The sequence below is a fragment of the Phascolarctos cinereus genome, unplaced genomic scaffold, assembly GCF_003287225.1.
Source record: "Phascolarctos cinereus isolate Bilbo 61053 unplaced genomic scaffold, phaCin_HiC Scaffold_8;HRSCAF=390, whole genome shotgun sequence".
Classification (NCBI taxonomy): Eukaryota; Metazoa; Chordata; class Mammalia; order Diprotodontia; family Phascolarctidae; genus Phascolarctos; species Phascolarctos cinereus.
The window spans coordinates 34,386-89,938 of record NW_027556291.1 but is presented as its reverse complement, the minus strand read 5'-3'; the positions used below and the strand labels follow the sequence as shown (position 1 = coordinate 89,938).

At 45.3% G+C, this 55,553-nt stretch overlaps 1 protein-coding gene across 1 annotated transcript; it reads right to left on the bottom strand.

Moving 5' to 3' along the window:
* Window positions 1-802: 802 nt before the first annotated feature.
* ITIH6 (inter-alpha-trypsin inhibitor heavy chain family member 6) lies at window positions 803-36,585 on the bottom strand. Its single transcript, XM_078147892.1, is given in 17 exon segments — window positions 803-2,968; window positions 3,365-3,769; window positions 3,986-4,039; window positions 4,417-4,462; window positions 4,905-6,465; window positions 6,467-6,998; window positions 7,001-7,141; window positions 8,023-8,194; window positions 12,208-12,324; window positions 12,776-12,945; window positions 24,314-24,421; window positions 24,424-24,560; window positions 25,253-25,363; window positions 28,711-28,865; window positions 29,034-29,088; window positions 34,118-34,158; window positions 36,337-36,585. Coding segments are annotated over 17 exon segments (4,251 nt in total). The 3' UTR covers window positions 803-2,771.
* Between the last annotated feature and the right edge of the window lie 18,968 nt (window positions 36,586-55,553).

Here is a 55,553-nt window from a genome sequence, read left to right as displayed (position 1 = left end):
GGTTAGGGTCGCTGTCCCACACAACCCCTTACTGGGGGAATTTGGATCCCGTTTGTTTGAGGGAGGGGGAATGATGGGGTTGGGATCTGGACCCCAGAAAGGAAAAACATTGGACTTTCCCACAAGGCCAGATCTCTGGCATTCCCCTGAGGCTGTAATCCCATCAACTGGCCTTTCACTGTGGCTACACCCAATCTACCCTCCATTGTCTTGCCTCCCTGTAGCCCCAGGCCACTTCCCACCCTTGGTAATTCTATTACCTCATGGACTGCTTGGCCACTCCTAGATCCCTCCCAGTATGGGGTCCATCTTGTCTCCATTGGGATGTGGGGATTCTTGTAATCTAGCCAAGGCTGGGATTCTTGTGGTCTGGCAGGTGGCTTACTAATGTTCAGACTCCTTGGGAGTCTGCCCAATGTGATGGGTGTTCTAATAGACCTTGTCTTTGGCTGAAAAAAAAAAGGGATTTGTTCTGTAAAACTTGGACTCAGTCAAAAGGCTATGCCCAAGGACCTAGAAGGCCACATGTGACCTGGAGGCTGCAGGTTCCCCACCCCTGGGGGAAGCAACTGAAGACGTCAGGTCAAGAGACTGGAAGACAAGTCAGGGAAGAGGTCTGTTTTCTGCCACTCTGGATGATCTGACCCCACCCCTCATTCAGGGGCAGGAGCATTGATTTCCACCAATAGGGAGAAAGTCCCATACCAATAGGCTTTGGGACTTGGGTTACCCAAGTATGATTAGTTACATTTTACTTTATTTATTCATTCATTCATTTATTTATTTGATTTTGGAGGTGACCACAATTTACTTTCTCCCCCAGTTGCTCTGTGATCTTGCACAGTGTCTTTACAAACTGCTGCATGTGGTAACCCCAGGCCCCAAGGAGAAAACAAGTTAAAGGAGGTGTAGTGACTTCCCCTTAGCCAGTGTAGTGGACCTTGAACCCAGATCTTATGTGCTCATAGGATTAGGAAGAGGCCTTCTAATACAAGCTCTTAATTTCACAAAAGAGGAAACTGAGGCCCTGGGAGGGGAAGGGATTTGTCCAAGATCACCAAGTAGCAAGTAATTCTGACTCCAAATCCTGACCTTTCCCCATTAAATCCAGTTTGCCTCCTCAGGAAGGAAGATGAATGAAGCATCTGTTAAGCACCTGCTGTGTGCCAAGCCCTATGCCAAGCCGGGTGGATCCAAACAGAAGAGTCAGACGGTCCCTGCCCTCGAAGAGCCCCCATTCTAACGGGGGAGGCCACACTTGGGGAAGGAGTCCGATGGAAGTCAAGGGCCCGGGGTCCTTAGGGTGGAGCAGCCAAGCAGGTGCTCCGGCCTGTTCTCTAATGTCACCTGTAGAATGGCAACAGGCTCCACTGTGGAGCCACTGGAGCCACTGGAGCACCATGGCCAGGACTTCCCTTTCTGAGACCTCAGGAGCTGTGGCCGGAGCCCCCGAGGGAGTTGGCTGTCCCCAGGGTTTGCTTCCCAGGAGGATGGCTGAGGGTCGGGGCTGGAAGCCTGGCTGGTCCCAAGGCCCTTGGGCTCAGGGGTCTGGCACATGCTGCCTCCTATTCTCCCTCAGGGGGCCTGGCTGCTTCAGCCAGGCTGGCTTGCCTGCCCTGTAGGTGGCAGGTGGTTGGCAGTTGGTGGGGATGGCTGGCCCCTTCTCCATAGAAGTTGCTTTCCTCTGTATGCCAGCCATGAGGGTCAGGGTAAAAGCAGGATCAGTGAGAGTGCTGCTACTCTCAGGGGTCCTGTAAATGTGTATCTGCCTGCAGTTGCTCAGCAGTTGTCGCTGGTGGTGTTGAGGAAGGTGGGCCCCCTTCCCACATGGATTTCTGCTCAATGATGGCTGTAAGGGCTGGCCTGGAAGCAGGGCTGGTGGCCTGGGGGACACTGCTCTTCCTGAGGCCCTTGGGCTCAGGGTCCTGAGCTGTCCCATCAGGCTCTGAAGAGAGATGGTGGTCCAGGGGATGGAGGTGGTCTGACTGGCCTGGCACATGCTCCTCTCTCTGTCTCTCTCTCTGTGCCTTGAGATTCAAGGAGAATGGGAAAGAAAGGAGAAAGGATTGGAAACTGAAGGACAGAATCAGAGTAGAGATGGAAAGAGTGGAGGAGGAAATGCCAGGAGAGAAATAATCAGGAAAGAAAGGGGGGGCAGCTAGGTGGCGCAGTGGATAGAGCACCGGCCCTGCATTCAGGAGGACCTGAGTTCAAATCTGCCATCAGACACATAACACTTACTAGCTGTGTGACCCTGGGCAAATCACTTTATCCCATTGCCTAGCCAAAAAAAAAGAAAGAAAGAGGAAGCGGGGAGTGAAAGAAGCAACATGGTGTAGTCCTAGGCACCCCTAGGCACACACATACACACACACACACCACACATGCAGAGTGGGTGTATTGGCAAAGCATTCACATTGGCCTTTCCTGAGACCTGAGTTTGAATCCTGTGTGACCCTGGGCAAATCACTAGCCACTGGGACTCCCTTTCCTCATTTGCCAAATGTGGTTATTGAACTCAATGCCCTATAAGATCCCTTCTAAATCTCTAAAGCCCCAATTCTAAATCTCAGATCCTATCAAAGAAGAGATGATCAGGAAAAGAGAAACCAAGAGGGGAAGGGGAGGGGGGAGAAGAGAAGGAAAGAGAAGGCAGGAAGGAGAAACTACAGGGCAGGGTAGGCAGGAAGGACATCAGGGCCTGATGGCAGGGTGGGCTTGGGCAGGGTGGCTACAGGCAAGGCAGTCTCCTCACAGGGAGCAGCCACCCCTCAGAGGACAAAGGCTCTGTAGGGTCTACCCAGCAACTTCTCCACATCCTGACGCTTCACCCTCCAGCAGGGGCCCCTAGACAGCAAAGCCTTCCCTGGGATGGCAGGGGCCAGAGGCATGTTGGGGCCATTCGGCCTCTCTAGCCAAGCCCCACTGACTGTTTGCTTCGCGAAGAGATCCGTGTGCTGGAATTGTCCTGTGGGAACACACAAGCAGAGACAGATTTGGTGTTATTCTTGGGGCTTGGAGGTTAGTCTCTCTTTCTAGGCCTCCTTTCATTTCCCTTCCAATCAATGGGGGTGATGATTCCTGTCCCACCCACCACCCAGATGAGATGAAACAAAGGGAGTCCCCAAGGGTTTGGTCAATCCAGAGACTTTTGCCAAGTATCGAGGGTTTTGCAAACCAGAAAAGGCTTTATTAGCCAAAAAAGGATCTTGAAAGCTGGAGTCAGACTTGGGGGGCTGTGGCCTGGTAGGAGCAGAGGAATGCATTTTGTGTGTGTATAAGAAGAGGCTGGAGAGGGAGGTTGAGGCTAGATAGCAAAAGGCCTTGGGTTCAAGGAGAGGAAGTAATGACAGCACCTTCTCACCCAGGAGGCCATGAGCAGAGTGGCTCAGGCCATGCCCATTGACTACATAGAAACCAAGATGGGGGAGCCTCAGGGGTGTGGGATGCCTGTCATGGTGCCTCCTGATAAGGAACTCAAGGTGCAGACTGAGATGGATGGTGAGGGTGCTCTTGTGCTGTAGAATCAGCTCCAGTCCAGGCCCATGCTGCAGGATGAGAAGAGGCTGGTCCCAGCTGAGTCTCTTTGTCGTGCCCTCCATCTCTAGGCTGATCTGGTGAGGGGTCACACGGACAACAAAAGTGTCCTGGCCTCTCCTCACAGCTACCATGATCCTGTCAAAGTGGGTGCGGGTCCGGTGCTCGTGGCCTGGCTTTGGAGGTGGCCACTGACCTGTAGCCCTGGAGTCAGGGGAGAGGTGGATGTTCCCTCAGATGCTCCCTGACCTCACAGGTTTTAAGCAATGATGGGGGAAGGACTGGGGAGGCTAGTTGGGCTGGAATCTAGGCTGGATCTCAAAGTGTGGATCCCCATCCACTGCAAGGCACAAAGACTGAGGAAGGAGTACAAAGAAAGCCACTGGGGGCTTCTTTTACCTGCTGGGCCCCCAGTTCCAACAGATAGCAAGCAAATGAGTTTCCTTACCTGAAGAGGAGAAGGTAAAAACCGATGGAGATTTCTGAGGCTCACCTTGAATCCCTGGGGGTTTAAAGGAAGAAGGATGAGGGTTGCTGGAGTCCCCAGTTTGTCTCTTTGCAGGAGAATTTTAACCTGCCCCCCAACCCCGACTTCTGCTGGGCCTTTGAGATTCTGTTGTGTGCCAGCATTTCTTGCTTTCCTTGAAAGTCTGGGACCTCCCTAAAGATTGGGCCCTGAAAGGCTAGCTTGGTAGGTTACCTATGAATGAACTCTTAACTAGCCCAGAGAGAAGTCAAGGTAACAAGCGTACCCCAACCCTTCTTCCCCTGCTTCTAACTCCCTGCCTCAAGCCTTTCGCCCAAAGACTGGTTTTTCCAAGTCCCAGAGACCCACAACCACAGAGGACCATTCTAGGACCCAGACCTTAAGCAAGGTACCCAGAGACACATTGTTACAGAGATACAGAAACAGTAACTCAAAGGCCTGGCAACCCCACAGAAACACACAAGTAGCAGAGATAGCAGAGAAAGGAGACATTATGAGACCCACAGAGAGACTGCCGTGTGTGTGTGTGTGTGTGTGTGTGTGTGTGTGTGTGTGTGTGTGTACCCAGAGAGCCATAATCACAGAGATGACCAGAGAGACCCAGGGACCCATAGACATATAATTATGAAGAGACCCACAGGCACACAAACGAGAAGCACCCAGACAATGACATTTGACAACTCAAGACACATGCAGAGACTTTCAAAGATCCAGGGACCCACAAGAGATATCCAGAGATATGAAGGGAGTCATTGAAAGACTCAGATTTCTACAGAAATATCTAGAGATACACAGAGACAATCATTCAGAGACTCTTAGAGAGGTACACTGACATAGAGCTACACTTGGGAAGTGACATTCAAAGCCCCAGAGGTCCTACAAGCAAGGACAGATTCTGAACCTTGAGAGACTTGGAAGAAGGTTCATGCTGGGGGGCAAGGGCAGGGAGAGCCTGTAGGGGCTGGACCAATGACTCACTACATCTGTTCCCTTGGCTGTGGCTGTTGGGGAAGGTGTAGCTAGCTGGAGGCTGCAAGGACTTGGAGAATCCAGAATCTCGCAGGGTTTCCAGAAGTTGTCCTGGCTCCTCAGGGAGAACGAGGACACTGATGATCTCAGGTGTGCTCAAGTTATGGGGAGGTGGGGGGCTCAGGATAGAGAGGGAGGAGGAACCAGGTCTGGGGGAAGACTGGGAGTTAGGACTAGACTGGGCAAGAACATGAAGACTGGGGTGCAATAGTTCTCCAGTTTGGGGGAGAGATGGGGAACCAAGTTGGAGGGCAGATGAGGGGCGAGGGTTCCATGCCTTCGAAAAATCGGGACTTGCTGTGATATTTTGGGCAAACAGAATGGAAGGTCCAGGGAGTGATGGGGAGCTTAGCACATGGGAAGCTAGCAGATCCCATTTGGGGGGAGTATGCTGGGATGGGACATTTGGGTTAGATTGTGGCAGAACTTGGGTTTTAGGGGGAGATGAGGAACTGGGTTTGTGGGGATTGAATGTCAGATTTGGAGGACCTGGGGAGCCAGGTCTGGGGGGAAACTGGGAGCTAGACTTATAGGGGGACAAGGTGTTAGATTTGGGGGAGGATGGATTGTGTTGGGATAGGATGTTTGGTTTGGGAGATGATGGGGCTCGAGTTCTGGGGAAAGAAAGATGACCCAGTTTGGGAGGAAATAGGGTGCTTGGTTTGGGGAAATAGGAAGAGTTAGAGTTTGGAGTGTTGACATTTGGGTGGGATCTAGGTTTAGGGGGACCTGGAGAAACATGTTTTTGGAGAGATGAGGATAATGAAATGTCAGGATTTAGGTGAACCAAGGAGTCAGTTCTGGGGAGAGATGGGGAAACAGCCCTGGGAGGAGATGGGGAGCTCAGTGGCCAATTAAAGGCTAACAAGATGTTAGGACTTGGGTGAATTTGGGTGCTGGGTTTAGGGGTGGTTAGGGAGCCGGATCTAGGGGGAGCCAGGGAGCCAGGATTATACCAAGATGAACTGCTTGGTTTGAGATGCAATAGAGCTCCAGCTTGGGGGGAGGTCAGGAGAGATGGGGTGACAGAAGTCAGGTGAGTGATGGAGCCCACTCTGGGAGGAGAAAAGGAGCCGGTCTTGGGCAATGAAGATGCTGTGGGTTTCACAGGCAATGCTTCCCCATGAGTTAGGTGCACCCAAGGCACAGGTGGAGTCAGATTCTGTTTGATCACCCTGGGGCTCCCCACTTTGGCTGCAGATGAGGGCCCAGGTGAAGTGGTGGTGAATTTTGCCCCCTGGAGCAGGGGCTCAGTGAGGCCAGTAAGGGTAGGAGGTCTTGGGGACTTCCTGGGATCTGTGGGCTGGTCTATGGCTGCCAGGGCTGGAGGTGGGCCCTGCTCCCCTTTGGCTTCCTCCTCTGGCTTCACTACAAGTGAGGTCAGGGGCATCACAAAATGGAAATGCAGAGAGGTTGAGGGCCTTTTCCATCAGCAGTCTGCGGGTGGCTGAGTCATTGGCCCCAAGGCGAGCTTCCAGCAAGCCCCGGATGGTCACATAGGCCCAAAGGCGCTGGAGGAAGCCTTGGCCCGGGCTTAGCTCCCCATGGGACAGGCAGCCAAATGCTGACTTGGTGCCACTGGCAGCCTCCTCACTCTGGGATGCTGTGAGCAGGTGGTTGTGTGGGCCCAGGGCCTCCAAGTGTACCTGGAACTCAGGCTCTCCCTGACCTAACTGGCCTACCACCACCAGCTCAGAGCCCCAGAAGTAGTTGGGGAAGTGGCTCCCTGCTGGTTTGGCCCTCCCAGCTTGCCTGGCCTGGTAGTGGAAGCGGATGTCAGACAGCAGAGGGGAGGCGATGCGGTCATAGAAGCCTTTGAGCTGCAGGGCAGCATCCTGGTCCTCTTGGATGCAATGGACTGTGCCTCGGTTCTCCAGTGAGAGGCGACGTAGAAGGGGCAGGTTGGCATCGTCACCCAAAGCTAGGCCAAACAGGGCTGCCTGTCGAGGATGTGGGTAGGTGAGGTCACTCCTGCTGTGGGCTCCCCATCCGTGAGGAAGATGACCAGGCGAGCCTCTCCTGAGGGCCCTGCAATGCTCCGGTTCAGTATGGAGGCTGCTGCCAGGAGAGCTGCATTCATGTCTGTCCCTGGGGGAAGACAGAGGCCTGGCATGAGTAGCCAGCTCCCCACCCCCACCCCACCCCCTACCTCCCCCCAGCTTGCCCATTGCCTCTGGGGTGGGCCACCTTCCCCTCCCCACCCCAGTTCTAATGACACCTCCTGCAGAAAGCCTTCCAGGACTTCTCTTTGCCTCACCCTTAGGCCCCTTGGCCTGTCTCATTCTCTAGTCAGCTTAATGGGATTGAGTCTCATCTCTCTGGATAGACCAAGTCTCTCAGTCTCTGGCTTTCCGATGGGTGTCATTCCTGGCACCCTAGTCAACTGGGATGAGATTGAGCTCCCTGCCATCTTTCATCCTCTTCTTCATGAGGCCAACACTCTTAGCTCACCAGATGGCTGTGAGGGATTGAGCCATCCTTATCCTGTCTTGTTCTCAAATTATTCTATTTTTGTGTTACAGAGGGGCAAAGTGAGGCCTGGAGAGAGCTGTAGGATGTCAGGATGAATGAAAAAGGGGATGGGGTCTTTGAAATCATCACAGGAGGACTTAGGGTCACAGCATGTCAGAGAAGAGAGGGGCCTTGGAGATCACCTACTCTGACTCTGCCCCTCCCCGTAATCCCAGACCCTCCTCACCATCTGTTTATCAAGGGGAAAGGATTTAGGGTCATGGAGTGGGAGAGTGTGAACGCACATGAGACAGCCAGCAGTCCCACTTCCTTACATTACAGAACAGGACAGTGAAGCCCAACAGTGAAAACATGAAGCTCAAATAAGGACATTTTCAGGGCTACCAGCAGTCAGGGGTCTTCAGCAAATAGCATTGACTTCAGAGATCTGGTGCTTGGCAATCTCCGGAGGGGGTTGACTGGGGTGGGGAGGATTGAAGGGGAACTCATATACGAACATCTGCCCACCTCCATTCTGCCAACGTAGGCCTTGGCCCTTTGTATGTTTGGGGGTATGGCCTGAATGGAACCAGCAGCCTTCCAGAAGTGGACAGTGTCAGAGAAGGTCACGATGTTGAAATAGTCCTCTGGGTACAGGTCCCCCAGGATCACATGCATAGCCTTCTTAGTCTGCAGCAGTCAAGATATGGATAGAAACCATGTTTAAGATCATGTTTCAGATCACTGTATCTGCCATACAGGCAGCTAGGTGCCGCTGCAGTGGTCAGAGAACCAGCCCTGGAGTCAGGAGGACCTGAGTTCAAATTTGGCCTCAGACATTTAGTAACTGTGTGACCCTGGGCAAGTCACTTAACCCCATTTGCCTCAGTTTTCTCCTCTATAAAACGAGCTGGAGAAGGAAATGGCCAACCACTCCAGTATCTGTGCCAAGAAAACCCCAAATGGGGTCAGGAAGAGTCGGACATGACTGAAACTACTCAATAACAACCACAACCATCTGCCATCCAGTCTTTTTCTCTCCCCACCTGCCTCCCCTTCATGCCTGCTTCTTTCAGGCAGCGCTCCCTGATTACCCTTAGGCCATCATGTTCTCTCCTTCCTTACTGACTCAAGTTTAGAACACTAAGAGCCATCTTTCAATTGAGAAATGCTCAAAGGATATGAATCAGCAATTTTTTTTTTTAGGTAATTGGGGTTAAGTGACTTGCCCAGGGTCACACAGCTAGTACGTGTCAAATGTTTGGTCTGAGGTCACATTTGAACACAGGTCCTTCTGACTTCAGGGCCAGTGCTCTATCCACTGCGCCACCTAGCTGCCCCTTGAATTGGCAATTTTCAAAGGAAGAAATTTAAACTAGCAATGACCATATGAAAAAATGTTCCGAATCACTAATAATTAAAGAAATGCAAATTAAAGCAACATTGAGGTTCCGTCTCACATTCACCACATGGGAAAAGTTGGTAAAAAAGGAAAACGGCAAATGCTGGAGGGACCAGGGGAAAACAGGCATACTTGTGCCCTGTTGGCATAACTGTGAATCGGTTCAGCTGTTCTGGAAAACAATTTGGAACTCTGACCCAAAAGTTATTGCACCGTGCATACCCTGTGACCCAGCATACTCAGTGACCCATACCAGGCCCAGACCCCCCCAAAAAAAGCAAGGAAAGAGGAAAAAAGAGCCATAAGAACAAAAATATTTTTGTAGTAGCAAGAAACTGGAAAGTAAGGGGCGCCTACCTATTGGAGAACAGCTGAACATATTATGGCATATGGATGTAATGGAATGACAAAATGGACAGTTTCAGAGGAAACTGGGCAGACCTCTGTGAAGGGATGGCAGAGTGAGGAGAGCAGAGCTGAGAGAACAGTGTATAGACTGACAACATTATGGAGGAAAATGACTTTGAAAGACTTTTGAGCCCTGAGTCTAGAGAAGTTTCAAACTCTTATATCGGAGCCTGCAAGTGGCTTGCAAGATGATGGACTCAAAATGAAGGATGAGAAATACATACATACACACATAGTACACATACATGCGCACATACATACACACACACATACATGCATATGTATGTACGTGCATACATACATACATTTTGGGACATGGCCAACATAGGACTTTGTTTTGTTTGACCATGCAAACTTGTTATGAGGGTTTAATTTGATTGTATTTTAATGGTTCAGTTAGGGTGCAGTAGGAGATAAGAGATAAGAAATGCTTGTATAACTACCTACCTATCTAATAGATTGCCCCCTCCTCTGAGTTCTTATGGAGCTCAACACTCCAATAACAATCATACTTACAACTAGCATTTATGTAGCATTTTAAGTTAGCAAAATGCTTTACAAACATCCCGTTGTTTTATCCTCACAATAACTCTGGGAGGTAGGTGCTCTTATTATCCCTACCTTTTTCCTTTTTTTTTTTTTTCTCCAGTGAGACAATTAGGGTTAAGTGACTTGCCCTGTCAAGTGTCTGGTTTGAGACCAGATTTGAACTCGGGTCCTCCTGACTCCAGGGCCAGTGTTCTGTCCATTGCACCACCTAGCTGCCCCATCCCTGTCTTACAGACAAGGAAATGGAGGCTGTCAGAGGTTAAGTGACTTAGCCAATGTCATCCAGCTAGTAAGCACTTCAGGTAGAACTTGAACTCAGGCCTTTTTGATTCTGCCTCAGAACTCTATCCACTGTGGTGCCCCCTAGTTGTGATACACTGTGCTCCAATTATCCTTCCTCTTTTGGGTCTTATGGACCAAGACTACATGCAAGTTACCCTGTGGACACATAGTAATCTTGTAGTCCACCAACCCTAACTCTAACCCTGACCCTAATCCTAGACCAGGAGTGGCGAACTTGTGGCTTTGAGGCCACACATGGCCCTCTAGATCCTCAAGAGCGGCCCTCTAACTGAATCCAAACTTCACGGAACAAATATCTTTCCTTGAGCAATTCAATTTGAAACCTAATTATAGCATTTTAAGTTCATTCCTAGCTCCCAGCCTTGGCTTCCTCCCCTGTCCAATGAGGGGGTTGGGCCCGAGGGCCTCTAACGCCCCTTCTAGGCCTAAGTCCAGGACCCTCAGAATCACTGAACCTCACAATCCTTATTGAACCCCCAGATCTTTTGCAGGTGAAGATAGAACTGACCATGTCTCCCCCACCTTGTACCTGGGAAACTGATTTTTTTAATCCAAAGTATAAGACATTTATCTGTTAAGTTTCATCTTATAGTCAACTCTCTGTTCTAGCCTTCAAAAATCTTTTGGGCTGTGACTGTTGTCCAAAGAGTATCTACCTCAGTCAGTCAATAAACATTAAATGCGCGCTGTGTGCCAGGCATTTTGCTCTTTCAGCCTTGTGTGCACACATATGTTTGTGTATGTGTGTGGCATGTGCATGTGGGTGTGTATTGTACAGTGTGCATTTGCACATGTATGTTTGTGTGTGGACCCATGTACATGCATATTTATTGTATGTAGTATGTGGTGTATGTATTTGAGTGAATGTGTTGGTGTATTTGTGTGTGGTATGTTATGCATATATGTGTGTTTGTGTGTGGTGGGTGTATGTGTGTGTTTTACCAGACCTGAGATTTCATAAGTCTAGGGAAGTGGTTCTGTAAGTGTGGTCTCCAGTCTTGACTCTGTGAGGTCTAAAGGATTTTGAGAATGCTCCTAAAACATCTGAATTTTGAATGTGGTAAATACTGATAACTGTAACCCTCATAAACAAAAATGAGTGGGGGGAGGCTCTAATATTTTGTAAGAGCATGAAGGGGCTTGAAGACCCCCAAATTGGAGGACCACTGCTCCAGTGTGTGGTCTCCTATCACTTCTCTACAACATAGTCTTACAGAGTTGCCTTGCACTGAGAGATCCAGTTAGTTGGCCGGGGTCATAGAGCCCACTGGTGTGTGATTTGGGACCCAGATCAGAGTCTTCTTTGATTCCCAAACCAGTTCACTGGCCACTCTACCAGGTTGCCTCTTTAGTAACTGTAGAAATGAGGTAGTTTGGAATGATGTGTTCTTTATAAAGACTCTTAATAACCCTTGCTTCCCCTTCTAGCTGCCCATTAGCTGGCCCCTAAATAATGTGTTTTGCGTTTTTGCTAGGAATCCAAGTCAAGTTCTTTAGCCAATAGGTCAAAGATTTTTTTCTTTCCTGTTTTGAAAATCAATTCAACACCTCTTCCAATCTCCACAGATGGAGAATGAATGGCTCAGCCAGTTCTTTCAGTACCTTGAACAGCGATTCATCAGCATTTCAGGACTTGAACTCTTCAAAGGGCAACTAGGTTGGCCATCTCACTCCAGTCCCTACTTATCTTGACCTTAATCTCACTGGGAAGGGGGGTGGGGAAGAGTGCTTTGTTGCTCTATCCTGTCTGGTTCAAAGATTACTCTTCTGGCAGAAAAGAAAGAGAAGCAAAATAACACTTGAATAATTCTGCCTTTGGGGCAGATGTAGTTCAGTCCATACAGCTCCTCAGAGGCTGAAGGCCCATTTGGAGTGGAGCTGCCTGGACAGGCAAGGGTTGCATTCCATTACTTTGAGAGGGGCTTTCTAACTGGAATTCCGTCTATGCCCCTCTTACTCACACTCTAGAATCCAGAACTGGAATTCTGGAAGATTTGTCCAATAGTCTCCCCCCCCCCCCCCGCCCCCCGGCAATTGTTACCTGTTTCAGTTTTGTTCCAGTCATAGAGCCACTGACATTGATAACAAAGATGATGTTTTTCTGCATATGAGGTAGGCCTCTGGGGGCAAAATAGTGAACAAAATAGCCATTGTAGATCTGGGGGGAGACCAAAAGAGACAGAGAGAGACACACACAATGTTAGAGAGACAGAGACAGAGACAGAAGCACATGAAGATAGAGAGATAAAGACAAAAACAGAGACAGAGAGAAGTACAGAAACAGAGAGAAGGATACACATGCATGCACACAGAGAGAGAAGGAGAGGGAAAAGGAGGGGAGAGAGAGCGCTGGGGACTAGGAGCCAATGTAGAGAGGCTGGGAGACAGAGAAGCCTGGAAGAGCATCACAGTTTTCGTTGTTCCACCCTCAACGCTTTTAAGAAGTCCTAGGAGATTAAGAACCTGGTTCCAAGGTCAGCAGATGAAATAACGTATGCTATGAGAGCTAGGTTCAAGGTTAGGGGTGATGATGCTCTCAAGACTAAATGTGGATGGTAAGTATAAGGCAGGCTCCCTTCAGTGCATTCCTGACTGAAGGCCCAGATCACCTGCACATTACCAATGACGTCCTTCATAGTCACATCATATTGAATCACAAAGTCCCCCACAATGCCCTGGCTGGAGTAGGCAGCTTGTTCACTTGGTGTTGGTGTGAAGGTGATCCGTGCGCAGGTCTCCTTCTTTTCAATCCTGGTGGATGTTGGCAAGTCAGTCTCACCTATATGGGGTGATTAATGATGAGAAGAAAGGAGCCACTCAGCCCAGGTCCAGAGGTCTAAGTGAGGAAGGGGTGCAATTGGGAGAGAGGGAGGTTGGTCCTCCATTCATCCATTTCCTCCTCTCCAGGTCCTCATTTCACCTTTGGCTTTGGCTATTGCCCCTGCTGCTGACCTCCCCCCCCACCCCATCCCAGTTGTCCACTATCCCTCTCTGAGTCTGAGCTCTTGACTATACAGTGGCCCATCTGGTTCTCTGACCATTTCATAAGATATGGGAGGACAAATCTCATCTCTCCCACCCCTTCCCATAGGACTGAGAATTCTCTGAAGTTGGGGCTTTGCCCTATGTAGATTTTTCTTTTTCTGCTTTCCTGATTCCTCCCTCCTCCCTCACCTCCATCCCTTCCCAACCCAACAACTGTGCTTCAAGGACCAAAAAAACAAAGTCCTCTTTGAGTTCTATCCCCAGAAAAAATGCAGCTCATTTCTTTCTGTGGGCAAATTTGGCTTGACAGAAGATGAACACTTATCCTAATCTTATCCTGGTCTCAGTGTCCAAGAAGCTCAGAACCAAAGTCAATTCACAGTCACAGCAATCAGCTTAGGCCAGGTGACTGATAACATTTCTCTCCTCCTAACCCATCTCCTGTCCCAGATCTCTTCCTTCTCCTATCCATGCCACTGCCCTGCTCCAAACCTTTCATGGCCCTACAGGCTGGTGTCCCCTCCACTCCAGCCTCGCCCCTTTCCAGCTTGTATAAATTCCACCTTCCAGTCAAATTGTACTCCTAACCGGCCAGGTCCTGTGCTTCATAGTCTATCTCTGTCTCCATGATTTTGCCTAGTAAGGTGACACAGTGGATAGAGCACTAAGCTTGGAGACAGGAAGACCCGAGTTCAAATCTGGCCTCAGGCACTTCCTAGCTGTGTGATCCTAGGCAAATCACTGGGCAAACCTCTGTTTGCCTCAGTTTCCTCAGTAGGGATCATAACAGCCCTTACCTCCCAGGGTTTTTTTTTATGATCAGATGAGATAATAATTGTAAAGGACTTGACACATAGTAAGTCCCTTATAAATGTTAGTTATTATTATTGTTATTATTAGTTGTGGTAGTAGCAGTAGTAGTAGTAGTAATAGTAGTAGTATCAGTATTTGCACAAGCCATTCCACATGCCTGGAATTCACTTCTTCTGCTTTTCTGCCTCTCAATCAGTTAGAAAACCAAACCAAACTGGCAACAGTTTCTGTCCTCAAGGAGTTAACCCCAAGCTTAGCATGGGGGCAACACATACAGACATGGAGCTACACAGAAGAGACACAAGCAACTTCTAGAAGTGGAATTAGGGTTAGAAAGTGATGAAGAAAGAACCATGCCTTAGTCACACTTTGAAGTCGAATGTACATCCTTGTCATTCTCTCCATCATTTTCTTAGGAAAGCACACTTAACACAAGATTTATCAAGCTCCAGCTTAAGGTGCCAGTGCTCACGCTGAGTATTTAATAACCAGCTCTTGTGAGATGGCATGAGCTGGGTCGGGCCCAACCCCAGATACCCCAAGGGTCATTTTGGGGAGCTGCTAGTAGCCAAAGGCATCAGGAATTAGGGTTCATGTAGAAGGTGGAGTTCAGACTGAGTCTTGAAGAAATCTAAGGATTCTAAGAGGTGGAAGAGAAGAGAGACAGCAGCAGGCTAGGTGTGGGGAACAGCCTTGCAAAAGTTTGGAGTTGGGAGATGGGATGTTGTGCGAGGAACAGCAAGTCAGGCAGCATTGCTGGACCGTAGCATGTGTGAAGGGAAGCGATGTGTAATTAAGCTGGTAAGAGAAAAAAAATCCAGGTGGTGAAGGGCTTTAAATGCCCAACAAAGGGGGATTATGGGTAGATGGCAACATGCCGCAATGTAGCAAACACCCCATTGAGGTTTCGAATTGCATCAGTCTAAATAGAAATAAGAATAACCTATAGATTCTTCTTCCACCCAACCCTGAATTAGACAAGCCAGGGTGGGTAGAAAGGGGAGCGTGAAGCAGTGGTGGTTCCAGCAGGGAGCCCTCAAGGGGGGGGCACTGATGGGAGAAGGGTTCTAGGCCAAGGTCTTCTTTGCCTGTGGTGGGAGGCTAGCATGCTCTCTAGAGGACCTGTGGCAAGAGCCCCCATGCAGAGCCCACAGAGGAGCAATCCTGAAGTTCCTTGAAGAAGGGGCCTCATCTTGCCCACCATGCTCAGAACTAAGCAGAACTTTCCCCAACCACAGGTCCCCCAACTTAGATACTGAGGCCGACAAAATGAACAATCCAAGGAAAACCATGACCGAAAATCTTGGTTTGAGAGATTTCCAGAGAGGCATCTAAACATAGGTAAATACTGAAGAGAATAGTGACTCCCACAACAAACCTGGGGAAAGATTTGAAAGATCCCTGAGTAAAGAAATGAAACAAGAGGTACAAAGTGGAATAGCTAGGGAGGAAACGATGGCAAGTAGAACAGATGCTCACGCCTCTCCTTGTAGTTGGGTTGCCTCTCAAGCACCTAGAAAGGCTTGCTGGGACTGGGTCGAGCCTGCAACAGGCTCTAGCAGATTTCCCTCTTGACAAGGGACACCTTGTTGGGAACTTCTGCGGGTTTTTTCTCCCTCACCAGGATCCTGGTTGAGGCGAGTAGACTACAGGAGCCAGTCCTTTTTTTTTTTTTTTAAGCTTATAGGCAAAGAGGATGGGTAAATCTCCCTCTACACCTTGAGATTTGCCCTTAGGTTATCTTTTACAGAACTGGAGAAAGCTCAGTCTCCAAGACCTTAAGGAAAATTTTGCCTAGTCTCCATACGATCTGGAGAACCATGAAAAAATTGTCTGATTTGTGCAGGGGATTTCTGACAAGTCTCTCTCAGCTTTTGGATTCTCCCTGTCATTACCATGTATCTGTTCTGTATTTGTGTCTGTGTGTGGTGTGAGTGAGGGTCCGTGTGTGATTTGACACCCTTTGCAGCTAGGTATCAAGAGTAGCATCCCAAGACTGTAGCTAGACTCTGGAATGCTGCTTTCTTTCTCTCCCCTTCTCCCTCCCTGAAAATAGTAGTCTCAGAGGAGTGGGTGGATGGGAGAGAGAAAGAGAAAAATACTCTATTATTTAGAGTATTATGATTAGTAAAAAGCAAGTTGAGAAGGATCCTCGAAGTGTCAGGTCAGAATTAGAAAGAAATAAGATATGTGCAGTTTTAAAGGGACTTTAATCAAAATCAATCAGAGGGATAGGTAGGTAGAAGGAAAGGCAAGAAAGTTTAAGCATGTAGGAATGAGAGAAGTTAGGGTAGAAAGAAAAGCATAAGCTATTTACACGAACAGTGTGAACAGAGGGTTTGAGAGTAAAAGTTTTGAAAGTTTTGGAGAATTGTTGGGAAAATGTATGGATCTGAAATTTGTTAAAGGCGTGACATTAAGCAAGTTATCTCAGTTTATCTCACATGATTAGAAGGTGCCTAACACAATGCCTGGCAGAGGGCAGACACTATAAATGTTAACTACTATTATTATTAGTTCCTTAATTAGATGTGGCCAGTATACAATGCCAATGGTGATGACATGCTGGATTTTCTATATAAGGAAGTTTGGAAATGAAGTCGACAGAGTTGGAGTCGCCTGATTAGTAATGTGTTTGTTTCAAGTTTTAAACATCTAGTATTGTTTCAGATTGGTAAACTTTTGTATCAGTTATGTCAATCAGCTTTTCATAATTTGGATATTATTAAAGTGTGAACTGAAAGAAACTAAAGAATGGTGGAAAAATTGTGTAAAACCAGTTATGTTACTTTGTCAGCCCTGCTAACCCTGTCTTATAATGTTTGATAACTGCCATTTAGAAAATTAGGTATTCCCACCTTTACCTGTAATTAAAGAAGGGCTTTTACAGCTAAAACAATTTGACTATCACTTATGAAAGTTATAGGATTGTTAACTAAGTTATTTGAAGTTACTGTTTTAATGTTAAAACCTAGACTTGTTAATTGATTACTGTGTGAAAAAGAGAGGTTTGGGTAAAAGCTTTATCCAGATTGGTTCTGCCCATTCCAAACAGCCCTTCTTGGGATATGGAGGTTGGCAGGCAGGGGCATCAGGATCAGCCCCTCCATAGGGTACATGGCAATTCCCCTTATTTTGTAAACCTGCCAAGGTCCCTGGAAACCATCTGTGTGGGCAAGGTCATCTGCTCTGAGAAAAAAAAAAAACGACTTGTTTGGAGTTCCTAAGCAATGAACTTAGCTTGCTGAGAATTTGCAAGTGTATAGAAATGATTTCTAATGATTGGCTTTTACACCAGGACAAGTTTAAATTTGAGAAGGAAAGATGTAAAGTGAAGTCTCTTAGGTATGTGAGTCCTGGTAATTCTTTATTGCTTATTGCAACTCCATGAGAGTAAAATTAACTGTATCTGGCTTTAAGTTGTGATTAGTGAAACTTGCTGTTTGAGGTAAAAGTTCTTGGGACTACAGCTAATTTTGTTTTGAGTTTGAATTTGGGTATAGTTGTCTGCATTAAATCAGTATCTGAGAGAAATGCCACAAGCTACTAACAAGTGGAGGTCTACTCAGAGGGAATGTGATTCATTTGGGAAAAGCCGTGAGGACAATCTTAGCCTCAATCTAGGATGGGATCGTCCTGGCTCAGTTTCCCCATTGTGTTCCTTTGAGAAGGAATGTTTCCCACCTGACTATTCCTGAGTCTGGCTATGTTGTGAAATTGATACTGCGTGATTGTAGAACTGTGACTGTTATCTGATTTCAAACACAGCTAAGGATATTCTATCTTGTCATATTTGGTATGTCACATGTCCCTGCCTTTTTCTTTTATAGCAGATTTCTCTGATCAGAGCAAGTGATCAGTAAAAGACATGAGCACAATATAAGTATGTGAGATCTTGCTGTTTTGATCTGAATTTGTAGTCATTCTGTGGCCTAAGCAAGAGTAAAATTAGTGTTTGAATTTATCATATGTAAAAGATTCAATTTCTGAAGTATAATTAGAGAAGGATAAACAAGCTTGTGGAACAAGATTGTGTATTTATTCAGTTGTGAGGTTAAAGTTAAGAAACTCTTTTGTTTAAATCAGTTTTTGCAAGAGCCCCCCTCCCGAATGTAACCACCTCATAGGTCTTTGCCACCCCTTTTGTCCTGGCCATTCCTTTATGAGAAAATTTTTCTGTCTCAACAGGGAATTATTCTGTCACTTGGGAGACAAGCTCTATGGCCACTGCCATTCACCAATTGGCAAGTGACACAGTTTATAGTCTGTGTGACATTCAGCAACCTCTGGATTCCCTGGCAAATGTGGTCCTGTATAATCAGATAGCTTTGGTTTATCTACTTGCTTAGTGGAGGTGTCTGTGCCTTGGCCAATACCTCCTGCTGTATGTATATTAACAATTCTCAACAGGTGGAGCTCCGTACCGAAAGTATCCTAGAAAAAGCTAATTGGATGCGAGAAATCAATGAAAACCTTACTATACCAGGGTCATCCTCTTCTTGGGGATCCTGGCTTCCCTCTATGTTAACTCCTAGTCTTGTCCCACTCCTGATTATATTCCTTTTACTTTTTTTTGACCCTTCCTTGTCTGCTTAATTGTTTTGTCAGATTTGTCTCCTCTAGGCTCAGTGTCCTCCACTTCCAAATGACTGCTCAGGCTGGGTACCAACCTTTGTCCGAGACCACAACCCATCACCTCCTGGACCTGACATTGGCTAAGTTCCAGACACTGGCTAACGAACCAACCCCTTGAATGGAGGGACCCCTGGAGGCAGGGACAGCTCTACATCCAATCATAGCAGGAAGCAGTTTCAGAAGCTGAGACCTTTGTCCCTTACCCCAAAAGATTTTGTGTCTCATCTTTTAAAGGGGGGAATGATGGGGTGCTTGTGTGCTTGTGCTTGTACTTGGACCCCAATTTCTCCCTAGTCTCAGAAACACTGTCTCTGATAACCACTCCCCAGCCTAAGGACACTGTGCCTAGCAGTTATTCATGCATGGGCGAGAGAGTGCTGGGCTGCTCAGGCCCCAGCCCTCAGATAATGTCTCTGGAAGCCTCTCAATTCCTTAGTAAGTTCCTGTCTTGTAAGAAAGCTTTCCCTTGTTGCAGAACATTCTCTCATCAAGACGGAGGGAGTGGGGTGCCTTGCCCAGCCCAAGGAGTTTTGTCCTTGGCCAGCCCAAGGACTCTTCCTCCTGCCAGACTCCAAAGATCCATACCTTTGTCATCCCCCTCCCTGTACTTTCCCATCCATAGCCCCCAAAGACACCTGCACTTTTGGATTACCTCATCAGTGTCCCTGGCATTCCTTTCCCATGCCCTTTTCCATATAAACCCTAGCTCCATCCTCAGTCTCTCGCAGGTTCCTTAAGAATCCTTGCCTGCTGAAAAGCATTACAATAAATCTCTGCCACCTTGGCTTGAAGAATGCTTGAGTCTGTGCATTTATTCCAGACGATCCGGCCTGTACTCCAGTCTTTGAGGGGTCTCAATCTCTCAGACCACAACAATACTACCTAAGAATTATCAGACTATCTGAAAATCATGACCAAAAACCAAAGCAAAAATCTGAATACATACATCAAGAAATTTTAGAATAAAATTGCTCAAAACTCTTAGGACAAGAAGGAAAAATAAAAATAAAAAGAACCCACCAATGAGCTCTCAAAAGAAATCTCCCAAATTAAAACTCTTAGGAACATCGCAGACAAAATCCAGAATTTCAAGGTCAGAGAAGCAGCCAAAAAAGAAAGAGTTCAAGTACCAAGGGATTGCAATAATGATTATACAAGTTCTAGCAGCTTCCACTATGAAGAAAAGGTGGAGAGAACAATATTCCCAAAGAGAAAAGATAAAGGTTCACAACCAAAAATAACCTCACCAGCAAAACTAAGTAGAATCATAAAGAGAAAAAAAAAAGCTATTTAATAGAATATAGTATTTCCAAGCATTCCTGATGAAAAGGGCAAAAATGAGTAGATGTTTTGAAATGGAAATGCAGGAGCCATGAGAAAGATAGAAAGGCACATATATTTGTTTAATTGGAAGGGCATATGTGCATATGGAGGCAGCTAGCTATAGTGGAGAGAGCACTGGGCCTGGAATCAGGAAGACTCATCTTCCCTAGTGCTAATCTGGCCTCAGACACTTACTAGTTGTGTGACCCTGGACAAGTCACTTAACCCTGCTTGCCTCAGTTCCTCCCCTGTAAAATGAGCTGGAGAAGGAAATGGCAAACCACTCCAGTGTCTTTGCCAAGGAAACCCCAAATGGAGGTCACAAAGAGTCAGACATAACTGAAATGACTCAACGACAACAAAAATGTGAATGTGAATTGTTTACGTGGTAATGGGGGATAAGAAACAGAAGACATACCTGTAAGCGTCCTAGAGAAAGGTACATAGAACAGGGGAGCTGCAGGTTCTTTTCTTCTGCTTTGATGGTCTTAGGAGGAGACAAAAAAGAGAGTAACAAGGGACAATCCTGGGGGGGAAAAGGTGGAAAAAAGGGAGGGAAATCACTATTATAAGAGAGATGCATAAGATGAATCACATATATCCATGGAGGAAGCAGTAGGGGGAATGGGCATCCCATGAGTTTCACTTTCATCTGAACCAGACTAATTTGGAACACTGAACACTAATATCCTCCCCCTTTCCCTACACACAGAAATTTTGGTATAGAAACACATTAAGCTCAAAAGGGAAGTAGGAGTGGACAGGTTCAAGGGAGGGGGAGAGAAGGACCTAAGAGGAAGGTAAGGTAAAGTAAGGTAGGAGAGCAGGAGAATCATCATAAGCAAAAGAAACTCAAATAAACCCTAACTCTAATCTTAACCCTAATTGTGAATCAAGAGTTAAAAAGAAAGGAAGAAAGAGTAAAAACCTAGCATCAGGGCAAGGAGAAGACAAGAGCTACAACTGAGCAGAAATAGGCCACTTCGCTTATAGATCACCCAAGTCAGGCAAACTCCCTCTCTATTGCCACCTTCTAATGGTTGATAAACAAGGGAGTGGAAGCAAAGAGAGGAAAGAGTACAAAAGGACAGGAGGGAGAGAAATACACATTTAGTAGTCATAACTAAACTTGAATGGGATGGACTCACCCATAAAAAAGAAAAGGATCACAGGATGGATAATAGAATCTGACAATATGTTGTTTATGGGAAGCACAAATATTCACATAGCATTAAAACCAGCTCATGCTTCAGCTGAACTGTTAAAAAACCAGGGTAAACAAACATGATTTCAGAAAAGCTTATAATAAATATAGACATGATAAAAAGAAATACACTGACATTACACTTAAAGGCACCATAGAAAATGAATCAATAACAATATTTAATACATAAGCACCAAATAGCATAGTATCTAAATATTTAAAGGAAGAGTTAATCGAATTGGAGGGATAAATAGATAGTAAAATTATAATGGAGGGGGAACCCTAACCCTTTTGGACCTAGACAAACCTAACCAAAAAATAAACAAGAAGTCAAGGACCTGAATAGAATTTCAGAAAAATTAGAGATGATAGATCTCGGCAATTACTGATCAGGAATTGTTGTCGTTCGGCCATTCATTTGTGTCCAACTCATAGACCATTGCATGTCAATACTGTCCACGGGTTTTTTTTTTGGCAAGGATACAGGAATGATTTGCCTTTGCCTTCTCCAGTGGATTGAGGCAAACAGACTTTAATTGACCTGCCCAGGGTCACACAGCTAGTAAATATCTGAGGTCAGATTTGAACTCCTAACTCTAGGCCCAGCACTCTAGTCACTGAGCCATCTAGCTGCCTCAGAATAGAAATAGAAAGGAATGTCTGCTTCTCTTAGCTGTCCATGGCAGCTTTATAGAAACTGGTCATGTACTGGGGCATAAAGAGCTCTTTATAAAGCAGAAATACTAAGCACATAATTTAATGACCATAGTGCAATAACATTAATTCAATAAAGGGCTTTTAAAGAGTGAATTGAAAAGTAATTGGAGACTAAATAGCATATTTCTAAAGAACTGGTGGGTCAAAGAGCAAATTATAGAAACAACAGAAAATTTCATCAAAGAAAGTGACAGCAATGTGATGCCATGTCAAAACTTATGGGATCCTGATAACAGTTCTCAGGGAAAATTTCGTATCTCTAAACAATTTCATCAACAAATGAGAGAGAACAAATCAGTGAATTGGGCACACAATTCAAAAAAGTGGAACAACAACAAATAAAAAATTCCCACATAAGCAACAAAGAAGAAATTCTGAAAATTAAATAGATTAATAAAATAGAAGCAAAATGACCATTGAACTGATTAGTAAAAGTAGGAGCTGTTTAAAAAAAACTAATAAAAAAAAGATAGCCAACTAACCTGATTAAAAAGGAGAGGAAAACCAGATTGTATGAAAGATGGAAAAGTAGAATTCACAGCAATTGAAGATGAAATTATCAGAAGGTATTTTGGCCAATTTTATTTTAACAAAACTGAAAACTAAGAAGAAATAGATGAATACTTACAAAAATGTAGAATTCCACATTAACAAAAAGGAGAAATAGACTATTCAAGTAACCTGATATCAGAAAAAGAAATTGAGTAAACCATAAATGAACTACCAAAGATAAAGACTTTGGGACCAGATAGATTTATAAGTGAATTCTAACAGACATTCAAAGAACGACTAATTCCATTAATACATAAACTATTTGAAATAACAAGTAAAGAAGGCATCCTTGCAATCCTTTTCTATGATACAAATGATACAAATATGGTCTTGATACTTAAACCAGGGAGAAATAAGACCAAGAAAGAGGACTATTGACTAATATCTCTAATAAACATTGATGCAAGCATTATAAATAAAATATTAGCAGGTAGGCTACAGTAATGGATTAGGAAAATTATGCTCTCTGACCAGGTTGGATTTATACCAGGAATGCATGGTTGGTTCAACATAAGGAAGGAGGAAGTGAGGAATGGGTGGAAAGGAAAGAAATAAGCATTTATATGGCATGTACTAAGTGCCAGTCACTGTGCTGTGACAGTATAAGAAATATGATCTCATTTGATCCTCATAACAAATAAAGAAAATCATTAATAGAATAAACCATGTTAATAATTTAAATAATTAAGCCACATAATAATACTAATAGATGCTTAAAAAAAAGCTTTTGACAAAATCCATTAGCTGCTTCTGTTAAAAACACTAGAAACATAAGAACAAATGGACCTTTCTTTGAGGTTGTAAATAATACCTGTCTAAACACAAGAGTAAACATTATACATAACGAGGGGATTAGAACATCATGTGGTGAGTTGTGGGAACTGAATGGACCACACTGACTCCATCTAGTGACTCCATTCTGGATCTAGCTCAGTTCTATTTCCACTTATTACAGGTCTAGTCCAACTTCTGACTTGTGAGAAAACTTAATTCACTTGTGGGAATTGGGAGAAAACCTTCTTGCATTGTTTGAACCTGGCCCTGCCTGGCTGGGAAGCTGGACCACCCGTAGTTGCTGCTTGGAGACCCTCAACCAAGGGCCTCCATTACGCTGTCCCAGTCAGATCTGAAGATTGATACAAAGAGTTTTTTTGCAATTAGACATCTCAAGCAACCTCTGTCTTATCTGAAAATTGGCTCAGTATTGATCAATCAGTTATTATTTCCATGTTCCCTTGATTGTTTATAGATTCTTTGCGTGGATTCAGGGAGGAGTGGAAGCCATTGATCCTATCAGCTGGTGCTGCTTAACTCCCTTTCCTCTTCTAGTCTCACACTGGGGTGCTTCAAGGCCTCCTAAACTTTCCTGCCTCCAGCCCCACCAGTCCCTCCACCTCAGCTGATTGCTCAATATACCTGGATTCTAGAATTTCTTTACTTCTTTTTGCTTTTCTCTGTGACCCCAAACATTTCAGTGTCCAAGGAAGAGCAGAACAAGAAGACTGAACAGGGAAACTGGGAGCCTGGACTCATTCTCACCATCTCTCAGGTTTCAAACTTAAAATGTACCAATGGGCTTTCCTAGACACTCCCCCCCTCATCTGCCCGTTCCTCAGATGGCCACCAGGGGCTGTCTAGATCCCTGGCCTCTGCCTGTAGGTATGCCCCTTGCCAGACCCAACCTTGCCCCCCAGTACTACTTAGTTTCCTCTTCCATCTCAAACTTACTGGTACTTCAGGGCCCACTTACCAAATGCTCTCCTGACTGACCACTTCCTCCTATCCTCTTCAGCTGACCACTGGGGCCACTTGGGTTTTCTTGCCTGCCCAACCTTGTGTTTTTGCCTTTTTCCCATTTTGCTACTGAACCTCTAGGCCTGCCTTTGGGCTCAGGGGTTAAGGCCTGCCTAGCACATACCTCTAACGGCGTTGGTCAGCATCTGGCTGGTTCTCACAGGCAGCACATGGATGTAGTCAATGCCTGTCCTCTCTGACACAGTCACTTCCACACTGAGATTTGGTACACTTGGCCAGGTCTGACACTCACAGCATGCTGGTGTTTTCCCAGGAGGCGAGGGAGCAATTCTTCACAGGTCAAGAAATATGTTACCTCTCCACCCACAGCTACACTTGTGGAAATTTTGAACTTCTTGACCTCGTCATCTCTGGGGATGGAGGGATGATGGGAAGGTGACAGGAGAATTAGTCATTGTCATTATTTCCTTCCCTTCATTGCCTTGTTTGTTCACTCCTTCATTCATTCAGCCCTTTAGAATTCATTCATTTTCCTCATTCAGTCTCATGAGTCTCATGAATTCATTCACTCTCAGCTGGTTCTCTCATTTTACTCTCCAGGTCACTTACCAACTCATGTGCACAATCATACATATATTTAGTTAGTCAGCTATTCCCTTGGTCATTCATATTCTTTAACAACAACTCACTTTTTCCTTCATTATAAATGTTCTAAATCCTGTGCCCAAGCCAGCTGTGGCACCCGACCCTCCTGTGCCTACTTGTGCTCTGGAGGGGCCAGGAGACACCCTCCCCTGGCCCCCCCCATTTGTAGATAGAACTTCAGAACTAGGAAAATAAGAAGCTGTTGATTCTATGACCTCCACCACTTTGTATTTGCCTACAGACATTTAAGGGGGGAGGGCAAGGATCCTCCATTTTGGAGGGCCAATGGGAGTAAGGAAGTGAAGGAGCTGATAGGGACCCATTATTGCCAGGGTCGTGCAAGTCAACGAAGTTTGCAAGCTGAATGAGGGCCACATGGACTTTGGTGAAGCCAGGACTACTTTAAGACACTTCAGACTACTACAGATTTGGAAAGAAATAATTTGGAGAGCCTTACTGGCTGGCCGCATGGGCAGTGGTCCACCCTTGTTTCTTGGCTTCCTCGTACATTTTCTTAGCCTGGTGCTTCTCTTTGACTTCAGCTGTGTAGACTTTGCCATTGATGATCCTGATGGGGAAAGAGGGAGTCAAGGAATTACTAGGCTTCACAGGATCTCTGAGCTGGGAGAGTAACCACCTGAGGCCCAGACCCAGAGAAGGTAGAGAAGTTTTCTAAAAGCACACAGTGAGTCACTGGCCAAAGTTAGCCTCACTGGCCTCTTTTATTTATTGGGAGGCAATCAGGGTTAAGTGACTTGCCCAGTGTCACACAGCTAGCGAGTATCTGAGGCCAGATTTGAACTCAGGTCCTCCTGACTCCAGGGCTGGCATTCTATCCACTGCACCACCTAGCTGCCCCTCACTGGCCTCTTTTAACCAAACCATGCCAAGCTCTTCCCTGAGGCCTTACTAATCCTATTTTTTCTACTCCAACCAACTGTGCTATTTTACTGATGAGTAAACTGAGGGTCAGAAAACTGGCTTTCCCAAGATCACACAGAAATTTCTGTGGAAGTAATACTTCAACTAGATGACCCCTGAGGGACTTTCCAATTGTGCTATTCCATGACTCTTACCTTCTCTTTATCCTCTTCATTATTCTGTCCTTCCCCCTACTCCAGAACCTTTCAAGGCTCCATATTGTCTATAGGATAAAGTTTAGACTCCTCGATCTGGCATTCGATGTCCTTCCTTCCTCCTATGTTTCCCAACTCCAGGCAGATTGATGCCTATCCTGTTTCCCCTGCCCCCACTCCAGCTCCTTCCCATTTTCATACTTTTGCTCAAGCTTTCCCAGCCAATTCTTGTCCATAGACTGATTTCCTCCTCCAAATCAAATCTATCCTTCAAGGCTCAACCCAAACTCCATCTTCTTTGGGAATGCTTACCTCAAACAAATCCTCCCCTCAACCCATACTAATTCATTCATTTAATATCACACTATGTGCGGAGTACTATGGGCCATGGTCCAGGAACTAGAAAGTCTGCACTGTTCCCTCCCCCTCCAACTTTGCCTTCTTGGTAACTGTGCGCTAACTGCAGCTCAGGCACGTAGCAGGGAATGAGACAGCAAGCAACAACCAATGCTTGCAACTTAGGACACACAAGAGGCAGCCAGGGCTGATGAGTGAGAAAGGAAGCTGGTCTGAAGCCTGCTTCTGTGTGACTATGGGAAAGTCCCTTAGCCTTTCTGAGTGTGCATTCTCTGGTCAGAGTAGCTAGGGGTGGGACCACAGGGCACAGAGCCCTGGGCTTGGAGTTAGGAAGACCTGATTTCAAATTTAGAATAAAAAATAGCACCTACCTTGCAGGGTGGAAGTGAGGATCAAATGAAATCTTATTTGTAAAAGGGCTCAGCCCGGCACCTGGAGCGTAGTAGGTGCTTAAAAAAAGCTTATTCCCTCCCCTCCTCCCATCTAGAAATGGCAAGAAAATCCTTCTAACTCATAGGTATAAAGGAAGAAAGGATTTTGGAAATCTTAAAGCACTGTATAAACAGACTTGGTACCCTTCAGGATCTTTCTATTTGTTTTATCTCCTCTCTAAACTCTAGCCAGGGCAGTAAGATTAGAGATGCAGAGAAAACCAACATCAGCTCATAAACTGGGTAAATTAGTCTTTTTGGAACTCACACATGTCCTTGGAACTTTTCCAGGCCAAGGGAAGGAACACCCAGTGGCACAGTGCCTGGTACAGAGTAGGCACTTAATAAATTTATCCATTGACTCTCTCTCCCTCTCCCTCCTCCATCTTTCTCTGCCTTTTTTCTTCTCTCTGTCTCTCTGTCTCTCTGTGTCTCTGTCTCTGTCTCTCTCTCTCTCTCTCTCTCTCTCTCTCTCTCTCTCTCTCTTTCTCTCTATGCCTCCCTCTCCCCCTGTCCCCTCCTCTCTGTGTCTTTCTTTCGGTCTATCTGTCTCTTTTCTCCCAAAATGGACTATATCACCATGGGGAATAAAATAAACTTTTTGTACCCTTTTCCCAGTGCCCCAGAACAGGCCTCTCTCTGTTGCTGGCCCTGGAAATGGGTCTCTGTAGGATGTGTGCTTCCCTGACCAGAGAAGGCAGGTCTCTGGCCTCCACACAGAGAGTACTTTGTGCACCAAATTTAAGGGCACAGAAAGCTCTTGCTGACAGAAGACCTCTCTGTAATGGAGGCAGTCTTCTGCTCTCCTTTCTTCCCTCCAAAAGGGAGAGACTAAATTGGGTTTATTTTAAAAATCTAATGTATTTATTTTACTCAATCAAACAGTGACATTCCCCTTGGCATTTGAGGCCTTCCTATAACATAGCCCACCCTTTCTGTTAAGTGTTCCTCCTCCCTTCCTTCACTGCTTCCTTCACTCCATCCAGGCCAGTCACAGGCTCCCAAGATTTAGAGCAGGGAGGGGCTGTAGAGACTACCTCATCTAATCCAACTGGCTCATTTCACTCTTAAGTGTAAGGTGGAGGGTGTGAGGCTGAGGTCCCTGGCGGGGGGGGGGGTGATAGAGGGTCCTAGGCTGGCAGGGCTGAGAACACCTTGGGGACCCTATAGTCCTACCCCTCATTTTTGAGATCAGGAAATTGAGCTCAAGATAGGAAGGGATTTGTGCGAGAGCTCACTCGTAGGAGGTTTAAGTATGACACATCTTGGAATCTCTATTGGAAAGGACTTTGGAAGATATGGGAACTCCCTCTAGAGAATCTGTCCAGGCCCCTCTTTAAAACCTTAGGGCCTGGAGTCAGAGAGGTCTGAGTTTGAATCCAGCCTCACATACTTCCTAGCTGTGTGACCCTGGGCAAGTAATTTCATCTCTCTGAGCCTCAGTTTCCTCAACTGTGAAATGGGGGTCATAATAATACCTACTTCCCAGGGCAGAGAGATTACAAATGTAAAGCACTTGTAAGCATTAAGGTGTAATAGAAATTCCGGCTATTATTATTACCTGAAGTGATAGGAAGCTCAATACTTTTGAAGGCACCTTATTTGTTTTTTTGCACAGCTTATTGAAGAAGTGATTCCTTTTAGTTATCTCCCTTTTCACTTCTCCCTGTTGGTCCTAATTCTTCCCTCTGGGCCAATTTTTCTAGATCAGTTATTTAAAGACAGCTATCTTCTCTTTTCTCTGGTAAAGTTCTCTGGCTCCTCCAACCCATGTTGTTGTTGATGATGATGGTAATAATAATGGCCTTGCTATCACACTAATAATAATAATATCGTCACAACAACCCTAGGAGTCAGGTGCTATTATGATCCCCATTTCACCCATTGGGAAATATGTGCTGAATTGAATTTGTTCTTTTTAGTTCACTGCCCATCCTTGTTGCCTGAGCTTGTCAATCCCCCTCCTAAAATTTGGCGTCCAAAGCTGTCCTCCCTCTTCCCAGGCCCCCACAGCCCCTATGGAACCTTTGAGCCTCCTCCCAGATACTTACATGGTTAAGTTGGAAATGAAGGCCAGGCCAGGCAGATCCAGGTCAAAGATGGCTTCCTGGGCCTCCAAGTGTGGGTTGGTCATAACAGACACAACCTGGGTGTGGGCATAGTGGGACACAATGGTTGAGCGGATGGAGAAGCAGGTCACTGGAAGCTAGAGCCAGAAGCCGAGGCTTTAGAGGTTGGCTTGGAGGTATTCCATCAGCCTGGATGTGGACCCAAGGAATGGGTTCACAGGTCCCAAGGAGTCAAAGAATCTGAGGCTGGGCTCCCAGACACCTTCTAGACTCCTCTTCAACTCTCTGGTCAAGGCAAATGTTACCTCTCCACCCACAGCTACACCTGTGGAAATTTTGAACTTCTTGACCTCGTCATCTCTGGGGATGGAGGGATGATGGGAAGGTGACAGGAGAATTAGTCATTATCATTATTTCCTTCCCTTCATTGCCTTGTTTGTTCACTCCTTCATTCATTCAGCCCTTTAGAATTCATTCATTTTCCTCATTCAGTCCCACGAGTCCCATAAATTCACACACTCTTAGCTGGTTCCCTCACTTTACTTTACTCATTTTATTTCCAGGATCCTTGGGCCCTAAAGTCCAAGAACGTTAGGAATGGAAAGGACCCGAGGGGCCAAGGTTAGGGAGGTGCAATTCATCCAAGCCTCCACAAAATTCCTGTCGGTCCTTTTGGTTCCCTCCGCTGACCATGACCTCTATTTCTCTCTCCTCACAATGTATGAGAGAACAGGAGGCTGGTGGGTCAGTCAGGATCCAATCTGTGTTTGGCTCAGTGTTGGTCTCTGCTGAGGTGTGGGGACATGGGGTTAGCTAGTGCTAGGCCCCTTGAGGCTCTGGGGGTTGTGGACTCACCTCTCTGTGGGCCATGAGGCTCCCCAGGACTTGCCCGAAGCTCAGAGCAACAAATATCACCAGAGAAAAGCTGAAACACCCCTGGACTCTCAGGAGCTTCATACTTCAGCCTCTCTGAGCTGGGCCAGAAAGGCTCTGAAAAGCAGATTCGAAAACCTACACATTTTGTAAAAACACCTTTGTCCTTGGAACCCTAGAGGAATTTTCCTTTGATCCTCCCTTCTCTTGAGGGGGCTGGAGTGTGGACCAGAAAGAGTCAGCAACCTTCTCAAAGCAGCTTTCATTCCCACACAAGCAGGGATTGTCCAGCTCTGCACCAGTCAGCCACCGGCTCTGGATCCAATTCAATTTTCCTCCTTCTTCCTCTTGCCAGCTCCCTTTTCTCTCTGTATCCCCCTCACACCTCCATCTCCTTTCCATCTTTGGCCTCATCTCTTTCTCTTCTTTAGGCCACTTCATGCCTCCCCCTCCTACCTTCTGCCTCTCATGCTTTTGCTTCCTCTGGCTTCATCTGTTTGTTACCTCCTCTCAACCTCTTCCCTCTCTTTCCTCTTCTTTCTCCTCCTGTCTGTCTTTTTCACTCTCAAATGCCCTCAAACTCTTCCTATCTTCTCTGCTCTCTCTTCTCTGTTACCCAGTTTTCCTGTTTTTGTCTATCTCTTTGTCTCTGTCTCTGGATTCTTTCTTCTCTTTCTTGCTTTCCTCCCTTCTCAGTCCACCATCTTCTGTCTTTATCTGTTTATAGCTGGCTTTGCACTCTGTCTTTCTCTTGGTTAAATTCCTCTTTGTCTCCCCTTCTATTATCTCAGTCTACCCGATTCTGTTAAATAACGAGAAGAGACTGGGCACTGGTCAGCAGTCAGGAACAGAATGGGAACTCCTGGCCAGTGGGGATGATTTCATTCCTTGTCCTTGTATTCCCTGTGCCTAGCACAGTGCCCAGACACATAGTATGTGCTTAATAAATGCTTGTGGACTAAAACCTAACGGAGCTTGACCCAGAGCTACCCTTTCAGCTGAACAAGTTTGGATATGCTTCCTAATTAGGACAGGAGTCAAGTCCTAAGGACAGCTGCCTTGAGGATGGCAGGTGCAAGGCAAGGACAAATTCAAGGCTCTGGGGAAAAGAGCAGATCCTGACACCCATCTGTCCTCCAAACCCCTTTCCAGCTCTCAGCTCTGGCCAAAGAAGCTTCAGTGCCAGCCTCTGATCAGGCCCCCACCTTTGCTCATTCCATTCCCTCACTGTCTGCCTTGGGTGAGTTCTGGCCTGTCATGTTGTCCCCACCCTTGCCAACTCAGCCAAAGGTCCTCCTCTCTTTCCTGACCCTTCTGGCTCTTTTCCCTAGGATTGAAAATGCCATGCAATCCCAATGCGTCACTCTTGCAAATAAAGAATGTCAGAGCAGGAAGAGTCCTTGGAGAACGTGACTATCTGACAGAGAAACAAACGGAGGCCTAAGCAGGGAAAGGGCCCAGTGCTCCTTAACTGATTACATAGTTTGACTTGTTTTCTTTTGCAGATATTTAGTCAGTCAGAAACATTTATTAAGCATCTACCATATGCCAGGCACTGTGCTAAGCTTCTGGAATTCGGCTTCCCTATCTAGAATGTATCTTTCTGCTTGGTTATACACCGCAGATGAGATACTCAGTGACCATGGGGATTATTGGAGTTAAACTCCTGTAGGAGTTTAAAAATACCAGGAGAATGAGTAGAAGAAGGTTGGTGGGGAAGTAGAATAGGAATTCTGTGGGAACAGGCATTGAGTCAGCATGTGAGTAGAAATGACCATAATTAGGGAAAAATAAGGGAAAAAAGTCAAGTACAAATGTCTCAGGGACCCCCAGTGGTCCACAGACCATACTTTGAGAACACTGTGTTAGAAAATGATGGATGAGGCAGCTAGGTGGTGTAGTGGATAGAGACCTGGAGTCAGCAGGACATCAGTTTAAATATGAACTCAGACACTTGCTAGCTGTGTGACCCTGGAGGAGTCACTTAACCCCAACTGCCTCCTTGTCCCACCCCCTCCCCCAAAGAAAATGATGAACGGCAACTCAGGGGGAGGAACCTGAGAAAGCAAGTAGCTGCAGGGCTCTCTCTTCCGTCTTCTTTTCCACCTTGTGTACCAACAACCAATGGCTAAACACAATGGAAAAGGAAGGTTGGCAGAGAAAGAGAGGAGGATTGGAGAAGATGGCTGCCCCTCCTTTTGCTGCTAATGTTACGGAAGGAGGAGTCTGAAGAAGATGCCCAATCGGGTGAGTGGCTAGAGGGACACTTAACCTTCCTTTTCTACACCATTCTACCCAAGGTCAGAAAATACAAGAGAAGGTTAAGAATAAAGAATGGAGTGAGAAGGTTCAATGAGGAGGTTGTATGAGACTGGGGCTCTCTTCATTTTTCTTCTCCCTTCCTCTTTGTAGGCCAAAGATGGAAGGATGGAATATGCTAAAAAAAGGAAAGGTGGGGAAAGAAGAGAGTGGAGGCATCCTTCTCCATCTTGCTTGCTGATCACATCCATATAGGCAGGCTAAGAAGGGCTAGAAGGGATGGCTTCTCCCTTCTGTTTCATGGGCTAATGACTGAGGCTGAAACGTAAGGAAAAGGAGGAAGGGTAGGGAGACAAGAGTTGTTTCAGGGTGGGGGAGGCTTTGCATAGGAGTGGGGCACCTAACTCTAAGGCTCATATCTCATTGTGCTTGTGAATGGCCCAGAAGGAGGAGGCAACCTGGGCAGGCTAGGAATGACTGAAGGGGATCACTCATTCCTCTTCTCCCCACCTTTTTTCAAGCCAAAGGACAAAGGTGGAACCTGTTAGAAGAGGAGGAAGGGTGGGGAGAGAAGGGATTGCCCCCCCCTTTTGCAGTAGGGAGTCCCTCCTCATTGGGCTTATTGATGGTGCAGAGGGAGGAGTCTAACTGGGTAGGCTAGGAGGTTCTGGAGGGGCTAACTCCTCCCTCTTCTCCTCCCTTTCCCCTCATGGGCTAATACGTGGGGATGGGACGAGCTAAAAGAGGAGGAAGGGTAGGGAGAGAAGGAAGATTGGCGGGGGGCAAGGTTTTCCTCCCTCCCTTTCCCCTTCCCCAAGCCCCGCTCCTTCCCTTTTTTGCCTCTTGCTACTGGCGGCGCTGAGGAGGGAGGAGCCTTCGAGAGGCTAGGATGATGGTGAGGGAAGGAAGGAGGGGGTGTTGCTCCCCCCCCCCCGCCGCTGCAGGCACCTGGGGGAAGGGTGATTGAGGGACAAGCCTTGCTAAAAGACTCCTCTCTTTCTGCAGATGGTGTTGCAGGAGGGAGTAGTCTCGAGGCTCAGTGGCAATTTCTCTGCCTGTCCACTGGGCTCAGAGTCAGGAACCTGAGCTTGAACAGATCCTGCCTCCAACCCTTGGTGGTTGTGTGGCCCTGGGCCAGTCCCTGAGTCTGTTTCCTGATCTGTAAAATAACAGCACCTTCCTCCCAGGGTTGTCGGGAGGCTCAAATGGCAAGGGTTCCCACTATGTGCCGGACGTTGCGCCAGATGCCCCCCACCCCCCACTAAGGGTCTGCCCTGCTGGAGTGGGGCAGGAAGTAAAGGTGGGGACCAGTCCTGTCAAGGCTTGGCATTGAGGCATTTCCTGCCCTTGCCGTCCTGCCCTGCAGCTGATGCCACTGAGCGTGAGGCAGAGCTTTGTTAGGGTGCGTGGTAGGACAGGGTTTCTCCAGTCACACAAACCTTCATTTTGAGGGCCTCGGGCAGAGCCGTCAAACAGTGAGCAGGCTAAACCTGGTGACCTCTCTGGGGCTCCCTTGAGCCTCCCGAGTCTATGGTGGCAAAGTGGAGCCCAAAGCAGGCTTGGCCAGAGTGGCAGTAAATCCAACAACCCTAACCCTAACCCTAAATGCCTCCGACTCTAGTGCTAGTGACGTTGGGGAGGGAGGAGCCAGCAGGCTGGAGCTGGACAGGGGCTGCAGATTGGCGATATGCTTTCTCTCTTTCTCCTCTTTCCTTCCCTCTTGCCTTGGTTCCCACAGTCTAGGGCTCCCATCTGCCAGCCTAAGGTGGAGAGACGTGGGCAGGAGCTGTGGCCACCAGGGTTCTCTTTGTCTCCCTGGAAGACTGGAAGGCTGGAAGGTTGGGGGTGTGAGATGTGAGGGGGGAGGGGGGAGGTGGGAAGGGGGGGGAAGGGTAGTGGCCGGGAAGGGCCCTTTGTCACCAGCCCTAATCCCCCCTCTCCCTCCCCTTCCCCTGTGCTGCCCTGGGCAGTGAGGAGGCAGCAGCTGCAGCCGCAGCAATTAGGGTTAGGGTTAGGGTTAGGGTCAGCCGCAGTGGCAGGTGCTGCCACCACCCTAAATGCATGCCCCCTCATTCCTGAAGGTCTGCTCCTTGATGACAGGGGTGTTTTCTCTCTGGTCTTTGTGGCTTATCCTCAGCCCTTAGCACTGTGCCTGGCGCAAGAAAAGGGCTTAGTAAATGCTTGTCAATGGATTTAATTTGATCGATGGCACTCCAGCCCGGCTGGGTTACTGGCAGACCCCTGAGCACTTCCATACCTGGCCGCCTCTGAGGTGCTGGGAATGCTTAACAACCGGCTCTGTAAGAGGGACACACTTTGAAGTTGAATCTGCATTATTGACATGGACTCTACCACTTCCTCAGCTCTAGTCCTCAACAGAACAATCCCTGAAGGGATTTTGCCAACTTCCTTGAGTTGTAAAGGCTTCCAGAGGTGTCAGATTTGCCAGTGGTTGGCTCCAGCTTCCCCTGCCTTTGTTAGCCCTGTCTGTTCCCTGTGCCTGCTATGGCCTGCCACCCAATCTCTGCTACAGTCTTCCTAGCCCTCCATGGTGCAGCTCCCTTCTCCAGGGAGCCTTCTCTGCTTCCCTCAGCTAAGAGAGGTGGTATTTCATCCTGGCCTTAAAGGGCGACTAGGATTTCCCCAGGGCGGGGCGGGGGGGGGGGGAGGCCTGGGGGGGCATTCCAAGTGGTGGGTTTAGCACACTGAGGGTTTAGTGCATGGTTGGGTGTGGTTGAAGGGGCACAGGAAGTGAGGCTGGAAAGTAGGTTGGATTTGGGACCAGATGGGAGGGCCCCAAGTGACCTCGAGCTTGATTTTAAATTTGAGATAGATGGAAAACCAGCTGTACCGAATAATTCTCATGCCATATTCCTTCCAACTGACACCTAGGATCATGATGGGGGGTGGGGTGGGGGTGGTCAGAAAGAGAACTGGGACTCTCCTAGAAGAGCCACTCTACCGTGACTCTGCAAACCCCTTGAGAACCAGGGACATCACTACTTGGCAAATGTCAAAGACAGGGAAGGGTCCCTCACGTACACTACATGTTTGTCTCAGCACTTATGGTAACAGAAGACTGGAAACAGCACTGGATGCCGTCGACTGGGGAACAGCTGAAGAAACTGTGGTGTCTTCATGTAAGGGCGTCTCGATATCCAGGAAGAAATGATGAAGATGTGGAATTCTGGGAAGCTCAGGAAGACCTGTATGAAGGGTTACTGATCCTAGAGAACCATTGCTGCAGAGGCCAAGACAGGAACACAGACACTGAAGACATCAGGACTCAGAGCGATGCCATGATCAGTGCTGACTCCAGAGGACTGATGGTGAGCCTTGGCTCTCTCCTCTCCACAGAGAGGTGGTGGTCTGTAGGTGCAGAAAGAGGCACATGTGTTTTGACTGCTCCCCTCCCTTAAGACCCAGCACCTCTTCTCTTCCTGCTTTGGCATGTGCGAGTTTGTGCTGTGTGTGTGTGTGTGTGTGTGTGTGTGTGTGTGTGTGTGTGTGTGCTGGTAGAGGCAGAGGTGGCATGTGGGGTGTTGGTGGGGACTGCGTCAATGTGCAGGTCTTGGAAGGGTGGTGGCCAGGGAACACATTCAGTACTAGAGTGGTGGCTGAACAGTCCAAGAGTTTGGTGTGCACTCATTCAATGCTGGCTAGGTGGCCTGGAGTCAGGAAGACCAGAGTGCTAATCTGGCCTCAGACACTTACTAGCTGGGTGACCCTGGGCAAGTCTCTTCACCCCATTTCCCTCAGTTTCCTCATCTGTAAAATGAGCTGGGGAAGGAAATGGCAAACCACACTTCTTTGCCAAGAACGCCCCAAATGGGATCATGAAGAGTTGGACATGACTGACATGACTGAGCAACAACATTCAATGCCGTCATGTCTCCTTATGCTCCCCCCCCCAAGCCCTCTACCATGTTCCCTCCTTCTGGCTACTACAGTCTGTTCCAACACCGGCCAGTCCTCTAATGAGATTCCATTACACATCCCATGCTACCAAACTTGACTCAGGACAGTGAGGGGCAAGTAAAAGAAACATACCAGGCCCACCTCTAAAATCCCAAGGGTCCGTCTCTCTACACTCCCAAGGGACCACCAAGCCTCAGCTGTAGCCTGGTTCTCAACAACCCAGCCTGGAAGGGAAGGCAGACTTCCCTCTCCCCCCCAGCCAGAAATGTCCAAGGGAGAGGCTGTCCCTCCAAGCTTTTCATTCAAAAGCTAGCATGCCACCACAGAGTGGTAGAAAGTGATGCTGTAGATAGAGCCTTGGGCTTGGGATCTGGAAGACTAGGATTCCCTCCCGCCACTCTTATCATCTGTGTGACCTTGGGTAAGTCTCCATACCTCCTCTGCTTACAGTTCTATGCCTCTGGGGATACAGATCTCCCCAAATCTGGAAATTGAGGATGCTGGACCTGATGTCCTCCAAGGTCATTTCTGGTCCTCAGCCTGAGTCCTGGCTCTTACGTTGCAGGAACACAGAGTGAGGGTTCTAAGGCTCCTGAAGAAGGCCCGAGGCACTGGCTCCTCAGTCAGGCCTGACTGCCCCTGAGAGGCCTGCCAGTTCTGCTTTGCTCCCTGCTCTGGCGTGGGGTGCCAGTGCGATTCTGCCCACCCACTACATGGCGTGCTCTGTCCATGGCCATTCCCCCACATGTGCCTGTCATCATGCCTGTCCTTGGGAAAACCTTTGTCCAGGCCCCCGTCTGTGTCCATGCCCGTATGTGTGCCCGAGTTCATTGCCCAGCCTTTGGTCTGGGCCTTTGCCCTTGGCCTGTCAGTGCTCAGTCTTGGCTTGCAGGCCCTGCCTTGCCTGTGCCCTATCTCTTGTTTTTGTCTCTGGTCTGGCAGAGGGACAGTCAGGAGTGCAGGAAGCAGTATGCTTCTCCTCCCCCATGTGGATGTTGTCCTGGGTTCCATTTCTTGTGCTCTGCTACCACCTAGTGGCCGCAAACATAGCCTGAAGCTCTTAATGGCAGATGGTGCTATTCCCTTTACCTTTCTAGAGCCCAATTACTCTTGCCCACCGTGGAGGAGGACAATTTGAGGCCTAGAACCCTTGTTTCCCTGGTCAGGAGCTTCCTTAGGCATGCCCAGTGACAGCTGGGAAGAAGAGAGCAAAGTTGAGAACAGAAATCCATGAACTGCCAGTTCCAAGGAATACCCCCTTTGTTGTCCCGCACCAAGCCCCGAAGCAAGGAGTGTACCAGCTCCTTGTGGGGTGGGGGTGCTTGCCGGGGAGCTCTTCTGGGCTCCTTCTGGAAGTGCCGTTTGTGCCCATGCCAAGCATCTGGACTGTAGGCATGGGGTAAGTCTTGGCAGAATCTCCATTACTTCTTGGGACTAGACCTGGGAGGGCAGCAGACTACTGCTGTTATCAAGTCAATAACTGCCTCAGTTCCCTACGTCTTCGAGGAGTCACCAGCAAACTTGATTTGGACCGTCAGTGAATGATCTAGCATTCAGGAAGGCATCTTCATCTCATTATATCCAAACCACATCTCAGTATCTCTCCTGGGTCCCCGACCTTCTTCACCCAAATCCCCTCAGCAAACCTATTCTCCCTCCAAATTTGCCTGTTTCCGTTGAGGGTACCACCATCCTTCCAGTCTCCATTTTCCCCTCTTTCTTACCCCTGCATCCCTGCCCCCCAGTTATCTGATCAGTAGCCAAGTCCTGTCAATTCTTCCTCTGCAGGGGCTCTCACATCCAGCCCCTTCTTTCCACTCACAATCACCACCCTGGTTTGGGACTTCATCAGCTGACTCTTGCAGTGACCTCCAAATATCTTTCCCTGATTTCTATCTCTTCCATCTTAGATCTACCCTCCACACAGCTGCTCAGTTGATATTCCTAAAATACAGACCTAGGTTTTCACTCCTCTTCTCTAAAGTCTTCAGTGACTCCCTGTTGAGTCCATGATAAAATATAATACATGGAGCTGGAGTGTTAATGACTGCTGACATTTCAGAGGGGGAAGCACTTGGACATGAGGATTTGATGACTTAGCGTTACAGAAAGACAACTTCAACCCCTCGGGGACACCCTCGAACCCTGAAGAGGGGAGGAGATATAGCTGGCTTCATTATGGAATTGTGAGTACCTCTACAAGTATCATTCTTTTCCTGTAACTGTCATGCTAGTTGCTACTCAGACACTCCATTACATGTCCTACCTCCAGACCTTTGGTTTTGCTGTACTGCCTCCTCTGACTCATTTTCCTTAGAATGCCTAGCTTCTGGAGAGGAAATTAGAACTTTGCCCAAAGGGTTTTAAAACTGTTCGTATTGTTTGATTCAGCAATACCACTACTAGGTTTGTATCCCAAAGAGATTTTAAAAAAGGGCAAAGGACCTATTTGTACAAAAATATTTATAGCAGCTCTTATTGTGGTGGCAATGAATTGGAAATTGAGGAGATGCCCATCACTTGTGGTATATGATTGTAAAAAACTTACAGAAACTGATGCAAAGAACCGAATCATGACAACATTGTACAGAGTAATAGCAATTATGTATGATAATCATCTGTGAATAACTTAGCTATTCTTATTGATACAATGATCCAGGAGAATTCCAAAGGAGTCATGATGAAAAATGCTAGCCACCTCCAGAGAAAGAAGTGATGGAATCTGAATGCTGATCGAAGAAGACTATTTTTCACTTTCTTTTTTTTTCATGTCTTTTTCCCTTTGGCTCTGTGCCTTGTTTCACAACATGACTAATATGTTTTGTATGATTGAACATGCAACACCCATGTCAAATTGCTTACCATCTCAGTGAGGAGGGAAACAAAGGAGGGAGAAAACTTGGAACTAAAAATTAAAAAAAAAATAATGTTCAAAATTGTCTTTATACATAATTGGGGAAAAAGAAAATATTCTATATAAAAAAGAATGCCTAGCTTCCTCCAAGAACAGCTCCCGTGGACCTGCTACATGGGTTCTTTCCTGATCGCTCCAACTGTTGTCTGCCTCTTGGGATGATGTGGCATTGAGTTTGTCATTTTGGTTTGCTTTTTGTTGTTTGTGTTTGTGCTGCTCCTCAACAGTCAGTAGTGTGACCTTTTTGAGGCCAGAGGCTATTTCCTGTTTGTCTTTCTATCCCTAGTGTTTAACATAGTGCTGGGCATTTAGTGCTTACTTATCTCTTTGTTGACTTGACTGGACATCTCCTCACTAATTTTTGGAGGAAAGGTTAAAAATCTGAAAGGAGCTTCTCTGATGGGCGTAATAGGCTTAGTCAGCAGTTTCCACCCAAAAGATCTGGGCACTTGACATGGGCTGCCAGTGCCCTGTAAGTCAACAGTAGGAGGTGGCTGCCACAAAAGTTCTTCTTTTATCCCTAGGACTGAGCACTGCATATGACAAATGCTTAATATTGGCCTGTCCCTGAATTTCAGTTGAGCTTTCTGAGTGCATTTCATGTGATCAAGAGCACTGTGTCTGCATATGTGCTCTTCTCCATATGCACCACTCCATTTCTTGGCTTTAAGGATTTTCATCCTCATCATGAAAACCCAGTTAGTCAATAAACATTATGTACCTACTTTGTGCCAGGCCCTTTGCTAAGCCCTGGGGGCACAAAGTCAAAAGGCAATACTTACCCTCAAGGTGCTAATACCAATCTATGCAACAAGCAATGTACAAACAAGTTATAGATAGCATAAATTGGAGATAATGAAGAGACATAGAATTAAGGGGGAGCAGGAACAGCTTTCTGTACAAGGTGAGATTTTAGCTGGGACTTGAAGGAAGCCGAGAAAGCCAGGAGGAAGGAGAGCATTCCTTGGGTGCGGCCTTTTGACTGAGTCCAAGTTTTACAGAACAAATCCTTTAATTTAGGGGATTTGTTCTGTGAAGTTTGGATTCAGTCCAAGGGCCGCACTTGAGGACCTACAGGGCCACATGTGGCCTCGAGCCTTCAGGTTCTCCACCCCTGCAAGAAGTACACCCTGAGAGGATGGGGTATGTTTTTCTATGGAATCAGCTCAAGCTCCCATTCTGATGGATTCTCCCTATAGCAATGGTCAATGATTAGCGCCTCAGTTTGATTTAGCTCAACATCAATGAGGGGTTTTTTTTTGTTTTTATTTTTATAAGAGAATGTTTACTTAGAAGATGCAGCAAGAAGTGAAGCACCTTGTCCCCACAAACTCAGGGCACACTCCCCCATACCACCTCAATCCCTGGGGAGACTGGGCACAACCTTAAAATAGGTGCTACAAAGCATTTGATCTTCCCAGGTCACTTCCAAATGTGGCATAGCTGATGAACAGAGCTCTCTCACTTATAGGACCGAGCATCTTGGCTGCTGGTAGATCAGGCTGTGTACAAACTCTGGCATGGACTCCTGTCACTAGACCTTCAGGAGTTTGTTCTAAGCTAATAAGGCCACAGTCTACCTGTTCCTTCCTCTTCACCTAAGTTAGTAAAGAATTGACACAAGCCACCCAGATTCTTATAATCTAGCCAATGCTCAGATTCTTTATGAGGCTAGCCAAGAGCTCAGATTCTTAAGACCTGCCCTGCTTGCATTAGCGATACAAATGCTTAGATTCCTTAAGAGTCTGTCCAATATGGTAGATTCTTTAAATCTCACCCTCTTGCAATCGATGTTCTAATAAACCTTGTCTTTGGCTGAAAGAAAGTTTGGGTCAAATTCATTCAGGCAAGACCTGCGTATTGTGATTTTGGGGTCCCAGCACCCCTAAGCCTCCAAACCTCAATATTTTGGTGGCCCATACAGGGAAGCTGCCTAACCCTAAGCTCTTCTCCAGCCAAGACTGGGAGGTATGTAAGTCTCCCCACTTCTTTCTTGCCCTGAAGTTGGGGTTCTCCAAGCATCTAGGAAGGCTTGGAGGTGCATTTTTCCCCTTTTTTCTTTTTAATTATTTTTTGGTTTTCAACATTCACTTCTACAAGATTTTGAGTTCCAAATTTTCTCCCCATCTCATCCCTCCCCCCACTCCAAGATGGTGTGCATTCTGAATACCCCTTCCCCTAATTTGCCTTCCTTTCTATCTCTCCCCCCTTCTCTCTCTCTCTCTCTCTCTCTCTCTCTCTCTCTCTCTCTCTCTCTCTTCTGTATCACAGACATTTTATTATGTTCTGAAGCACAAACAACAGCCTAGAAAAGGAGTTGTCATCTTATTTTTGGTCCCCATACACCTTGATTTTCGATAAGACTTCATGGATCTCCTTTTCAATGTGAAAGGAAATAAATTCTAGAGTTCACCAAGCATATACAGACAAAAAAAATAAAGAGATTAAATTCTGTAAGGTTATAATTTATCACTTTCCCTATACTCTACTTGTCAAGCTTCTTATACCTCCTGGGGGCATATGTACCCCAAGTTGGGAGCCCCTCATATAGAAGTCTATCTGACATAATACAAAACAAAAGCAAGGTACTAAAGTTGTTTTCATCATCTGGTTTTTCAACATGGTATCTCCTCATGGCCTCCCATGCCCTTGCAACTCCCCTGAGACAGCACAATGGACTTGTCACTATCAAGTTGAAGACCCTGAAGAACACCCCTCTCATAAGCCATGTGTGTCTAAGTGGGACAGGAAGGATGGTATGCAAAAGGCTCTCACTTCTGAAGTGTTCACAGGAGGGGTACCTTGGCAGGCTCTGACTGTGCCCCTACTTTGTACTGGCTTCAAAAACAACAACAACAATAGCCTTGCAATACTCAATAACTTCTATGTTTTTAGTGAATAAACACTAGTCATTTCAACCAGTTGCAGCTTCTAAATAGTAGAAATCTCAAGCAAAGATAAGCTGTACACTCAGTCTCTTCAAGTGCCATCTCTTCCTCTACTAGATGCCAGTTGGATTATCCTGGAACTCAAAATCTTGGCCGTAGTTCATTGATGAATGTTTGTGGGCTTCTGGTTTTTATTAGCCTAATAATCTTGTACAGGTATAGACCTTCGGAGATAAGAATCATCATAGGGATTACTTTGGATCCTGGGAAATTGAGGAACATTGACCTTGGGGAAAAGGCTCCCAGTGGAGGATGCTGGGTTGCTGAACCCTGTAGTCTCCAGTCTCATATTACTGAAATCTCTACTGATCAGACTGTCCTCTTCTTCTTGTTTGATTTGGCTAAAACAATCAACCCAATTATTGTGCCCAGGAGGATGGCCCCACCAATGGCACACAAGACAGTGAAGATCAGTATATAGTTGTCCTTGCAGCCTACTCCACTGTATCCAAAGTCACATTCTTGATAGGTTCCTTCCTTACTGATGTATCCAGCTCTGCATTCACACTCTGGAAACAGGGAGTTAGGCTTCTTAATACATTGCTTATTGTTTATTTCACTACAGTCAGAGGAACAAGCTGAGCAAGAAGACAAAGGAAAGGGTCTTGTTGATCCTTTTAGGCAATCAAAACTATTTGAGCAATCCCATGGATTCTCTTTCAAGTTCAGAGGCCAGCTTCTTTACCTTGAGCAGGATGTGTTGAACCTGGGTGATGCTTCCAGGCAAAGGTTGCCCCAGGTCCCAAGGCCATTGCCATGGGAGCCCACGTTGTAGCTGCTGCCCCTCCCTCTCCCTTCCCCCTCTTTCCTTTCCCAGGTGGGGGAGGGCAAAATCAAAGGTGAGGGGGAAAGGGTGAAACTCTCTTCTCCTATGAGAGGGGTTAATGATACTCTCTTGACTCAAAGGAAGGGAGAGACTAGGGTTGTAAGGAGGTGTTTCAAAACTCTTTAATGATCAATCACAAAACTTCCAGAATCTGCCAAGATATTTTTAGCTGTTCTAAATTTTCTCTGTAACCTCCATGAAGGAGAATTCAAGGGTGTAGAGAGAAAGGAGTAAGTAAGCCTCAGGGAACCAAAAAGCAACTGCAGTTTACCCCAATTCCCTATCACCCAGAGAATGGACAGAATTGGGCATACATTTCTGGATAGGGTGTCTGTCCTTGTCCTCTCTGCTGCGGAAGTTGTACCCAGGTCCATGGCTTTGAACCAACCCAGTAGACCGAGAGCCTGAGAGCATCAGGCTGAGTGTGAGACAGCCTCTTAATTGACTGCCTGAAAAGCACCTCCAAGCCTTGGTGCTTGGAGAGTGACCCCAACTACAGAGCAAGAAAGGAGAGATGAGGGAGGCTTACATACCTTCCAGTCTTGATTGGGGAAGAACTTGGGGTTAGGCAGTTTCCCCATACAGGCCAAAATGTTGAGGTTTAAGAATTCAGAGGTGCTTGGACCCCAAAATCACAACACATGGGTCCTTCCTGAAAGAATTCGACTCAAGCCTTCTTTCAGCCAAAGACAAGGTTTATTAGAACATCCATCATATTGGGCAGACTCTTAAGAAGTCTGAGCATTAGTGAGCAGTGGATAGATTTTAAGAATCCAAGCAGTGGCTAGATTTTAAGACTTTAAGCCTCCCTCCCCCTTCTCTTATCCACTTCTCCTTCTATTTTCCTGTAGAGCAGGATAAATTTCTATACCCCATTGCCTGCATATCTTATTTCCCAGTTGCATGTGAAAACAATTTTTAACATTTGTTTTTAAAACTTTGGGTTCCAAATTTTCTCCCTTACTTCCTCCCCATCCACCCTTATTGAGAAGGCAAGCAACTCGATACAGGTTATGCATGTGTAGTCATGCAAAGCACTTCCATAGTAGTCATGTTGTAAAAAACTAACTATATTTCCCTTCATCTTATCTCTCCCCCCTCCCCTGTTCATTTTATTCTCTTTTTTGACCCTGTCCCTCCTTAGAGGTGTTTACTTCTGATTACCTCCCCCCTCTATCATCCCCCTTCTCTCTTATCCCCTTCCTCCTTATTTTCCTGTAGAGTAAGGTAGATTTCCATACCCAATTGAATGTGCATTTGGAAGTGCTTTTTGGCCAAACAGTTACCTGGGTGTTTTGAACTTGGCCTGATTCTGTCAGACTCTCGGTCCACTGGTTCGGTTCGAGGCCATGGACCTGGGTACACCTTCTGCAGTATAGAGGACAAGGATGGATGTCCTATCTAGAAGCATATGCCCAAATTCTGCCAATTCTCTCAGTGCTAGGGAACTGGGAAAACTGCAGGTGCTTTTTGGTTCCCTGAGGCTTACTTACTCCCTTCCCTCTACACCACTGGATCCTCCTTCAAGGAGGCTACAGGGAAAAGTTAGAACAGCTAAAATCATCTTACCAGATTCTGGAGGTTTTGTGATCAAGTTTTGAAACACCTCCTTACAACCCTGGTCACTTCCTTCTCCCACTCCCTTCCCTTGAGTCAAGAGGGTATCTTTGCTAACCCCTCTCATAGGGGAAGAGAGTTTCACCCTTCCTTCCTCACCTTCCAATTCTTCCTCCCCCCACCTGGCGAAAGGAAGGGGGGGAGGGGCAGCAGCTATAGCATAGGCCACATTGGCAATAGCCTTGGGCCCTGGGGCAACCTTTGCCTGGAAGCATCACCCAGGTTCAGCACATCCTGCTTATCCTGCTCAACCTTCTCCCCCAACCCCACCTCAACCCCCACCAGATATGGGAAGAGAGAGAAGGGGGGATGGGTCAAGGTAAAGAAGCTAGCCAGCTTCCGAACTTGTAGTTTTAATTGTTAATGATGAGATGTTGATTCTCTGTGTAAAGTAATTTGGAAATGCATTTAACAAAACTGAAGCCACTTGATTGGTAATGGGTTTGTTTCAATTTCAAATTGGTGAACTTTTTGTATCAGTTATGTCATGCAACTTTTCATAATTTGGTTACAGCTAAAACAATTTCACTATTGTTGGTTATTATTTTAATGTGTAAACTTGCCAAAAAGCTTGTTTGAGTTATGGCTTGCTGAGAATTTGCAATTATATGGAAATAACCTCTAACAATCGGCTTTTTACACCAGGACAAATTTAAATTCGAGATGTAAATCCAGGAGAAGTTTTTCCTGAGCTGTGATTAATGAAACTTGCTGTTTGAGGTAAAAGCTCATGGGACCATAAATGATTTTATTTTGAGTTGTCTGATGGATCATAATAATCCATCGATAATCAATACTCCACCACCTGAGAGAAATGCCACAAGCTACTCAGAGAGAATGTGATACTGGTGGGAAGTCAGCATCGGGAAAAGCTGAGAGGACAATGTTAGCCTCAGTCAAAGATGGGATCCTCCTGGCTCAGTTTCCCCATTATGTTCCTTTGAAAAGGAATGCTACCCACCTGGCCATTCCTGAGTCTGGCTATGAGATGGATTTGATACTGCATGGTTGGAGAACTATGAATTATCTAAATTCAAGAAGAGCTAAAGATGTTTTATCCTGAAATATTTGGGCCCTAAATCTTGTCCCTGCTTTATCTTTTATAGCAAATTTCTATAGTCAGAGCAAATAGACAGCAAAAGACATAAGCACAATGCAAGTGTGTGAGATCTTGCTGTTTTGACCTGAATGTGTAGACATTCAATACCCCCAAACAACTGAAATTAAGTCAAAAACATCTTCAGTTTGGTTTGGGGAGGAAAATTTCAGTGATAATTGAAGTGAAAGTCAGTCTCTTGGCAAATTCTTTTGTGTAACTATTGAACCCAAGGATGGAAAACTTCTACCTGCAGAAGTGTTACTTAAACTTTTGTAAAACTAACAAAATCAGATAATTCTGCAGGTCAAATGTTAATGATTTTAATGGGGCTCTTACACTTTTACTTCTCCCTATGGGCCCTGCAGTCTTTTCTGTCAAATTTGTGTCTTCCAGACTACAGGCCATTCACCTACATATGGTAGCAAACAGCGGGTACCAGCCAATGTCCCCCCCATCATCCCCTGCATGCAGACTGTGCTCAGTTCCAGTCAACCTCCTCTTTGGGAACACCTTGAGGCAGGGACAGCTCTATGCCCCTTGCCAGCAGGAAGCGGTTTCAGAAGTCAAGACCTTCTCTCCTTACCTCAAAAGCATTTGGGTCCTATTTGTTTGAGGGGGGAATGATAAGGATGGGATCCAAACCCCTAAAAAGAAAAGACCACATCTTTGGGATCTGGGCTGCAAAAAGAAAAAAGCCCTGGACTTTCCCACATGGCCAAATCTCTGGTGTTCCCCAGAGGCTATAATTCTATCAACTTGTTACCCTTAACCTACCCTAGCCCTCCATTGTCTTACCTCCCTATGGCCCCCAACCACTTCCCACCCTTAACCCTAGCTAGGCTCCATTCTCCCTTGGTCACTGGGTGGTCCAGGTCCCTCTGTTACCTCACAGTCACCCCAGCTTACTGGTCACTCCCATCCAGAGGTGCTCAGATTCTTATAATCCAGCCAATGCTTAGATTCTTTCTGAGTCTAGCCAAGGGCTCAGATTCTTAAGATCTGGCCGGCTTGCATTAGTGATACAAATGTTTAGATTTCTTAAGAGTCTGGCCAATATGGCGGATTCTTTTAAATCTTACCCACCCCTGATCGATGTTCTAATAAATCTTGTCTTTGGCTGAAAAAAAAATCGACACAAGCACAGGGACCACAGGTCATGGTTACATATTGACTTGGGTGGGGAGAGTAGGCCTCTGACACTCTCACTGTCCAGATGTGTATAACAGTACCTCTTTACTGAAATACAGCTAGGAAGGAAAGACAGAGAGAGATTAGCTTTACATGCCTAGTGTATTTTGGAGGTGGACCCAATTCCAGCCAATCAAAAGTCTATTTCTTCACTTCTGCACCATGTTGTTTGTAGACTGGAAATACTTGCAGAATAATTGCTCACACTCTGAAGTGCAGAGCAAAGACCCTTAGTTTCACATCATCAGGCACTTCCAGCAGCAGGCTTCTCAAATGCACCTGCTCCTAGGACAGTCCCCTTGCTATCCTTACAAGGTGGACAGTCCAGATGTAAAGGGGAGTTATTTGTCCTGGGTGCCCTGATCAGGCACACAAGATTTGCATATAAGAAAGGCAGCTCTAATGAGAGGTAGATGTGGGTGCTAGCCCTTGGCCCTTGCCTGGGATGCTCTCCAAGGTGGCCAGGACTCTGGTCAGGAGAGCAGTTCCCTGAAGTATCCTCACCTTCCAAGAGCAGTCTTATGGGCTATTTGAGTCTTTTGCATTTCTGTATTTGTTCATGAGGTTTGGAGAGCTCTTTGTGTCATTTTCATTTTCTGGTGTGGCTGAAACAAAAGCTGTATCATACCTGATTCCAGTATCGAACATTGAGCACTTATAGAGGAGTTGGTTGACCAGTGCATAGCTTCCTCTTCCCTTCAAGCCTGTGCACTGCTCCTCACTCCCCAACATATATGGAAAACAGGAAACCTGTACAGACGCAGCCCCCAATTTAGAGCCTAGTTTGAGCAGGTGTGGACCTGATAACTGTAATCTAAGTCCATGAAATTGAGTATCCGAAGGGTGCATGTGAAGGGATATGAATCCTATCAAGTTCCCTCTCTAAGTTGCTGATTCTCTAATCTCTGCACTTTTGCATTGGCTCAAGGACTGAAGATATTGTTCAAATACTCAGGTTTCTTGCTTGCTTTTTCACTGGTGTTAGGAGTATACATGTCCCTTGGAGCCTCCTAGCTGCTTCAAGTAACCGTAGTGGAGAGAGTTGGGATTTGGGGCAGCTGAGATAGCACAGAGCAAGGGTGCCTAGCTCCACTGAGCCCCTCTAGTCTGGCAAGCATGAAGCTCCAGGCTAATCTGCTTTTTTACTGTGAGCTCTTTTCAAACCTTCATTCTTTTGTTTACTTTTTTTTGTTTGTTTTATGGGCAATTAGGGTTAAGTGACTTGCTCAAGCTCACACAGCTAGTAAGTGTCAAGTGTTTGGTCTGAGGCCAGATTTGAACTCAGGTCCTCCTGACTTCAGGGCTAGTGCTCTATCCACTGTGCCACCTAGCTGTCCCCAAACCTTCATTCTTTTAAAGTAATTTCCCCACATTCTGATTGTCTCCTAACTGACAACAGAGTGCCCAAAACTCTCTTCAAAGTTGGCAGTTGTTACTTAGATAAAATGCTAAGCTAGACAAAAAAGAGCTCTTTGGAACAGGGAGCGGCCAGTCGCTAGCCTCTCTATTCCTCTGTCTTTGTGCATACTCTCCCCCCCCCCCCATTCACAGGCATTTAAAAATGATGCCAATAGCCAATATAGCCAGGTTGCTTTCAGGGAGAGCGTGTATATGCTTCCTGGCTAAAGCCCTGAGTCCAGCCACCTCCATGGGAATGACCATAGAAATACCTTGTTATGAACCCAAAAAGAGGGAGAGGGGCAAAGGAAGTGGTGCTGGTGGGGAGGGGGTGGGAATGCTGGATGAAAGACAGAGAAACTGGTGGAGAATAGTCAACTTGTGAACTAGATAGAGTGGAGAACAGAAGGGACTTGGTTCTTTTCAGCCAGAAGTGTGGGGTGAGGTGGAGAAGGAGAGATGACTTGGAGGTTGACTCAGGATTGGAGGACTAGAGGAGGAAGCTTTTGGAAGGCTCAGGATTGAGGGGAACAGCTAACTCAGGAGCTAGTTAGTTGTAAAATGGGCCTTTTTAACCTAAATCCCAGAGATGGAGCCATGGTGAAACATCTAAGTATCCAAAGAACCTAAGAATCTCAGAGTGGAGAGAAAGGAGGCTCAGAAGCTGTCTGGTCTGACTGAAACAGAAATCTCTTTCCAATGACCTTGGCAAGTGGCCATCCAATTTTCCCTGGAAGACCTCCAAGGAGTTTTGAGAGGGCCCATTCCACTTGGGGCCAGCTCTGATTGTTGCAAAGTTTTCTTCGACATTAAGATGAATTCTGCCTTTCCCAACTAGGCAAGAATAAAAACTGAAGATAATGTTTCCTCCCCTTAAGAAAAGCTAGGGTGTTCCCCTCTCCAGACATTATGCTCCAGGAGGCCACTGAAATAGGAAGTATATGGGCCTCCTTGCTGTTCTTCACATACAACATTTCATTGCCCGATTTCACTGGCTGTTTTTCCACTGGCTATCCCCTATGTCTGGCATTCTCTCCCTCCTCATTTTCTCATTTCCTCCTTCTGCAGGCCTTTCCCAATATCTTCTTCCCTGCCCCCCAAGGAAGTGTCTTCCACCTGAGACTGCTTCCCACGTACACTGTTAATATCTTACTTAGACTTAGTTTTTTGAATGTTCTCTCTGCCATTAGATCGTGGTCACCTTGATGGCAGGGGTTGGTTTTGCCTGCTGTATCCTCAGCATGTAGCACATAGTAAGTGTTTAAGAAACTATTTGTTCTTCCTTTCTTAGCAAATGCACTTAAATGGCACAGCAAGAATGCTATTTACAAAGCATTTACCCCAAACCCTTGGATATGCGCTTGAGGAACTGATGCCTCATACACTTTGTAAGAGTGGAATGCATTTTTCTATATCTGAGAGGACTTCTCTTTTGCATTTCAGTATTTCTGGTTTTGCCCTTTTGCACCCTTTGGTGTAGACTGGTTGAAGTCTAAACTGGGCACACTATTACAATAAAAGGAAGTGTAATCTTCTGGACTTGAAACTCTATTCATCCATCAACCCTTATTAAGCACCTACTATGTGCTAGGCACTGTGTGTATCCTTTTTGCAAATATTATCCCACTTGATCCTCACAACAACCCTATGAGATAGATGATATTCTTCTCTCCATTTCACAACTAAGATACACGAGTGAAGTCACTTCTTCAGCATGACACACCTAGTAAGTCCCTGAGGCCATATTTGAACAAAGGTCTTCCTAACTCTAGGCCCAGTGCTCCAGAGGGATATTGAAGTCCCCTGTCACTGCTCTGTTCCTATGTCTTCTGGTAGGTGAGTTAATGTTTCCTTTATGAATTTGGATGCTAAGGCATTGGGAGTATAAAAGTTTGTTGTTACTGATATTGGTTTACTATTTATGCTTTCATTTAATCAAGTGTAGTTTCCTTGTTCATTTTTTGAATATTTGCTTTTGCTTTGTCAGACACCGTAATTGCAATTTCTCCTTTTTTTGGAATCACTTGATGCATGATATGTTTTTTCCCATCTCTTCAGTTTTATTTTCTGCATGTCTTTGTATTTTAAGCATGTTTCTTGTAATCAGCAGATTGTAGAATTTTGTTTTCTTCTCCAATCTGTCACTCTTTCCATTTTCTTCTATTTGTCTCTAATATTAAACTGAACAGAAAAAAAAATACTTGTTGACTGATTAACCAACTATCATGAAGGTTTTTGTGGGGGAAAAGCTTTTGTATCTCCTCCCCAGAAGGTGACAGATTATTAGCTACCCCTTACTCTCTATGAAGAGGGTTGGAATCCAAGATGAGAGAGACCCTGATAACAGGAGCACCGAGGAGCCCTTAGATAAGCCAGATTTCCAGGCCTAGAGGAGCATCATCATAAGGAATCCAAAAAGGCTTGGAGAGGGTATGACCAGATAGCCTCTGAGGTCCCTGAATGGGCTGGCCTTTGAAAGATTGTGGAGAAAAAGAGAAGAGATGATGCAGGGCAAGAAATGGACCTATATGGAAGTCCTAAGTTTAGAAAAAGGTAAGAAGATGGATTATGAACAGCTAACATGGAATTGGGTAAGGGTCAGGAAGTGATTATTAATGGAATTATATATGAGTCCTTAGAAAGGGAAGCAGCGGTTACTAAGAGGAAGCATGGGCTCATCAGGGACAAGTTCTATGTCCTGATGACTTTAACTTCCTTTTTTGGCTGAATTATTAGGGGAATATTGTAGATGATTTCCTTGCATTTCAACCAGGCTTTCACTAAAGTTTTTTTTATTAATTTATTTTTAGTTTTCAACAATCACTTCCATAAGCTTCTGAGTTCTACATTTTTCCTCCCCCTCCCTCCCCAAGACGGCATGCAATCTGATAGAGGCTCTACGTATACATTCCTATTAAACATATTTTCACATTAGTCATGTTGTAAGGAAGAATTAAAACCAATAGGAAGAACCATAAGAAAGAGGAAACAAAATAAAACAGAAGAAAAAAAAGGAGCAAATAGTATGCTTCAATCTGCACTCAAGCTCCATAGTTCTTTCTCTGGATGTGGATAGCATTTTCCATCATGAGACTTGGAGATGTCTTAGATCTTTGCATTGGTGAGAAGAGCTAAGTCTATCAAAGTTAGTCATCTCATGACGGGGCTGTTACTGTGTACAACATTCTCCTGGTTCTGCTCACTTCACTCAGCATCAGTCCATACAAGTCTTTCCAGGTTTTTCTGAAGTCTGCCTGTTCATCATTTCTTATAGCACCGTAGTATTCCATCACATTCATATACCACAACTTGTTCAGCCATTCCCCAATGGATAGGCATCCTCTCAATTTCCAATTCTTGGTCACCACAGAAAGAGCTGCTACAAATATTTTTGTACACATGGGTCCTTTCCCCATTTGTATGATCTCTTTGGCATAAAGCCCTAGAAGTGCTATTGCTGGGTATGCACATTTTTATAGCCCTTTGGGCATAGTTCAAAATTGCTCTCCAAAATGGTTGGATCATTTCACAACTCCACCAACAATGCATTAGTGTTCCAATTTTCCCACATCTTCTCCAACATTTATCATTTTCCTGTTTTGTCACGTTAGCCAATCTGATAGGTATGATGTGGTACCTCAGAGTTTTTGATTTGCATTTCTCTAATCAATAATGATTTAGCATTTTTTCATATGACTATAGATGGCTTTAATTTCTTCATCTGAGAACTGCTGTTCATATCCTTTACCATTTATCAATTGGGAATGGCTTTGTATTCTTATAAATTTGTCTTAATTCTATATATTTTAGAAATGAGGCCTTTCAGAGACTGGTTGCAAAAATTCTTTCCCAATTTTCTCTTCTAATCTTGTTGCATTGGCTTTGTTTGTGCAAAAATTTTCAATTTAATGTAATCAAAATTATCCATTTTGCTTTTCGTAATGTTCTCTATCTCCTGTTTGGTCATGAATTCTTCTGTTCTCCATAGATCTGATAGGTAAACTATTCCTTGTTCTCCAGTTTGCTTATGTATCAGCTTTATATCTAAGTGAACCCATTTTGACTTTATTTTGGTATGGTGTGAGATTTGGGTCTATGCCTAGTTTCTGCATACTCTTTTTCCCAGCAGTTTTTTCAAAGTGGTTCTTATCCCAGAAGCTGGGGTCTTTGGGTTTATCAAATAATAGATTACTATAGTCATTGACTACTGTGTCTTGCATATTTAACCTATTCCACTGATCCATCACTCTATTTCTTAGCCAGTACCAAGCAGTTTTGATGATTGCTGCTTTATAATACAATTTAAGATCTGGAATTGCTAGCCACCTTCCCCTGCATTTCTTTTCATTAGTTCCTTGATATTCTGGACCTTTTGTTCCAAATGAATCTTATTATTTTTCTAACTCTATAAAATAATTTTTGGTAGTTTGATTGGTATGGCACTGAATAAGTAAATTAGCTTAGGTAGGATTGTCATTTTTATTATATTAGCTCAGCCTACCCATGAGCAACTGATGTTTTTCCAATTATTTAGATCTGACTTTATTTGTGTGAAAAGTGTTTTTTAAGTTTGTTCATATAATTCCTGGGTTTGTTTTGGCAGGCAGATTCCTAAATATTTAAATGGAATTTCTCTTTCTATCTGTTGCTGTTAAGCTTTGTTGGTAATATATAGAGAAGCTGATGATTTATGTGGGTTTATTTTATAACCTGCAACTTTGCTAAAGTTGTTTATTATTTCAAGTAGTTTTTTACTTGATTCTTTAGGATTCTCTAGATATACCATCATATCATCTGCAAAGAATGATAATTTTGTTTCCTCTTTGCCTATTCTAATACCTTCAATTTCTTTTTCTTCTCTTATTGCTAAAGCTAGCATTTCTAGTACCATATCGAACAACAGTGGTGATAATGGACATCCTTGTTTCACCCCCGATCTTATTGGAAATGCATCTATATTCATTAGGGAAATTGGTGTATAATTTTCTTTCTCTGTTTTGACTCTTCCTGGTTTAGGTATCAGCACCATATTTGTATCATAAAAAGAATTTGGTAAGACTCCTTCTTCGCCTATCTTCCTAAATAGTCTATATAGTATTGGAATTAATTGTTCTTTAAATGTTTGATAGAATTTGCTTGTAAATTCATCTGTCCCAGGAGATTTTTTCCTACAGAGTTCATTGATGATTTGTTCAATTTATTTTTCTGAGATGGGGTTATTAAGGTATTTTACTTCCTCTTCTGTTAATCTGGGCAATTTATATTTTTATAAACATTTGTCCATTTCACTAAGATTGTCAAATTTATTGGTGTATGGTTGGGCAAAATAGTTCTTAATTATTTATTTTTATTTCCTCTTCATTGGTGGTGAATTCACCTTTTTCATTTTTGAGACTGGTAATTTGGTTTTTTTCTTTCTCTTTAAAATTAAATTAACCAAAGGTTAATCTATTTTATTGTCCCCCCCCCATAAAACCAGCTCTTAGTTTTATTTATTAGTTCAATAGTTTTCTTAATTTCTATTTTATTAATCTCTCCTTTGGTTTTCAGTATTTCTAATTTGGTATTTACTTGAGGATTTTTAATTTGTTCTTTTTCTAGTTTTTTCAGTTGCATGCCCAATTCATTAATCTCCTCTTTCTCTATTTTATTCATTTAAACATTTAGAGATATAAAACTTCTCCTAAGAACTGCTTTCGCTGCATCTCGTAAGTTTTGGTATGTTGCCTCATTATTGTCATTCTCTTGAATGAAGTTAATGATTGTTTCTATGATTTGTTGTTTGATCCATTCATTCTTTAGGATTAGATTACTTAGTTTCCAATTAATTTTTAGTCTATCTTTCCATGGCCCTTTATTACATATAATTTTTGTTGCATCATGATCTGAAGAAGATGCATTTAATATTTCTGCCTTTCTTCATTGGGTTGTGAGGTTTTTATGCCTTAGTACATGGTCAATTTTTGTGTAAGTGCCATGTACTGCTGAGAAAAAAAGTATATTCTTTTCTATCCTATTCAATTTTTTCCAGAGGTCTACCATATCTAACTTTTCTAAAATTGTAGTCACCTCCTTAACTTCTTTCTTGTTTATTTTGTGGTTAGATTTATCTAGTTCAGAGAGGGGGGGAGGTTGAAGTCCCCCACTAGTATAGTTTTGTTGTCTATTTCTTCCTGTAACTCCCTGAACTTCCTCTCTAAGAATCTGGATGCTATACCACTTGGTGTATATATGTTTAATAATGATATTACTTCATTGTCTATATGGCGCCTTTTAGCAGGATGTGTTTTCCTTCCTTATCTCTTTTAATAAGATATATTTTTGCTTTTGCTTTGTCTGAGATCAGGATTGCTACTCCTGCTCTTTTTACTTCAGCTGAAGCATAATATTTTCTACTTCAGCCCTTTACCTTTACCCTGTGTGTGTCCCTCTGTTTCAAATGTGTTTCCTGTAAACAACGTATTGTAGGATTATGTTTTTTAATCCATTCTGCTATCTGCTTCCATTTTATGGGAGAATTGATCCCATTCACATTCACAGTTATGATTACTATCTGTGTCTTTTTCTCCATCCTATTCCCCCTCCAACCCTGTTTATGCTTTTCTCTTTCCTTTCTCCCTTTCCCTCCTCAGTAGAGTTTTGCTGACCACAGCCTCCCTAAGTCTGCCCTCCCTTCTATTCACCCCCTCCCTTTCCTCTTCCCTTTCCTCTCCTACTTTCTATAGGGTAAGTTAGATTTCTATACCTATCTGATTATGTTATTCCCTCTTTGAACCAAATCTCATGAGAGTAAGGTTCGAACAATGCTCATCTCTCTCCCTTCTTTCCCTCTACTCTAACAGGTTTTTGTGCCTTTTCCTGTAATGTAATTTACCCATGTCTTCCTCCTTTCCTTTTCTCCCAGTACAATCCCTTAATTAGATCCACTTAATCCACTTACTTAGATCCATTTAACCCACTTAATTAGATTTTTCTATCATTACATCAAAGTCACCTTATACCCCCACACCCTCTGTCTATGTATGCCCCTTTTAAATGGTGTATTACAACAATGCAGTTCTCAAGAGTTGCAAGTGTCATCTTCCCTTGTAGGGATGTAAACAGCTTTCCTTTATTAAAAACATGTTGGTTATTTTTCTGTCTCATTTACTTTTTTGTGTCTCTCATGAGTTTTGCATTTGAAGATCAAATTTTCTGTTGAGCTCTGGCCTTTTCATCAGGAAGGTTTGGAAGTCCCCTATTTCAATTGTTAGAAACACGCTTGACAAATGGTGAATGTCAAAGCAGCAAAATTTATTACAGGAGAATCTTAAGGAAATATTTACGTTTCTGGCCAGAAGTGAGCTGCACTCTCCTTTTGGGAGGAGTGAGCACTGAGTACAGAAAGGAGAGAAGCTTTACACTGTTAATTAGGTGCGAGCCCTCCTATCAGAAAGCTGGTTGGCCAACTTTCTTCCAGATCACAACTTTCTTCATATGTCACTCGTATGTTTGCTCCCTGACATATTTAAACACGCTTCCCATGACGTGTTAATGAGGCTCTAATTTTATGCAGGGTGTGTCATTTAATGTTATATTAGCTAATTAAGCATGTGCAGTAGCAATTTTGAGCTGTCTGGTCAATGACTCCAACAGGCTTGAGCCGGTTCGATCCATATGCTGAACTGGTATTTTTCTAGAAACTATCAGCTTATTTCTTATTGGCTAAGCCCGCCTGCAGTGCAACTGTTTCTTTCTACTTTGAAACAACTTGGTTATTCCATACTCCCAGCACTATCTTATCTC